The following is a 72,089-nucleotide window of genomic DNA, read 5'->3' as shown; positions in this document are numbered from 1 at the left end:
TTGAGTAGGGTAGAAGCAAGAGTAACAGTGTCAAACTTATTTAACTTTCGCTGCAAAACATACTTCTTTTGTAAGCAGACATAGTGTCGGCAAATCCTGTTTGTTACACAAGCAAACACTTTCCCTTTCAACATGGTGTGTCACAGTTATAATCAACTTCAGCAACAAAGCGTGCAAACATAATCTTCTCTGCTTGTTAACATTCATAATTTTGTCATTCAAACCTTTTCCCCCGCTGTCAATTATGTTGGCTCTGTCACGATAAAATGAATAACATGTATATATCTACTATCTAGGCTTGCAATTGCAGTGAATACACGATGATGAAAACAGACTAAAATGGATGGATGAGCTATGGTTACTTATTTACTTACTGCTTGCTATGCCCTCTGGCATGTGGGGCGGCTAAAGTATGGTCAGGTCTCTTTTACACTGTGCATGTCTACTCTTACTTAATGCATCACACAAACCTTTGGTGCACATAAAAAGGCCAACTTTTTTTTTTTAAATCATTATTTCTGACCAACCCTCTTTTTTCCTCCCAACCCGACAACTTTTTTGATTCTCCAAGAAAAAGTATTGATACAAAAATTGTGTGTGTGGCCTTATCAATATCATAGTCAGAAATATACATTTTTGTTAACACATTTTATGCTGTATCTTCAGGTTGTAGTTTGTAGGCAAGCACAGAGGTCAGGGGTCATGTTCATTTATGTCAAAACTTAAACAGACATCAGCTTAAGTGGTACCACCATTTTGAGCAGAATCCAACAACACTAGTTGACACAGTTGTCATTAACTTACAAGTGTTTGAGCAAATTAGGCAACCCACAAGTGTTGCCCACTTATGTCCACAAGGGCTATGGTAGTTGGCTATGTTACAGAGTGATAAGAGATACTGGCTAGCGTTTAGCCTCTGAGTTGGACACATACTTATTCTTCTTGTTTGCTTGTTGAACACATACATAGGAAGTTCTGACATAAATCTGCAACCTCACACATATATATAAATGTACATTGTATGCATCAAAATCATCATGAAATTGATAAAGACACAGCATACAGAGTTACTGCACAGACCCTTTCAGTTACTGTAGTGTTTCATTTCATTTCATTTCATGACCCATTGCTGGAAAATTCGGGTGGCTTCCTCCCACTGTCCCAGTGGAAAGCTAGCAGCAACAAGAGTCGCGCCACCAAGGTGTATACGTGTTTAGGTGTAATCAGCCACCTGCACTTATGGCAGAATGACCCAGTGTGCCAGTGTGGTGACACAGGGGTGGGACATGGATATCATCTCTGAGTTTGCACATAAAGTTGACCCTTGTCAGTCCAAGCCTGGATTTGAACCAGTGAGTGAGTGACTGTAGGATCACAAATCTTGTACTCTACTAACTGAGCTACCCAGAGTTATTCTCAGGCCTCGGTTTTTGGTCACTGACAGTGACACAGACTTTTTTTTTACCTGAAGTATTGGTTTGGCCGCCCTACTTATTGACATCAAAGAGGTCTTTTAACCAAAATTTTTTGTTTAGCCAGCACATGAACCTATATAATTTCAGTCGAGGTCCAACTGACCTATTGTCCTCTGAGTCTCGTAACAACACTGCATCACATATCTTTTAACCATGGGGCAGTATCAGACAACCAAGTCCCTTGAGCATTCTCGTGCATCTACACGTACACATGTTTTGTACATCTGTTAAAATGAATCATCTTTCTTCAGGCATCTCCCAAAATAAGAGAGGTGTTCACTTTCAGACCAAGATAGCTGATGCACATTATTGACTGGTGGAAGAATGCCAGAGCATGATTACATTAATAATCAATATAACTTAAATTATCAAATCTATACACACACAAAACTCTCATTTTGAAAACCAAGGGCGGATCTGGGGGGGTTATCTTTGGATAAAAAAAATTTCCGGGGGGGCATGCCCCCGGACCCCCCTAGAGGCTTAGGCGCCTTTGGCGCCGTCAACTTGTATCTTCGCAGTCATTTTGTAACCCCCCCCTCCAAAGTGAATTGATCCGCCCTTGAAAACCACCACAGTGCATACATACTATCAAACAGCATTTGGCAGAAATAAAAGTACACAGTAAACAGTGTTGATTGTACAGTAAAACCTGCGAGCAAAGGACGCTCTTGGGGAGCCTTGCCACTGTCCTTTGTAGCAAGGTGTCCTTTCTTATGAATATGAATGCGCTAACATTTTTTTGGAGAAAAAAAACACCAACAGCCAAATGAATTACATAATTGTTTGTTAGTGGTACACATAGTTTTCTTGTATGTATGTGTGCATGTTTTATAAATGTAAATAGAGTGTCTATGCATGTTTAGTTCTTTCATTTTCTTTCATTACATACAATAAAAATGAAAACCAAAACTTGATGTTCAGAAAAACAATTGTTAATAAAAATTCCAAACTGTGCATGCAGAAAGTGACAAAGAGAAAAAGTTCAAGGATAGTCTGCAACATGTATACAAAACCACAATCAGTAAGTTTTAGTTTATCACTGGGGTTTGCGAAAAAAGTCAGAGAGAGAGAGAGAACGAGCGAGCGAGCGAGCGAGCGAGAGAGAGAGAGAGAGAGAGAGAGAGAGAGGTGCAATCGGTTTCTTACGACCTGAAGCAATGGGCCATTCACGGGAAGATTCTTTGATGGAGCTGTTGAAAACCACTCGAAGAGTTCTTCGTTCAACTCATCATAGGTTGTTTTTCTTCTCTTAACACATGTTGCCGTCGATCTGGCACCGGATTCCCACTGACTGAGAATTTGTGTTCGATCAGCTTTTATGTTGCAAATTTGAGTTTTTCCGCAATTCAGCTCATCAGCAATTACTTTTCGAACGGACAGCCCCTTGTCCAATTTCTTTATGACATCGACTCTCTTCTAAAGTCAAAAATTTTCGTTTTGGCATGATGAGAAGAAGACGAAGGATGAGACGAAGATATGCATCACAGTACAGAAAGTAGAAATCAGTGTTTTTGTTTGTGAGTTCACGGCATCGACCAATGAGCGTGCACCATACAAAAATCAACTTCTTTCAAGTGCTGTCATTGGCTTACAAAATAAGCTACTCGCGCGTTCACATCGCCAGCGAGATTGTATTTGCAGAACCAAGATGGCGGACCAGCGTCTGCTAAAAGCTGTCTGCTTCAAGGGTTTGTCCGTTGTTGACAAGTAACGAACCCAATCGGGACCAAAAAAGGGTGTCCGCGCCTTTGAGGTGTTCGCTCTTTTAAGGTGTTTTTGAGTGTAAAATACATCCGTCCTCACTTGAATTGTCCGTTATGCTAAGGTGTCCGCCGAAATAAGGGTCCGCTAGATGCAGGTTTTACTGAATATAAATTGAGTGCTAAAATCTGCTATTCATTTCGAGAGCATGCAATCCATGTTCAGTATGTATGTCTCATCACACTAACATATCTTCATTATTTGTGTGAAGATGTCCTTACGTCCCACAAGAGTTCATGCAGCTACTAACAATAATATTTGTGTAATGTATGTATCCCTGCATGTGACATTTTCAATTACAACAATTGTTTTTAAAATAAATCTTGGATTAGTTGTTTTCAAACCGAAATGAACTCTTCCATTTCAAGCAAATATTTCTTATGTGAAGTGTAAACTTTCATCCCTGGCTTCTGCAGGAACAATGGTCTCCACGTAATATTTATAATGTTGTTTTATAAATTCTAACTTTGGGCAATCCCGTGGATTATGCCTTGAAAGAGGAATAAACTTTCAATGTTATGTGTACGTCTTGCAGGCTAGTAATTTTGACAATTTAAATTCGTCACTATTAGAAAAGGAAAGGATATGAAAACTCCCCACATGTGCAAAAAAAGAGCATGGTGTTTTGCGTCCTTTGTAGCTCTACGTGTTGAAGCAATGTTTTCCATTCAAGTAATTTCTGAACATAAAATATTAATCTGCATAGTGTCATGCTGTTATGAACCACAGCTTCATTGTGAGACTGATCAGTACAGTAGTGAAAGTGGGCAAGCTGAATCACTGAATGTGTATGTATAGTCTAGTGGATCGGTGAATGGGTTTTCGCTAAAAAGTTCTTCCATTTCTCTACTTGCGGTGTCAGAATGACATCTCTGTACTGACACGTATCTCATACCTTGGCATTAAATTCTTGTCGCTTTCATAATTCCAACTTCCGTTAAACTAAGTGAGAACTTTAGGACTAAAGAACGTCGTGAAAGTTGGACTTACCGTATCATGTACCTGCTTCACTGCCGAATCATGCGGTCTTCTACTGTCTGTGGCCCTGTCCCTGGACTGATCCACTTCTTTCATAGAATAAAAACTGTAACCAAGAAATCCTTGAAGTCCCAGAATCAGTAAGGCAACATAGAAAAAGTATTTGTATCGAGAACAGAGCCTTCGAGTCGACACCACTCTCGACGCTGCCATACTCGAGAACACTGAACGCATTTCCCGCACTGAAGAGCTCCTAAAGGGGCGTGGCTCCGACTGTCAAACAAACACGCTGGAACTGCCCCCTTTTCCTATCCTCGATGGTTTCTTTTTCAAACCTTGGAATGAAGAGTGCAAAACTGGTGACAGAAACGCTCCATACCCCATGCTCTAGTGTCTCGGTTTTCTCTTTCCAAGCAGTTTTATCTTATCTTCCTCGAGTGACGGAGTCGCCCGTGTCATGGGAGAGTTGCGCACCGCTGTGACCGGCTGAGCCGGTTGTCAATGAAGCAGCGATTTGCTGTTTTGATTGGATACCTCGGGAAACGAAGGAATCATCCAAGCGTGAACCGATTCATCTGATTGTTACGGCGCGGCACGTGTTTTGATCAACATTATGTACACCCGCCCAGAACTCGGCCAACAACTATAGTCCCGTTTTTGAGGCAATATCTAACTTCAGTAGGCTACAGACGGGGGAGATATCAACATAAAGAATTGCTGAAAAACTTTTTTTTTAAACACGAATAAATAAAAATATGATAAAATTTAGTAGAATATGAATAGGTAAGAAAACAAAAGATGAATAGTTCCGCCGGCCCGGAGCATGAAGATTAGACTGACTCGACGCGTCTATGATGCTCGCACCGCGGGTGATATCCGTCATCTTAACGAGTTTTCCGCAGTGCCGCCCGGGACGGTTCGTGTCAGTTATCTGTCATTGCCGTTAATAGTCACAGCCGTTTGTTTTTTCCTCAGAATCAGCAGTAAGTGACATAATTGTCAATTTGTAAAATCAATTCAACAAGAACACAAAATGAAAACACTCTACGCAAAAACTGACACGCCGTATTTTTGGCTATACCGAAAGCGCACCCCCGATCGCGGGAGCAAAGCGTTCCCACCAACACTGATCACGGTTGGTGACCTCCATTCAAAGCAAACTGTGTCTCTTTATAACTGCCTACATCCTTTATTTATGGTTGTGTGGATGAATAAGGTAGCCTATGTATCTGGTACATGTGTGGTTTTCAGCGAGAAATATACACGTGACGAACATACGAACCGATTTGCTGTAGATCCGTCCCATACACAGTTTTGACATGTTCGTCCTCTTTCATCTCATTCTACGCGCGCCTCCTTGTCATTGAAAGGACTGCTAAGCTAAACTATTATGTTCATTGATGTGTCCCGCGCAGATATGTGAAATTCCACCATTTAAAACGGTCTGGATTTTGCTCAAATTAAAACAGAAATGATGCAGTCAAAACAGTGGGGTATCGCACCCCGGCAACGCCTGGTCTGATCGGAATAAAATTGCCTCCATCAGCGTCACGATCAGTGATTGAGCTAAAGAGTCCGGATGCGGAGGCGCACGCTCGATATAGCCTTGCATATACGAGGTGAGAAAGCAATTGGTTCATATTTGGTTGATACTGTATAATTATGGTATGTGACCAAGTGGAAGGACGCGCGCTTATCCCATGCAAAGCGGGTGTGGGCAGATCTGTGGTGGTTCACAAGATTTTGTACTCTAAACAGAAGGTATCCTGATGAATGTGCACAGGCTCCTGTGCTTCTGTTCATTTCCGTTGGAAGACTGGTTCTCTTCGTCGAGTGCGGTGGTTCAGGAGTCTTCTGTTGCCTTCTCCTTGTAAAAGGAATGGCTCTTGACGATATTTTTATTTTTTATTTCTTTGTTTTTACATTTAGTCAAGTTTTGACTAAATGTTTTAACATAGAGGGGGAATCGAGACGAGGGTCGTGGTGTATGTGTGTGTGTTTGTGTGTGTGTGTGTGTGTGTGTGTGTCTGTGTGTGTCTGTGTGTGTGTGTGTGTGTGTGTGTGTCTGTCTGTCTATCTATCTGTGGGTGTGTGTGTGTAGAGGGATTCAGAGTAAACTACTGGACCGATCTTTATGAAATTTTACATGAGAGTTCCTGGGCATGATACCCCCAGACGTTTTTTTTCATTTTTTCGATAAATGTCTTTGATGACGTCATATCCGGCTTTTTGAAAAAGTTGAGGCGGCACTGTCACGCCCTCATTTTTCAATGAAATTGATTGAAATATTGGCAAAGCTATCTTCGACAAAGGCCAGACTTTGGTATTGCATTTCAGCTTGGAGGCTTAAAAATTAATTAATGACTTTGGTCATTAAAAATCTAAAAAATGTAACTAAAATTAGTTTTTTATAAAACGATCCAAAACTACGTTCATCTTTTATTCTTCATCATTTTCTGATTCCAAAAACATATAAATATGTTATATTCGGATTAAAAACAAGCTCTGAAAATTTAAAATATGATTTAAAATAAATTTCCGAAATCGATTTTAAAACAATTTCATCTTATTCCTTGTTGGTCCCTGATTCAAAAAACATATAGATATGATATGTTTGGATTAAAAACAAGCTCAGCAAGTTAAAAAGAATAGAGGTACAGAAAAGTGTGCTATGCAGCACAGCGAAACCACGACCGCGCTAAACAGGCTCGTCAGTTTCACTGCCTTTTGCACTAGCGGCGGACTACGGTCATTGTGAAAAAAATGCAGTGCGTTCAGTTTCATTCTGTGAGTTCCACAGCTTGACTAAATGTAGTAATTTCGCCTTACGCGACTTGTTATTACATTTAGTCAAGTTTTGACTAAATGTTTTAACATAGAGGGGGAATCGAGACGAGGGTCGTGGTGTATGTGTGTGTGTCTGTCTGTCTGTCTGTGCGTGTGTGTGTGTAGAGCGATTCAGACCAAACTACTGGACCGATCTTTATGAAATTTGACATGAGAGTTCCTGGGAATGATATCCCCGGACGTTTTTTTCTTTTTTTCGATAAATACCTTTGATGACGTCATATCCGGCTTTTTGTAAAAGTTGAGGCGGCACTGTCACACCCTCATTTTTCAATCAAATTGATTGAAATTTTGGCCAAGCAATCCTCGACGAAGGCCGGACTTCGGTATTGCATTTCAGCTTGGTGGCTTAAAAATTAATTAATGACTTTGGTCATTAAAAATCTGAAAATTGTAAAAAAAAAAAAATTTTATAAAACGATCCAAATTTACGTTCATATTATTTTTCATCATTTCCTGATTCCAAAAACATATAAGTATGCTATATTTGGATTATAAGCAAGCTCTGAAAATTAAAAATATAAACATTATGATCAAAATTACATTTTCAAAATCAATTTAAAAACGCTTTCACCTTATTCCTTGTCGGTTTCTGATTCCAAAAACATATAGATATGATATGTTTGGATTAAAAACACTCTCAGAAAGTTAAAACAAAGAGAGGTACAGAAAAGCGTGCTATCCTTCTCAGCGCAACTACTACGCCGCTCTTCTTGTCAATTTCACTGCCTTTGCCACGAGCGGTGGACTGACGATGCTACGAGTATACGGTCTTGCTGAAAAATGGCATTGCGTTCAGTTTCATTCTGTGAGTACGACAGCTTGACTAAATGTTGTATTTTCGCCTTACACGACTTGATTTTGTTACATTTAGCAAAGTTTTGACTAAATGTTTTAACATAGAGGGGGAATCGAGACGAGCGTCGTGGTGTATGTGTGTGTGTCTGTCTGTCTGTGCGTGTGTGTGTGTAGAGCGATTCAGACCAAACTACTGGACCGATCTTTATGAAATTTGACATGAGAGTTCCTGGGAATGATATCCCCGGACGTTTTTTTCTTTTTTTCGATAAATACCTTTGATGACGTCATATCCGGCTTTTTTGTAAAGGTTGAGGCGGCACTGTCACGCTCTCATTTTTCAACCAAATTGGTTGAAATTTTGGCCAAGCAATCTTCGACGAAGGCCGGACTTCGGTATTGCATTTCAGCTTGGTGGCTTACAAATTAATTAATGACTTTGGTCATTAAAAATCTGAAAATTGTAAAAAAAATATTTTTTTTATAAAACGATCCAAATTTACGTTCATCTTATTCCCCATCATTTTCTGATTCCAAAAACATATACATATTCAATTTGATTGAAAAATGAGGGTGTGACAGTGCCGCCTCAACTTTTACAAAAAGCCGGATATGACGTCATCAAAGACATTTATCGAAAAAAAGAAAAAAAGGTCCAGGGATATCATTCCCAGGAACTCTCATGTAAAATTTCATAAAGATCGGTCCAGTAGTTTAGTCTGAATCGCTCTACACACACACACACACGCACAGACAGACAGACAGACACACACACACACATACACCTCGACCCTCGTCTCGATTTCCCCTCTATGACGCCTGCTAAAGAACGATAAAACAAGTCGCGTAAGGCGAAATTATAACATTTTGTCAAGCTGTCGAACTAACAGAATGAAACTGAACTCACTGCATTTTTACAGCAAGAGCGTATACTCGTAGCATCGTCAGTCCACCGCTCGATGCACAGGCGACTTGTTAACTTTCTGAGCGTTTTTTTTAATCCAAACATATCACATCTATATGTTTTTGGAATCAGGAACCCACAAGGAATAAGATGACATTGTTTTTAAATTGATTTCACTCTCCTCCAACAACGTTGTGTTCTTCAGCGACGTAAAGTCAGTCCTGCAGGCCTTAGACACTGCCAGAGACAAAGAACTGAATGACCTGTCATCCGCCTTGACCTCCCTGTGCAGAGCCCACACAGTCGTGCTGCAATGGGTCCCCTCTCACTGCAACATACTAGGCAACGAAGCCGCAGATACTCTGGCAAAGGAGGGCACTACGAAGGACCAGAATGACAGATCAACCACCTTAAAAGAAGCCAAGACCATCATCAAGGCCAAGCAACACAAAAAGTGGTTGCAGCAGCACCCACACTACAACAAAAACGACGCCTTTCACCTGCTCACAAGGTCTGAGCAGGTCCTCATATTCAGGCTGTGGACAGGCCACAACCGAATGAACCACCACCTTTTCACCAAGTTCAGAATTGGCCAGTCAGACCAGTGCCCTTGTCAATCAGGCAGCATGACAACGGAACACCTGCTGCAGACTTGCCCACTACACGATGGCCTCAGGAGCCAGATCTGGGAGGAGGCGACAACGGTGCAAGGGAAGCTCTATGGCAGTCTGGACGACCTACAGCGCACGGCAACATTTGCGCGGGGAACAGGCGTTTCCATCTGAGTGATCGACAAGAAGAAGAAGAAGAAATTGATTTCGGAAATTTTATTTTAATAATAATTTTTATATTTTTAATTTTCAGAGCTTGTTTTTAATCCGAATATAACATATTTATATGTTTTTGGAATCAGAAAATGATGAAGAATAAGATAAACGTAAATTTGGATCGTTTTAAAAACAATTATTTTTTTTACAATTTTCAGATTTTTAATGACCAAAGTCATTAATTAATTTGTAAGCCACCAAGCTGAAATGCAATACCGAAGTCCGGCCTTCGTCGAAGATTGCTGGGCCAAAATTTCAATCAATTTGATTGAAAAATGAGGGTGTGACAGTGCCGCCTCAACTTTTACAAAAAGCCGGATATGACGTCATCAAATGTATTTATCGAAAAAAAGAAAAAAACATCCGGGGATATCATTCCCAGGAACTCTCATGTCAAATTTCATAAAGATCGGTCCAGTAGTTTGGTCTGAATCGCTCTACACACACACACACAGACAGACAGACAGACAGACAGACAGACACACAGACACACACATACACCACGACCCTCGTCTCGATTCCCCCCTCGATGTTAAAACATTTAGTCAAAACTTGACTAAATGAAAAACAACACAAAAAACGCACTTCAGGATTATTTGTAAAAACACAAAAACTGAACATACACTGGATGATGTAATAAATGCAACAAGAATGATTTTTGAAGTCGAAAGCAACACGGCATTTGCAAACAAACAACAAACAAACAAACAAACAAAACACCTCCGACGGGACTCGAACCCGCAATCCCCGGCTTGCACACATGTTTAGCCGATCCGGCGTATAGGAGGCCGATGCCTTATCCATTAGGCCACGGAGGCTCTGCATGCAATGCAATGTGACTGTGTAAATATATGACTCGATGTATACTTGATGTTTTTTTCACCTTTTAGTTCGGTTTTTATGAGTAATTCAAACGGAGGAATTCATTCATTAGCTGTTCGTGGACCTTTTGGTGCGCGCGAACCGGCGACCGACCTAGTCAGGGTTTCATATTCTAGCATCAGAATAAAGAAAATGAACAAAATAAACAAACACAGGAATGGAAAGTTATTGATTGAATCTGAATTTTGGAACGTTAGCAGTTTAATCTGTTTCATATTTTTTTTCTTCAACAATTCTTATTCAGGCAAGCACAGATTTATTAATTACACATTTAAAAGCATTGTCACTGATAAGTCACAGTAGGGACTTAGGTCTATGGTCACAGCAATGACAGAGTTGAACACACATGTGGTATTCAGTTACTTCTCACATTTTCAGAGCACGTCCCAAAAATCAGAGGAATACATTGACAATTGTAATAATGTACATCACTCGTCTTTATCCAACCGTTACTAACTGTTGATACGGAATCCATTTTTTGTTTATTCTGCATTTGTAAACAAAAAACTTTGCTGTTAATAAAATATAATCAAAACCAGCGTCTGTTTTCATGTGGTTTTCATGGTTCAATAATACCAGTGTTGGTGTAAGTCTGAGTCTGTCTATTTATAACATTTTTCTTTCAAACATCTTTCAAATTCAGTCCAAAAAACCTGGACGTGTTCACATTGCCACAAATAATTAACAACAATTACATACATTACTTGTAAACAACCCCCATGTCTTTCAATATTGCAATAGTCACTAAAACCCTATTATTTATTTTAATTTGGAACCATTGCAGTTTTACCTCTTGTATTTTCTTTGTTTTGTAAAAGACTTTATTCCTGTTTCAGATTTTCATTCTAGCCTCAGTGGAGACTCGACTCTGCATGGGCTGGATGGACGTGTCGATTTTTAAAGGTACCTTTATTCCCGTGCATTCCCTCGTGCACACCACCACAGACCTGCCCAAGGGTTTACACGGCGTGAGCATCTATCCACTTGCACACCACCACAGACCTGCCCAGGGGTTCACACGGCGTGACCATCTATCCACTTGCACACCACCACAGACCTGCCCAGGGGTTCACACGGCGTGACCATCTATCCACTTGCACACCACCACAGACCTGCCCAGGGGTTCACACGGCGTGACCATCTATCCACTTGCACACCACCACAGACCTGCCCAGGGGTTTACACGGCGTGAGCATCTATCCACTTGCACCCGTACCAAAAACTTCATTCTAACCTTTTTGTGTGCAGAGAGATTTGAATAAAAATTATAATAACAAAAATGTAATTTGTTATTGTCGCTTTGCTGAAATCGTTTCGTAAAGAAGTGATGTTAGTGTCAATGTGCAAAATCAATTCTTGCAGAGATTCTCACGCTGTGCACGGAGCAGCCAGGCTGTTGCTTTTGTGTATGTGTGTGTGTGTGTGTGTGTGTGTGTGTGTGTGTGTGTGTGTGTGTGTGTTTCTTTATTTGGTGTTTAACGTCGTTTTCAACCACGAAGGTTATATCGCGACGGGGAAAGGGGGGGAGATGGGATAGAGCCACTTGTTAATTGTTTCTTGTTCACAAAAGCACTAATCAAAAAATTGCTCCAGGGGCTTGCAACGTAGTACAATATATTACCTTACTGGGAGAATGCAAGTTTCCAATACAAAGGACTTAACATTTCTTACATACTGCTTGACTAAAATCTTTACAAACGTTGACTTTATTCTATACAAGAAACACTTAACAAGGGTAAAAGGAGAAACAGAATCCGTTAGTCGCCTCTTACGACATGCTGGGGAGCATCGGGTAAATTCTTCCCCCTAACCCGCGGGGGAATGTGTGTGTGTGTGTGTGTGTGTGTGTATGTGTGTCAGTGTGTGTGTGTCAGTGTGTATGTCAGTGTGTGTGTCAGTGTGTGTGTGTGTCAGTGTGTGTGTGTGTGTGTCAGTGTGTGTGTGTGTGTGTGTGTGTGTGTGAGTGTGTGTGTATGTCAGTGTGTGTGTGTGTGCGTGCACGACATGGCCCCGACTGAAAGGAGCTGCCCAGAACCGGGTGCGTTGGCGAGGAGTTGTTGCGGCCCTATGCTCCACAGGGAGTCTACAGGAATAAGTCAAGTAAGTCAAGTGTGTGTGTGTGCGTGTGTGTGTGTGTGTGTGTGTCAGTGTGTGTGTGTGTTTTAAGTTGAGATTCTACAATGTTCATTGTACATGATTTATTTAATCATGGTATTGTCCATGAGTGGATAATGTGTTGCTGTAAGTTTATTGTTACGTTATTTTGTTAGAATGAATATGTAAGCTTATTTGATGTTTAAATAGTGTGGTTATATTCAGTTAATATGTAAAGTGCGGAGAGCATAGTTTACTGTGGTTCGCGCTGTATAAGCTGTCATTATTATTATTATCTACTATATAATACTGGTAGGATTTTCGGTGGTTTTTCGATTCCTGTCACCAAACCGCGCGGATTTGTGCCTTCTCCTTCGGTTGCTATGCCAACGTGACCCAGGAAATCGATTCCGCTAGGTCCCGACTTCCAATTTTGTCCACGAACAAAGTTTGAAGAGGTTTGTCTCGCAAATTTGAGCAGAGAACAGTGAACTTTGACCTGAACTTTGACATCGCGGCGAAAGAGATCTGTGATTGGTTCTTCTTCAACTTTCGGTTCGACTAAACACGCGACCGCACCTCAGACGAACCTAGCTGTGTGTTTTATTTCTCTACCCCAGACGAACCTAAAATAATAAGAAGATAGATAGATCTGTTTATCTGTTAATGGAACTCCAAAATATTCCATAGATTTGTTTACTAAATAGTTCGAAACATTATCACCTGATAAGTCGCCGTATAACCTTATAGGTTCCAGCGACTAAATATTTTCCCCCGGTTCAACCATAGACATGTACGTCATCATGATCTCCCCTTAATTTGACCGTTATTTTGGCTGTCTTAGTGAAATGGTAAGATATATCTCTATGTTTTTTACATGTAAGTGTTCGGAAAAAATACAGTTATAGCAGCTATGTACAAAAATAAGCAGCATATGCTCTTTTCGCCAAAGTAAAGTCCTTTTTTCTTCTGGTTTCTTATATGTGTCACAGCACACCGCAAGCTTTTAGGCGAATAGCAAGTGAGTGGTATATATATATCATCAATTTTATAGAAGATAACGGTGTAAAATACTTACCATGTTCATGTCCGTTATACGTTTTCAATATTCCATATGTGTCATTTAATTGTGTGTTGCTTGATTGCTTGATGCCATGTATGTGTGTGTGTGTGTACATGACTTTAAATGTGTGCACTCGATTGTGTGTGTGAACCATGTATACCATGTATATATTTTCTGTTGTCAATGTTGTCAATTAGATATGTTATACTATGCGTTTGAATCATTAAGTATTTTAGACGTCATACTTTTTTTCGTATCTTCACGATGGCTTTTTACCCGTTTAAATTTTAATGCTTCCAACTTTCAAAGCGCTGCACGGCTGGGAAGAGATGCGCACTTTTATCACTGTTGTTCATGTAGACGTAATCATGGATTCATGCAAACGTCATACCTGCTGTATTTTATTTTGTTTGTTTGTATAGTCGCGTGCGGTCGCGCAGTCTTTTTGGTCAGTTCCGATTACCTCCCATTGATGCGAAAACCTATATGACTGTTTTTTGTTATTTTTCTCTCTGTTAATTCACCAGTGGCTATGTAACATGTGTTATACCTTATAGGTTCCAGCGACTAAATATTTTTCCCCGGTGCAACCATAGACATGTACGTCATCATGATCTCCCCTTAATTTGACCGTTATTTTGGCTGTCTTAGTGAAATGGTAAGATATATCTCTATGTTTTTTACATGTAAGTGTTCGGAAAAAATACAGTTATAGCAGTTATGTACAAAAATAAGCAGCATATGCTCTTTTCGCCAAAGTAAAGTCCTTTTTTCTTCTGGTTTCTTATATGTGTCACAGCACACCGCAAGCTTTTAGGCGAATAGCAAGTGAGTGGTATATATATATCATCAATTTTATAGTAGGTAACGGTGTAAATTACTTGCCATGTTCATGTCCATTATACGTTTTCCATATTCCATATGTGTCATTTAATTGTGTGTTGCTTGATGCTATGTATGTATGTGTGTGTGTGTGTGTACATGACTTTAAATAAGCATGGATGGATGGATGTGTGCACTCGATTGTGTGTGTGAACCATGTATATATTTTCTGTTGTCAATGTTGTCAATTAGATATGTTATACTATGCGTTTGAATCATTAAGTATTTTAGACGTCATACTTTTTTTCGTATCTTCACGATGGCTTTTTACCCGTTTAAATTTTAATGCTTCCAACTTTCAAAGCGCTGCACGGCTGGGAAGAGATGCGCACTTTTATCACTGTTGTTCATGTAGACGTAATCATGGATTCATGCAAACGTCATACCTGCTGTATTTTATTTTGTTTGTTTGTATAGTCGCGTGCGGTCGCGCAGTCTTTTTGGTCAGTTCCGATTACCTCCCATTGATGCGAAAACCTATATGACTGTTTTTTGTTATTTTTCTCTCTGTTAATTCACCAGTGGCTATGTAACATGTGTTATACCTTATAGGTTCCAGCGACTAAATATTTTCCCCCGGTGCAACCATAGACATGTACGTCATCATGATCTCCCCTTAATTTGACCGTTATTTTGGCTGTCTTAGTGAAATGGTAAGATATATCTCTATGTTTTTTACATGTAAGTGTTCGGAAAAAATACAGTTATAGCAGTTATGTACAAAAATAAGCAGCATATGCTCTTTTCGCCAAAGTAAAGTCCTTTTTTCTTCTGGTTTCTTATATGTGTCACAGCACACCGCAAGCTTTTAGGCGAATAGCAAGTGAGTGGTATATATATATCATCAATTTTATAGTAGGTAACGGTGTAAATTACTTGCCATGGTCATGTCCATTATACGTTTTCCATATTCCATATGTGTCATTTAATTGTGTGTTGCTTGATGCCATGTATGTATGTATGTGTGTGTGTGTGTACATGACTTTAAATAAGCATGGATGGATGTGTGCACTCGATTGTGTGTGTGAACCATGTATATATTTTCTGTTGTCAATGTTGTCAATTACATATGTTATACTATGCGTTTGAATCATTAAGTATTTTAGACGTCATACTTTTTTTCGTATCTTCACGATGGCTTTTTACCCGTTTAAATTTTAATGCTTCCAACTTTCAAAGCGCTGCACGGCTGGGAAGAGATGCGCACTTTTATCACTGTTGTTCATGTAGACGTAATCATGGATTCATGCAAACGTCATACCTGCTGTATTTTATTTTGTTTGTTTGTATAGTCGCGTGCGGTCGCGCAGTCTTTTTGGTCAGTTCCGATTACCTCCCATTGATGCGAAAACCTATATGACTGTTTTTTGTTATTTTTCTCTCTGTTAATTCACCAGTGGCTATGTAACATGTGTTACAGAATTGCACCGGTGTAAGGGTTAACATTTTATTTTTCACCAAGAGAATATAATTCATTATATGCGGGATAATGTGCGGGGGGGGGGGGGGGGGGGAGGGGTGCAAACAACATTTTCACAAGCACATAACCAACAAAATGACATCGCATGCGCAGCACACAAAGTGCGTAGCACGGGTACCACTAGTTATTATAATTATTATTAAATGCGTCCTAGTGGTGGGACTCTCTTATTCAATACTAAACTCGACTGGACAGATCTGCAGCTGGACAGATATGGTCGCTTACACGGGAGAGATAGTAGCTTGAACTGCCAGACAAATTGTAGCTTCTGTCTTCACGAAACCCTTTGGGACATTTTCTGTCGTATCAATACGAACGAATACAGGATAGTCATTAAATAACACAGGAGTTGTCAGGAGTACTTCGAATGCGAGTGCTCCATATTGACAGATACTGACATCAATGTTAAATAACAGTAGTCTGGACGCAACTCCCAAGCGTCCAAAGTCTAGCTTCGTCATTTCTATGCTTATACGGCTGTAACAACGATTCCAAACACACAGCCGTTCCAATGTAAGGAGCTCCCCCTGGTTGTATGAAATAGGCTACACAGCAAAGACCAAAACATAGATTAGGGGCAATGTTTGTGTTGATCTGACAATTCCGGTCCTTTGGGTGGTTTTTTTTATGTGAAAATACAGGAAAGAAATCGTCAGCCGGTCAGTACTATCGGTTTTTGATAGCCGTTTGACAGATTTTTCGTATCCGTTAAAAACTAATACTACTATACTATACTAGAGTTTGACCCCTTGCCGTGACAAGGTGAATTTTGTTTTAGTGAGATGTATAATTCATGTCTTCTAGAAATACCACTCTTACAAAAACAACCAAATCTGATCGCTGAAGTAGCGTATATCGATTGCTTGCTTACGGCAAAAGTACATGAAGACTAGTACAAGTACACGGTGCAGATCACAGGCAGATCCTGACAGTAAATTAAAAGAGCAAAAGCTGATGCCAGTATCATGTGCCTGTGGCACACATGGTTTGAGTTTACAATAGATGCGTTCGACTGGCTGTTGCTTTGAATTGTGTTATAAATGAAGCTAGTTGTGAATGAATTTATGGCATCTGTAAGACAGCTTGCGTTTTAAAATCCAGAATAGACCCCTTTGACTTTGCGTTGGTGTCAGTACTTGTAGCTAGATGGTGTGTGTGTGTGTATGTGAGAGAATAAGAGAGACAGAGAGAGAGAGAGAAACTTGCTGGTGTAAAAAAAAGTGTGTATGTGTGTGTGTGAGAGAGAGAGAGAGAGAGAGAGAGAGAGAGAGAGAGAGAGAGATTGTTATTGTGTGCGTGTGGGTGTGTGTGTGTGTGCGTGCGTGCATGTGTGCACAAACTTCATGTAACGTAATAGACTGACTTGACATAAAAGCCAAATTGGCATTTCTTAAGACTTTTATTCTTCCATAAGACTTCTGCGGGTCATCCAAGCATGTCAATTAAGTTCAGTACATACATACATTTGTACATGCTATTGTACAGTCAGCCAATGGTACAGTATTTACAACTGTACATAATCAGTATCTTTTACAAGCAAACATTTCACACATATCGAAGGGCAAATTGCAATAAATCAGGTGAATGAAAAAAAAAGTATATCACTCTTGATGCTGAGGTCATTCTTCTTATAAACTCAATGTTCAAAGAACATACATACATTTATGGTTGCACCAAGTATCAACGCCCATCTTCCTGCAACTGATAATTGATCTGCTTTTTCCAAGACAAAACATAACTCACTAATTTAAATCAAATGCTCTGATAGAAGCTGGGAACGTGTCAGGACTGGTTACCGGTACCCAGCCAAGTGCTGACATGTCATAAACAAAACAAGGAAAAAAAGAAAAAGAAAGAAAGAAAAATATCACAAACAAACACTAATATTGTGTTAATTTTTTTTATCAAATGCAGCTAAAAAGGATAACAGGTAAGAAAGAAAAAAATAGAGAACAAACAAAAAATGAAAGAAAAAACAAATTAAATAATTTTGCTTAGCTTTACTTTCTTTCTTTATTTGGTGTTTAACGTCATTTTCAACCACGAAGGTTATATCGCGACGGAACGTCGTTTTCAACCGTTCAAGGTTATATCGCGACGGGGAAAGGGGGGGATGGGATAGAGCCACTTGTTAATTGTTTCTTGTTCACAAAAGCACTAATCAAAAATTGCGCCAGGGGCTTGCAATGTAGTACAATATATGACCTTACTGGGAGAATGCAAGTTTCCAGTACAAAGGACTGAACATTTCTTACATACTGCTTGACTAAAATCTTTACAAACATTGACTATATTCTATACAAGAAACACTTAACAAGGGTAAAAGGAGAAACAGAATCCGTTAGTCGCCTCTTACGACATGCTGGGGAGCATCAGGTAAATTCTTCCCCCAAACCCGCGGGGGGTCTTAGCTTGACTGCACATACAGACACAAACAGAGTTGTCTTTTGTTCATCATCATTCACAGTAAATCCTAAGTGCTTAGCAGCTGACCGATACATGCTGCCTACATCAGATGACAGAAATGTAGGAACACCTTTGGATAGCTCCCTGAACTGTATCATTATGGTAAAAGTAACCAACTTTTCATGCTTAATTTTGTTTTACCCCTCTGTAAATCAATACTCAAGTACTCTGTAAAGACAACAGCAATATGTTTGTGCAGCTTCCTAAACAGTATCATTCCAGTAAAAGAATTTGACTTTGTGGCACAAGAATGGGGGGGGGGGGGGGGGGGGGGGGGGGGGGGGGGGGTGTCATTTAGGGCATTTGCTGTTCAGACTCAGGTCTGTAAAAAGTAGCACTATATACACTAAAAACAGAAAGAAAGGGGGGAACAAGAGAGAAAACACAGGATTTGCTGTCGACTCAGCATAGGTCAAATGTAGGAAGCGTCTGCCTTGTAGTGTACCAGTAACTTTACTGTGTTACCTATTTCTTTTTCATTCTTATCCTAAACAAATGCATTCAAACCACACCATCAATCAAAATATCACAATGCTACCAACAACAACAAAAAACAAAAATGTAAATAAGAAAAAAAGAAAAGAAAAGACGAGCAGAAACTTGGGGAACGAGATACTTCCAGTAACAATAAATTTCATTTCTCATTCACACACTCCTTTTTCTCCAAGCAAGGGATTCTGCTTTTTCTGAATAATCTCCGTCATTCAACATACAAATAGTCTGACATTTGACAGCAAAGACTTGTGAACAGAAGTAACAATGTATGAAAAACGCCTCTGCCAGCTGGCATTCACACTGTTCTCTGTTCAGGCTTTCACATACGACAAGAGCAGCGTCTGTGTTCTCATGTGGGAATGAACACTCGATACACAGCTTTAGCAACACTACTTTCAGCCTTCAGACCCACTCAGAAAGTAAAACATCAGCATATTCACAAAGTGAAAATAAATATTATCACCATCGCATTTGCAACAGTGAAAGTGTTCTTTCTTTCTTTATTTGGTGTTTAACGTCGTTTTCAACCACGAAGGGTTATATCGCGACGGGGAAAGGGGGAAGATGGGACAGAGCCACTTGTCAATTGTTTCTTGTTCACAAAAGCACAAATCAAAAATTTGCTCCAGTGGCTTGCACCGTACAGTAGTACAATATATTACCTTAGTCCTTACTGGGAGAATGCAAGTTTCCAGTACAAAGGACTTAAACACAATGCTTGACTAAAATCTTTACAAAAATTGACCATATTCTATACAAGAAACACTTAACAAGGGTAAAAGGAGAAACAAATCCGTTAGTTGCCTCTTACGACATGCTGGGGAGCATCGGGTAAATTCTTCCCCCTAACCCGCGGGGGGTAGTGAAAGTGTTGACACAAAGCTCATACATTACACCTGAAACATTCGAACCCACCCACCATGCCCTAAAGTGACTGGCATACAAGATGTGTTATGGTTTTTAATACAAATTAAGATTTTAACCACTACAACCCCCCTCATCTGAGCGACCATATTAATGTTTGTTTTACTGTACTCATGCCCAACCAACTCCACCTGTCATAAACGGGTGCCTTCTTTCTGTTTCTCCTCTGCATGGTCAAATATTGCAGTGCGGAACAAACCATGCACACATGTCCATAAGTGGAATTTTGAACTTTGTGGCATTTGTGTTTCATATCTAAAACATGTTTTTCTCTTTTTTGTGTACTTTTTTAAAGCTGTATCCTAGCCTTTAGATTTTTCCATTTTTTGTTTGATGATTCACATAGCTATAGGTACTTTACCGCCGCATTTCAGTTTCATATCAAGTACATGTTTTTCTGGTTTTTTAAAACTTTTTTAAAGCTGTGTCCTAGCCTTTAGATTTTTCCATTCTTAGTTTGATGATTCACATAGCTATAGGTACTTTACCGCTCAATGTGCTGAGTGATCTGGACAAGTCCTTTTTTTTTATTTTTATTTTTTTACAAAAGTCAACAGCTGAGTCATTCAAAGTACACCCAACAAATGGTTGTGTGATGCGTCTCAAGCGTGTTGGCGTTGACATACATGTGCTTAAGTGTCGCATCCGCTTTCAGCCTTCATCGCTGGCTAGCCAAAGCTGCATGCAGCACCGGTCGAAAAGAGAGCAGCCATCCGCGTAGGTCTCTTCTGCCGGTTAGCCTCTCACCAACAAGTCCTATGCATTGCCTCCACGTGGCGTTGGGTGGAAACTGGGAGCCCTATGCTCCCAGGCTAAAATGCAAGGGCGCGGAGGAGATTTTCCCCGTACGTGCGGTACGCAGGCCCACCCATGTGTGGATACGCCCTGGTGCCCATGAAACAAATCCCCAGGTATGGGTGAAATACCAAGACTAGACATCCCAACGGCGGAACTGGCGGAAGAGGAGAGTGAACTCCCAACGGTAGCGAAGGCGGAAGAGGACGTCTAGTCACCCATCCCAACGGCCAGACAGGCGGACGAGGAGCTTGCTCCCAACGGCTGGCTGGGCGGACGAGGATGCCCCATGTTACTGCTGCTTCCACAAGCGCTGGGTAGGAACGACTCGTTAGCCAAGGTAGGCAGCATTCCTAGGAGAAGGAAAACTCTGAAGACAAACCTGGGGGGTTGGACCCATTAGCTGAAACCCCCATGTCACCCCCATGTCACATCCAACTTGCTAGGGGAACACATCCGGCAGAGGTGGCAACAGGACAGATATGCCCACAACCTGGCACCGAAGGCGAATACAACAGCAGACTGGACAGCTCAGGGCGTCAGCATGGATGCGGAAGATGCGACGGCCATCCAGAAAACGGGTAGATTGAACTCAGCAGCCCGGTAAAGCAATCAATCTAGGAGAGCGAACACTCTGATATAAAAACAAGCTGAAGTCGGATGTGCTGGGCCTGACTTGTCAGGCGCGTAACGGCAGCACAACGCATCTACGCTCACATGACAGACAAGCGAACGACGAAGAAGAAGAAGAATTCAAAGTACCATTCATAATTCATGTAGCACTAAGTGAGTTTGTTTTTCTGAAGAATGCATAACAGAAAACCAGCATAAGCTGCAATAAATTATCTGCATACAATAGTCTACAAATCATGGCACTGCCGACTAGGGACTGTTAGAAATGCACTTTCTTTCTTTATTTGGTGTTTAACGTCGTTTTCAACCACGAAGGTTATATCGCGACGGGGAAAGGGGGGAGAGCCACTTGTTAATTGTTTCTTGTTCACAAAAGCACTAATCAAAAATTTGCCCCAGGGGCTTGCAACGTAGTACAATATATTACCTTACTGGGAGAATGCAAGTTTCCAGTTCAAAGGACTTAACATTTCTTACATACTGCTTGACTAAAATCTTTACAAACATTGACTATATTCTATACAAGAAAGACTTAACAAGGGTAAAAAGAGAAACAGAATCCGTTAATTGCCTCTTACGACATGCTGGGGAGCATCGGGTAAATTCTTCCCCCTAACCCGCGGGGGGATAGAAATGCACTGAAAATTTTAGTAAAAAAGAAAGCTGAGACCTCTTTAATACTTTTATCAGTAAAACATAGTGTGATTCAAAAGACAATGTTGAAAATAACTCAGAATTTTTATGTGCTGTGGAAGAGTTATATTCCTTTTATAATTAAGATACAGCGAGATGTAAACCCGCCAATGACTTTAATTTTACGGAATGAAACTCTTTTAAAGCGTACAAAAAACGTAATGGAGTGGTTTTCGGAAACATCTATTTTGCCTATACAGATTGGGGAAAAAACCCAGCTCTTTCTACCCTGAATCATTCACAGCTGTTTCTCGCATCACAAAAAAAAAAAAGAAGAAGCTATTACCACTAATCAAGAAATTAAAATGACAAAACAAGAGTGACAAAACCAGTGTTCCTACCCTAAACCCTGTCCTTAAGTGGGCGAAGACGACTACGCAAAGTATACTTTACGAAGCTGGCCGCACGGCGCTTTAGCACTGAATTTCGTTAAAAGACTTCGCGAAGTCGACTTCGGGCTCAATTAACGACCGCCACATTAAGCAGAGGGACCAGAGCTGTGTGGTAAAGAGCACATTTCACAGGCAGCAAGGCCAGGTTCGTTAAGAAAGGTACAATGGTTGCACGTCCACATGGCGCCAGACGTTCCCCCGCCGCTAATTGGAGGTAGCGGTGCCGCCCCTGGACCGACGTAGGCCTGTCGTGACGCTGTTGGTGATGGTGCTGGTGGAAAAGAATTGAAAACAAGATCAGTGATGTGATATTTTCTAGCCTGTCAAAGTTACAGTGGAAGCCTCCTTTAAGAACTAAAAAAAAAAAAGTTGCGAAAATCAGGTCTTTAATTGTTTAAAAAGAGGGAGTCTAAAATTGGGGTAAATTTACAGAAATTATGAAGAGAACATGTGAGAAAAACAGGGTTTTAAAAGGGAGGGAGTCTGAAAGTGGGGGTCTTACAATGGGGGGTTCCACTGTACATGAGATCAATTATTTTTTCTTATTTATTATGTTTCTTGTTCCCGGGAATTTCATTTTCAATAACATATGGGCTGAAATCTCTGAAGAGCTGCTATTTTTTTTCTTTGCAGACCACATGTGCACATAAGTATTTTTGCATTTTGTCTTTGGTGAACAAGGAAAGCCTGAACACTGACAAAAAATTCACACACACCCCACCTCTACGCCAACATAAAAAAAGAATATGCGAATAGATGTTTGGAAATGTGTATGGGTTATGAAAGATTTAATAGTCTAGCTTCTATTGAGACAAACTTTCCCACATGACATTATAGGCCAGTCACTAGCGAGGGGTGTGTGGGAAACACATGGACAAGGAGCATGTGTAGAAAGCTTGCCTCAATAAAAGCAAGAGTATTCATTCTTTTACAACCCATAAAAAAACAACAGTTATTTCCGGATTTGATCAATTTCTGACACATCCAAGAACGTGACCTGTGATAACTCACCATGTGCGGACATCATCTCTTCCACTGTGGCCCATTCCTCCGTCTTCTTGAACTGATGTGCCGTCTCCTCATCCTGGTTCTTCACTGCATCCAACAGCAAACCCAGCTTCTCCTGGTATGAAGATCATTCACATCAGACATTTCAAAAACACTCACCCACAAAAACAAAACACAAAAAATGCTTACAGACGACAGATTCAGACAGCTAGTTTGCTGAACAAGTGGCTTACCCCTAATCTTACCCTGTCCTAAATTTTCATTTCATTTTAATTACTTTATTCCCTTGCTGGTCGCTTCCTCCCAGTGGAAAGCTAGCAGCAACAAGAGCTGCTCTACTCAGGTGTGTGCATGTCTATGTGTAATCAGCAACATGCACTTCTTGCACAATGACTGAGGGTTTTCAAACTACCATATTTGTTGACTCAGGGTTGGGACATGGAGATCGTCTCTAAATATTACATGAAGTTGATTCATGTCCGTATCAGCCTGGATTCGAACTTGTAACTAGAGGTTAATAAGTCCAGCGCTCTTTTCTAAAACTGAACTACCAGTACCAGACCCAAATTTGAACGTGCCGTTTACGTCTATCTTTATCCTTAAACAGTCAACAAACAGAGCTAAACCATGACATTATTTACAGAGCTAAACCATGACATTATTTACAGAGCTAAACCATGACATTATTTACAGAGCTAAACCATGACATTATTTACAGCGCTAACCCCTTCTGCTAAAGCCATGTAGCAAACGATGCTGCTCTGGTAACTAGAACTAGCAACCCTCTTCTTTGGTCATGGGCTGAAACTCCCACAATCCATCACGTGCATGACCGCTTTTTACCCCGCCATTTTGGCAGCAATATGCCGCTTTCGGGGGAATGCAACCCTCAAACTTAGTGGCCACTCTTCCCCCCCCCAGGAGAGCCACTGGCTGCATGACATGTCACTTGACTGCCAGCTTCTGTAGTAAGGTCTTCTTACCATTTAATCAACTAGAAGAGCATACGATAAAGAGTTCTTAGCAGAGCACAACAGACAGTGGGTTCTGGAAAGCAAAAGATAAAAAAAATTAAAAAAGATAAAAGATAAAGAATTAAAACAGGATCATCAACAAACAAACAACTACAAGAACAACAAGTACTTTTTGTGAAAAACAATACTGACCCTGACAGGTATGATTTCTGATGTGGAGAGGAAGACCAGCAGGTGAAAATCTGAGATGGCTACCAAAAACTGGTTGGGACTAAACTGCTCCATGTACTGTACCAAGGAATTGAAATCCTGCAACAAAATCACGTTACACAAAATTGAACAGTAATTGGACCGTGATTTGGAGATTAGAAGTTAGAAGTAAAGTCAGAAGAAAAACATCATCATAACCACACACAGAGACAGCAAGCCAACAAGGGATAAGTTATTTAACCTTCACCGTGCTTCCTGGGTCGTGGACAACCCAGAGCCTCACAAGTGTCTGTATCTCTGTGTGTCGAACTATTGTGAGTTTTGGATTGTAATCCTCAAACACCACAGAACCTTCCTATCGACCAACATTTAAAAGATTATCTTTGTAAACAAACAAATAAACAATGACATCATTTGAACTACACAGTCCGGGTGTTGTGGGTCATGGACGACCCATATGGAATTAAAGAAGGTATTTTACGGTGTTTATCCCTATTCGGACGGCGTGGGTCGTATACGACCCATACTTTTTACGTTGAATCCTTCTTTACGAACGACCCACATCCTCCGGACTGTGTAATCCAAAGCGTGATCCGTTGAAGGTTAAAGCTCTCTTGTCTGACAACAGTACATCCTGAACTTCATCCGTCAAACCATCTCCTCTCCCATTTGTACTTGTTGCATGCTGAGAGTCTTAGCAATCATACACTAAAACTGAATCTAAAATGGCATCTTTAACAAAGTATAACAAGAGCAAGATCATGCCTTCAATAAGTCCAAATCGCAAAATCTAGCAACGTTCATCCACTATTGTAAGTTTTACCTTTTGCTTTAAAAAAAAAAATGTTGCCATGATTTTATGTGTGTGAATACAAACAAAATGTTGTTTCAACCAAACGTACCTGAGTTTCTCCCAGGTGTTCTCTGTTCTCTGCGGGGAAGGTCTGCCTGCCTTCTCCTGACTTGAAGCTGTACTCGAAGTCTGAGGGGAAGGCTGCAGGCATGTCCACCAAGAGGTATTCCACAGGTAAGGGCCGCGCCAGGTGGGTCACCTCGTTACCATAACTGTCTTTGCCCTGCAAAATCATATGAACTAAATGGACACTTCTGAAACATCTCCTCATATGTGTGCACGGTAATTCTTCGATTGGGTGTTAGAAGTGAAGGAAAACATTATAATAGCAACAAACACAGACAGCATGCCACACAAATAGGAACAAATCGTCGGTGAAATCGTGAGACCTTGGCGCCAAGAGTCACTTACGAGGTCGCACGATTTCACCGACGAAATACAGAATGTTTAAGCTTTCAACTTACCCAAATGGCACGAATAATGTACTTCCAACAAACTCATGTAAGAGAGGGTGCTTATGTTCATTTTGTATACCATAAAATTGTTTCATGAGATGTCAACATGCTGTGAGGGCATCAAGCACCGACCTCAAGAATGTCAGAGCAGTCTCACTATCCACACCCATCATTCACATACCTACAGCATCCCCAACTAAACCACCACCACAGCTACTACAAAACCGACAACCAATAGACCTTCTATGCTGACAATTCTTTCACTAACTCCAAAATAAGATAAGATAAGATATCCTAATCCTATGGCAAGGCAAGGCAAGACAAGACAAGACTAATGCTCACAAGACAAGTTTAATGCTCACAAGACAAGTTTAATGCTCACAGGACAAGACAAGACAAGTTTAATGCTCACAAGACAAAACAAGACAAGTTTAATGCTCATTTTCATTGCGCATAAAAATTGATTTTTTTTCTTTGGGCACCACATGGCATTACTTTTGAGCCTCTTACCTTGTAGAATACATCGGGGATGTACTGCTCGTTGCTTGACTCCTTGACGTATCCCAGCTCGGGGACGTCTTTGGTGGGTATGAGGCAGTCGTCTTTGACCAGGGCCATGCACTGGTTGGACACCTGGTAGCCCTCGAAGTGGATCTGGTTGTTGTTGTCGCCTGTAGGTTAGCAAAACATAACATTGCACACTTCTCACACATTGCTTACATGGGGTCGTTTTTATTAGAAATATATTTGTATGTCTGACCAGTTTTCAAATTTTTCTTTCGGACTACATGTAGTTAACTTCTGGTATTAGGCGATTTTTGGAAATAACTCTGTCACTGTCAGGATTTTCAGCGTTAGTTGTTCGTCCCGGTTGCAAGATAATGCCGATCGGGAACGTGCGAACATGCTCAGCCTCGTTCTGAAAAGCTTGGCTGAGTAAATGGGGCTGTTACTCTTCCAGACTGTTGAAAATCCTGACAGAGTTATTTATGAAAATCGTCTATTACCAGTCCGACACAAAACTGAAAATTGGTCAGACATACAAGTGCACAGTTCACCTGACAGATTTTGGCTTTTTAAAAATATGTTGTGATTACTATCGGCTGTATCTTGCTTTGGCTGCTTGCTGTACCAAATTGAATTATTTTCTGTGAGAATGGGGAGTCGTATTTGATAGCAAATACCAGTTTGCAAGATGGTTAGGGCCATTACTGCATGAACATGAAAAGATTCATACTCATTACACAGCGAACGACAAGAAGAAAGATACTCATTAGGCCAAAAAAAAAAAAATGCTTTGGTTACGGTTTCCCGACCGACCCTAACTTTTTGGGCCGACCCTAAACTTTTTTTTTGGTCCTAAAGCTAATAATAAAATGAACCAAACACATACATACACACAAAAAAAACCCACACACACACACAAACCCACCGAAAACGACAACACCACGGCACAGAGAAAACATCAATCGCCGGCGAGGAGACAACAACAAGCCCGACAAGGGACACCACTCCGCTTTTTACAACTCCCATATCCAAGGGAAGTCAGTCTCGTGCGTTCGTTCGTTGCGCGAACGTAAAAAGATGTCGTCTGCATTTGCAATCGTATTCGGAAAGTGCGTTCATATCGAACAAACACGACTGATAAGTCGGTACTCGAAGAGTGCAACCTTGGTGGACATTTTTCATGATTTTCATCCAACTTTGGACGGCAAACTGTTCGGGATAAAATGTGTTGGGTCGACGAAAATAAGTGCCGAGCCCGAAGACTCTTTCGAACTGGACTTTGGCATGACTCTCGAAAACTTGGAAAGTTTCCACATCAAATCACTTCACTTCAAGTGTGTTCGTTTGACTCCTGATGGCAGTGAAGCGGACGAATACACCAATATGAAAATACCTCGAATATCCTGCATACACAAATATTTTTATCATTTCAAGAGGGACCAACCAACAAAAAAAACCCAAAAAAACCCAAAAAAAGTTTAATCGACCTACCTACCCTATTTTTTTTGGCCATGAAACCGTAACCAAAGCATTTTTTTTTTTTGGCCTTACACAGTTTTTAGTATGGGAAGACCGTTCCCTACTAATAGTTTCACACACTAAAAGCTGACACGAAAGCAGCACATAAAAGTGCTGTTACTGCACACACACATGTTGGTGTGTGTGTGTGTGTGTGTGTGTGTGTGTGTGTGTGTGTGTGTGTGTGTGTGTGTGTGTGTGTGTGTGTGTGTGTGTGTGTGTGTGTGTGTGTGTGTGTGTGTGTGTGTGTGCGCGCGTGCATGTGTGTGTGTGTGTGTGCGCGCGCGCAAGTTGTGCAAGGGACATAACCCTTCCATAAAGGGCTCACCCACAAAAACTAAGTGTTGAAGATGATGAAAAATAGTTTGGGAATTCTTTTCTTGAAGTAAGCAGTAAAGTGTTCAAGTTTTCATTAACTCCATACTTAATTATACTGATAAAACCTATTAGAGAACAGATTTAATGTACCTCAATATAAGGCCAAATTAAGACAGTCCGATCTGATTCATGACCGAACCATTTGCGCTGGGTCAACAACCTGACAACCTGACAACACGTTTGGGACAAGTTAACTCTCCCCCCAAGGTATGACTTTCAACTCTTCAAATACAAAAGTAGCGATCGGCCGAAGCAAAACTGGGTGCAACCCAACTTTGGTGGTTAACAAGCCGCAGAGTCTGATTTTTTGAAAACATGACAAATCTCAATTACAACCAATCCAACCCCGCGCCTGCGTACCGCCCAATTGGGTGGCACCCAGTTTTGCCTCGTGCACCTCAGTCCAGGAGTTGAGACCAGCCTGCAAGCTCTCAGTTCAGCATCAGCATACCTGTAGCGATGACTGTAACGAACTTGGAGCCAAAATGTCCCTCTGGCGACAACTTGCATGGGTTGGGGTATTTATTCTGGAAGTCTGCTGCCATTATGCACTCCTCTGCACTCAGAAAATGTGAATCCTGAAACAAGAAACACACCAATACTGTTGTAGTCTTATCCACAATACTGTTGTAGTTTTATCCAAAATACTGTTGTAGTCTTATCCACAATACTGTTGTAGTTTTATCCAAAATACTATGTAGTTCTATCCAACATTATGCACTCCTCTGCACTCAGAAAATATGAATCCTGAAACAAGCAACACATCAATACTGTTGTAGTTTTATCCAAAATACTGTGTAGTTTCATCCAATTACAGTCCTCTGGATGAAAGTTGTGCATACTGTCCTTAGTGATATAATATCAATGTAATAAACGTACAATGTAAAACGTCAACGTTTTTGCCTGTTTGCTGAGTTCTACTTCGTCTCAAACATTTTTAAGGTTTAGTTTCTTGAAAAAAATACGTTAAAGTTCAGACATTTCCAAAGTTTTGCAGCCCTGTCTATAACAAAGAAACTAGATTACGTTAAAATGATGTTCATAATTAGTCTTTTTTACTGTGCAAATGGGTGACCAAGCTCAGTCCGATCAACCTACCAGTAGTATTTTATAGAACAGCACTCACTATGTTTCCTCTGAAGTTTTTGACGGTTCCTTTGGAGAGGTCTTCAGCGACGAGGTCTGTGAAGATCCATCCCACAGGCCTCAGCCCCAGTCGCTTAGCAACCTCTGACACCTGCTTCTCCTTGGGGTCTGGCAACAACTCTATTCTGTTGGGGGCGTTGCTCTGGAGAAAAAACATACATGAACCGAGGAATAAATGAACGCATCTAAATAAATGTATTGCTGTTAGCCTGACTATTCACATTAAACAAAAGTATAGCCTTGAATATTCAAGGGCTAAGAGTAAGACCCATATGGGATTTAAAACCTCTTGCTGAATTTGTTAGTAAGCAGGTGGGGATGTAACTCAGTCGGTAGCGCGCTGGATTTGTATCCAGTTGGCCGCTGTCAGCGTGAGTTCGTCCCCACGTTCGGCGAGAGATTTATTTCTCAGAGTCAACTTTGTGTGCAGACTCTCCTCGGTGTCCGAACACCCCCGTGTGTACACGCAAGCACAAGACCAAGTGCGCACGAGAAAAGATCCTGTAATCCATGTCAGAGTTCGGTGGGTTATAGAAACACGAAAATACCCAGCATGCTTCCTCCGAGCGTATGGCTGCCTAAATGGCAGGGTAAAAAACGGTCATACACGTAAAATTCCACTCGTGCAAAAAACACGAGTGTACGTGGGAGTTTCAGCCCACGAACGCAGAAGAAGAAGAAGAAGTTAGTAAGCGTTCAAAAAGAAAACTATATGATAATTTGTAAAAAGACAGATGGAGAGAAGAAAGAAAGAAATTCAGTCTGAAAACTGCCTCAACATGGAGCAAAATGCCTAAATTGAGGCTTCAGGCATAGTTGCTTGCACCCATGCAAGGAGAATCTTTTGTTCCTTTGGAACACGGAACAAAGAAAGCATTATGGAGTAAAAAAAAAGCACAAATAACACCAAAAAAAACCACCCACACATTCAAGGTGTTAACGCTTTGTATAAATTCCTCCAAAAACAATCTCCAACAACCTACAGTTGTGTCTATCACATACAAGATATTCATGCTTCAGTCAAATTTCTCTAACAATAATCTTCAACAGCAATACCTGTGGTGGTTCATAGATGGCTGCTATAGTGGCTTTAATGCCCAGGGGAAAATCTTTGTGTGGCTCGTAGCGACCGTACATGATGCCTATTCGCTGGTTGCCAGTCCGACGCCAGTAGTTCAGGAAGCGGTCAGCCACCATGGGGTTTTCAAACATGATGTAGTCCACGTGGCGATAAGTCTGCAAGTTAAAAAAAGTTTGGTGGTTTATAGAAACACAAAAATACCAATCACGCACCTCCTGAAATCGGAGTATGGCTTCCTAAATGGTATGAAAAAAACACCACCATTAATGCACGTAAAATAACTCAGTTGTGCAAAATCAAAAGTGTACGTGGTAGTTTCAGCCCATTAAATAATGCAGAAGAAGAAGTTTTGAGATTTCAAACCAATCCCACCCAGCGCTTGAGTCTCATCCAGTTGGGCACTTTCTTTGCACCACTCCAGTATAACAAAAACACACTACAAGAGAAGAAAGCATTTAAAGGCAACACTTCCGGGGGAGGTAAAGAACAGCAATTCAGAGAAAATGATATGATCACAAAACAAACCAAAGAATCACCGATTCATGCGCATGATAGCGTGACATGCATCACATCATAACAGACACGGCAAGACAAAATTATAAACATATTGCTCCACCTCCTTTTCTAGCTGTATCATACCTGCTTGTCTACACACACTTTCACTCTTCTTGTTGCTTGTTTTCCATCCCTAATAATTGACTCTCAGCTACACTAACACCGTAGACTTGTTGCTTGTTTTCCATCCCTAATAATTGACTCTCAGCTACACTAACACCGTAGGCTGGTTGCTTGTTTTCCATCCCTAATAATTGACTCTCAGCTACACTAACACCGTAGGCTTGTTTGTTTTCCATCCCTAATAATTGACTCTCAGCTACACTAACACCGTAGACTTGTTGCTTGTTTTCCATCCCTAATAATTGACTCTCAGCTACACTAACACCGTAGGCTGGTTGCTTGTTTTCCATCCCTAATAATTGACTCTCAGCTACACTAACACCGTAGGCTTGTTTGTTTTCCATCCCTAATAATTGACTCTCAGCTACACTAACACCGTAGGCTTGTTTGTTTTCCATCCCTAATAATTGACTCTCAGCTACACTAACAACGTAGGCTTGTTTGTTTTCCATCCCAAATAACTGACTCTCAGCTACACTAACACCGTAGGCTTGTTGTTTGTTTTTCATCCCTAATAATTGACTCGCAGCTACACTAACACCGTAGGCTTGTTGCTTGTTTTCCATCCCTAATAATTGACTCTCAGCTACACTAACACCGTAGACTTGTTGCTTGTTTTCCATCCCTAATAATTGACTCTCAGCTACACTAACACCGTAGGCTTGTTTGTTTTTCATCCCTAATAATTGACTCTCAGCTACACTAACACCGTAGGCTTGTTGCTTGTTTTCCATCCCTAATAATTGACTCTCAGCTACACTAACACCGTAGACTTGTTGCTTGTTTTCCATCCCTAATAATTGACTCTCAGCTACACTAACACCGTAGGCTGGTTGCTTGTTTTCCATCCCTAATAATTGACTCTCAGCTACACTAACACCGTAGGCTTGTTGCTTGTTTTCATATTTATAAATGTGTGTACATTTTATGGACAAGAAAATGCAAATAAAACATTGTTTAAACCAAAATCCCACACCGAATGTTCCATTTTGTGTAAAGTACAGACTATAAACACCCACCTGTCTGTTGAGAGTGACAGCGTTGGGTTGACACTTGGTACATATACCCCCTGGCCACGGGGGATGCTCCTTACACCCTGGTTTAATTTTGCACGAAATGTTCTCCAAGTTCACAAATTTTCCTCTAAAACACAAATCAGAAAAGAAAAATTACACCACGCAACAAAAATATGCCAGGGTGAAAAACTCATAACTACCAAGTAGACATTGTATCCTTGGCACAAAGGGTCAAAAATCCAAAAAATAAGGCCTTAAGGAAATAAGGCCTTATTTCTGGAAATAAGCCCTTATTTCCAACAAATAAGGCCTTATTTCCAAATCAAGGCCTTATTTCCTTAACACTTTCGCGACGGGACACTGATAAATCAGTACCAGCGCTGACACGCCCATGGTTTGTTTGTTTGTTTGTTTATTTGTTGCTTAACGTCCAGCCGACTACGCAGAGCCATATCAGGACGAGGAAGGGGGGGATGAAGGGGGCCACTTGTCAAGCGATTCCTGTTTACAAATGCACTAACCCATTACTTGTGTCCCAGCAGGCTTTAGTAAAACTAAATTAATACCTACTGGAAGATTACCAGTTTCCAGTATGTTAAAATAGGCTTAACCTATCTACTGCTGGACTTACATCAGAACACTAACAGATTAAACTATACATGAATCGCGAGACAAGCGGCAAGAGAAGAGATTTTTGGAAAAAATACAGGTGAATGAGCAAGAAGGCAGAAAAAAGAAAAGAATTCATGAAGAAAAAGAGAGCATGACAGGAAAGAGGAACCAAAAATCTACCTAACAGCAAACTAGAAAGCTCCTGCGGTTCCAAAAACAGGAGGGGCCTTTAATTTCATAACCGCAGTGCCCCACTGCGGGAACACGCCCATGGACGGGACGCGCATTTTTCAGTACCAGCCATAGAGGGTACACGACTCGTGATTGCTTCCCGGCTTTTGAAGCTTGCAAATAAATTGAGTTGTTTCCCTTGATACACTTGGCGTCCCCTTCTGCCATTTGCAAATCCGCCTGATTTGTGTGCGTTTTTGAGGAAAAAAAATGAATCAAAGGCGAGCCTTGTCTCGGGAGGAGATTCTCCGGATGTTGGACCTAGAGGATCCCGTAGAGCATGATTCGGACGTATCGTTTTCGCCTCACGAAAGCGATACAAGCAGTGAAAGTGAGGAAGAAACAGTCCCGTTGTTGCTAGTACGAGTCGGCAAACTACACGTGGTTGGCGGTGATACTGCTAGACGAACACGTATCTCGGAATCGTGCAGGAGCTATGGGGGCGTGGCAGCACTGATAACAATGGATGGCTGGAGCCTTCAAATCCTTTTGGAATTGTTCATAGGTGTACAGTTGGTACTTTGTTGTGAAAATGTGACTTATATTCAATATGGATTACCTAGACATCATTTGGTGAGTGTTAGATCTACAGTTTTGTTTCATTTGAGTCAGGATGCTGTGAGTGAATGCGTGATTTGCTTGTTTTTTTCTTTGTACTGTCTCCTTATTTCTGTGTACAATGTTAACAATATTTCAGCTAATTCATAGGTTTTACACCTTGTTTGGTTATAACATTATTTATAATACTTTCTGTTAAAAAATAACTTTTAAAAAAAGCAGTAGAAAATAAAACACACACAAAAAAACGTTAAAAAACACAAATTATCCCCCTTTCACCCCCCTTTCACCCCCCTTTGCTAAAACAAATCGCGTGACAAACTTATAAATAGCACGACTGAACTGGGCATCCATTTTTGAATTAGTACACAAAATTTGGTGGTGATTGGACTTAATTCAAGCTTGCTAGACAGATTTCTTTACAGTTACTGATTTTTGGGAAGTTTCTTGGTGGCAAGCTTGGGCAGGCAGGACGTAAACGCCGTGGCAGTGCTAGTCACAATAGTGTTAAGGCCTTAAAAAAATATGGGCTTAACAAAATAAGCCTTAGGAGAAATAAGGCCTTAGGAGAAATAAGGCCTTATTTCTGTAAGGCCTTAATAAAAATAAGGGCACAAAAAATAAGGGCTTAAAAAAATAAGACCTTATTTATTGGACCAATCATGAAGCTGAATAGAGGCCAACACACATCAGGCATGGGAATTGAAAATTGTAAAAAAAGGCTGAAAATTTATAACTGAAGACGCGAAGTGTCAAGTCGACGGCGCCTTACTAGGGAGGTGGGTCTGGGGGCATGCCCCCTCGGAAAAATGTTTCTCCAAAGAACCCAGATGGTGCAATCTGGTGTCATCTGAGCTCCAAGTTTGCCATTAAATTGTGTTTTTAGAATCAGAGTTTTTAGTACAAAAATGTACCAATTTTTGCTTTTTTGAAGAAAAATATATATACATGTATTATATGGTTTAAATTTGTTACAAAATTGATCTGTTGAGACAAACAGGAAAATGTAACTTGTGCAATCTGGTTTACTTTCAAACATAAAAGTTCAAGTAACTGAGGCGGGCGGTAGCAGTGCGTGAAAAGTACGGAAAGTTTTCGCGGGCTTTTGCGCAATGGCCAAAGTAACCGGTGCTTTTTTTGTGTGCCTCCCCCCTTTATTTTTTCGGCGCACACTTTTGCATTTTTGGCGGAACAAAAAAAAAATTCGGCGGAAATCCGCCGTTTGGCGGACAATTCCCATGCCTGACACATACCTCTGTCGAAAATCGTCATCTTCTGGCCTGAATGCAACTCCGTGCCGCAAATCAACCAGGGAAAGAGCCGTTTCACGAAAGCGTGAAGCCATGCTGTGCCCGCTCGATGTTATGACGGATGTTTTGAACGAGAGCCGAGTTTGTGCGCGCTTTCCAATGTCCGGATGCGCAGAAAAATAAGGGCTTATTTTTTTAAGGGCTTATTTTTTTAAGGTCATAACAGAAATAAGGCCTTATTTCAGTAAGGCCTTAACAGAATTAAGGCCTTATTTCATTATGCCCTTATTTCCTTATGGCTGTAATATTTAATTATGGAAAATAAGGCCTTATTTTAGAAATAAGGGCTTAATTCCAAAAATAATGGCTTATTTCCAGAAATAAGGCCTTATTTTTTGGATTTTTGACCCTTTGTGCCAAGGATAACATTGCAACAAACTGAACACACATTTTTATTTCAGCTAACTGAATAATTACCAACTGAAATTGCCTGGTTACCAACTGAAATGAGTTCCATATTTGTAGGCCCACAAGAAATATGAATTTTGCTCCAGACCGACTCATGTGCCTTTTTCATTGCATGCCCTTTTCTTTTACTGAATTTAGTATCACAGAGACCATTTTAAATCAACTCGACCAACCTGAGCTATCGCACATAAAAACTAAAAACAAGGTATACAGCAACATTTTATTGTGTAGAAACTGAACCCATTCATCGAAAGTAGTAATGAAAGTGCTAGAGTGAGCATACCTCTCTGTATGAGACTATGTGATATATTTACTGTGACATCTAAAATGAGACCGAGTTTTAATTTTGTCTACAAAATTAAGGCCTAATGTACTCAGACCTGGGAACCCCTGTTTTGCACTTATAGTATTCTGAAACATGCTTCACACGCGTCCGCCACATCGTTAATTAAGTTTACCTATACAGTCGAGATCGCTTTACACGAAATGAAAGGGACCAATATTTTTTTTCGAGTTAACGTTTTTTCGCGATAACGAAAATGATCAAACTGATCACTTTTTTAAAAAAAAAGCAAGATAAAGAAGATAAAACAGTGCCATACCCTAAAAACAAGAAGGGCAAAGCCCATACGACTCACATGCTTGACCTTGACCTTTACATGACCTTGACCTTCAGGGTCAAGGTCAAATAACTAAACCTAGCAATGACATCATACACTAAGAACTGCTTTACACATTTTTCCTACCAAAATACATGTGACCTTGACCCAAGGTCAAGGTCATCCAAGGTCATGCAACACAAAGCTGTTAATTCAAGACATAGGAAGTACAATGGTGCTTATTGGCTCTTTCTACCATGAGATATGGTCACTTTTAGTGGTTCACTACCTTATTTTGGTCACATTTCATAAGGGTCAAAGTGACCTTGACCTTGATCATATGTGACCAAATGTGTCTCATGATGAAAGCATAACATGTGCCCCACATAATTTTTAAGTTTGAAACAGTTATCTTCCATAGTTCAGGGTCAAGGTCACTTCAAAATATGTATACAATCCAACTTTAAAGGACCCTTGCGACCTTGACCTTGAAGCAAGGTCAACCAAACTGGTGTCCAAAGATAGGGCTTACATTGCCCTGTATAGCATACATAGCTAAGGTTGCCATTCTCGATAACTTCAGAAAAAAATGCGAAAATGTGAAAAATGGTCGTTTTTAAGACAACAATTACGGCCCCTGTGACCTTGAACTTGAAGTGAGGTCAAGTTGCCGCACATGTTTTTTGAGATCTTGTAACCATACACCATCAGGCCACATCAGGTGTTGATAGACTTAATAGTGTCCAAGAAATATCCAACGTTAAAGTTTTCCGGACGGACGCCGGGACGGACGGACGGACGGACGACTCGGGTGAGTACATAGACTCACTTTTGCTTCGCATGTGAGTCAAAAAGCCTCTGTAGTGCGCGGCGGACGAAGTACACGGTTCAGTCAGAGTCGGCAGTTTTGTCGTCTGCTACAGTTCATTATTTTGTTGTACACTTTAATTCCCCACACAAAAGATTAAAATCCATTGCAGTGTTTAAAATCCATTGCAGTGTTTATGAATTCACACAGGATGAAAGAAATCCGTCAACTTCAACTGTTTGACAGGCTCACTGCACTTTCCGACGAACCGTTCAATTCTTGTGTACATTTAAAACAAATCCTTTTTTCAATTTTTACTGACAAAAACTGTAATCATGTGTCAAAATACTGGATCGGCTTCAAGATGGGCTTGTGAATAAAAGTAGTCTAGGAATATTTCTCGTCGTATTTTTTCCCCACTGACCGTACTGATCGTTTTCTCGACAATCATGCGTACAGAATACGTCGAAATCGTATGGGTTCCCAGGTCTGTGTACTGTATTGCCCTGCAGGCCATAAACTGTGTTGACCAAAAATCCACTTACCTGTCGACACCTCCTGTGAGCTTTCTGATGTAGGAATGAAAAGATAAGAACTTGATAGGCGGATCACAGCTCTTCAGGAATTGTTCATCATATGGCTGAAAATAAAAATAAGCACAATGACACACACAAATTCTGATTGTTACTCATTAGCCTGCTTTTGAAAGAGACTGATTACTGTTTCAACTGCATTCTATTTTCAAGCACGTTAATATTTTTGCTGTGAAAAATTATCAAAACCGACAAAAGAAAATGTGTTAGAACAGTAATAGATGGCAGCTCTACCTATTAGATCCTGTGTGAACAGATAAAACATCTCCGCTTGAATAAAATTCAGTTCACCAATCTCACTGTGTCTGAAACACAAAACAATGGTACACACTAAACAAATCTACCTCATATTAGACGATTTTCAGAAATAACTCTGTTGGGTTTGCATAGGTTCTGAAAGAGTGAGTAAAGTTTGTCTGTGCAAATGCACTCACTCTTTTTCTTCTTCTTCTTCGTTCATGGACTCAGACTCCCACGTTCACTCATGTTTTTAGCACGAGTGGATTTGTACGTGTATTGCCGTTTTTACCCCGCCATTCGGGCAGCATACGCCCGATTTCGGGGGAGGCATGCTGGGTATTTTCGCGTTTTTATAACCCACTGAACTCTGACATGGATTACAGGATCTTTTCCGTGCGCACTTGGTCTTGTGCTTGCGTGTACACACGAAGGGGGTTAAGTCACTAGCAGGTCTGCACATAAGTTGACCTGTGAGATCGGAAAAATCTCCACTCTTAACCCACCAGGCGGCAGCGACCGGGATTCCAACTCACGACCTCACTCTTTCACAACCCGTACAACCCTGACATGACAGAGTTATTTTCACAATTCCTCTATTCAGGCAAGTAAAAAACAAGTCGCGTAAGGCGAAAATACAACATTTAGTCAAGCTGTCGAACTCACAGAATGAAACTGAGCGCAATGCAATTTTTCAGCAAGACCGTATACTCCAGGCATGGGAATTGAAATTTGTAAAAAAGGCTGAAAATTTATAACTGAAGACGCGAAGCGTCAAGTCGACGGCGCAAAGCGCCTAGCCTTACTAGGGGGGTCCGGGGGCATGTCCCCCCCCCGGAAAATATTTTCTCCAAAGAACCCAGATGGTGCAATCTGGTGTCATCTGAGCTCCAAGTTTGCCATTAAATTCTGTTTTTAGAATCAGAGTTTTTAGTACCAATTTTTGCTTTTTTGAAGAAAAAAATATATACATGTATTATATGGTTTAAATTTGTAAAAAAATTGATCTGTTGAGACAAACAGGAAAATGTAACTTGTAACACAATCTGTGCAATCTCGTTTACTTTCAAACATAAAACTTAAATAACTGAGGCGGGCGGTAGCAGTGCGTGAACTTCTTCTTCTTGGCGTTCGCAGAGGTTACACAATCAGTCCAGCACTGGTGATAAATGTTGTCGTTTTCTCCAACTCCTGTCGACTGCCGTATAGTTTGGTCTGCAATGGAATTGGTGACGGCCACACTTCTTTTCGTTCCTCATCTAGTAAGGGACATCGCTGTAAGATGTGTTCCGCTGTTTGGTCTTCTTGACCGCAGGCACAGGTTGGTGATGGCGCCAGCTTGAACTTTCGGTTCATGTGAGCATTGAGCCTGTTGTGGCCAGTACGCAGCCTGATGAGGTTGACTTGCTGCTCTCTGGACATTGTGTGGTAGTCATCTCTGTTTGTCCTTGGCCTCATCAATGCCTTGATGATTGTCTTCTGCTCACTAAAGCTGACACTGTTTTCAGGTTGGTCTTCCACGGCTCCTTCTTTCGCCAGCTCATCTGCCCTTTCATTTCCTGGTATCCCACAGTGTGCTGGTATCCACTGGAGGACAACTCTTCTGGTTTGTCTGACCAGCTGTAATGCTTTGGCCAGCTGTGGGAGTTTGTCGTTCTCTAGGGCCTGAAGGACTGAAAGGGTGTCCGAGAGGAAGACAACTTGGTAGCAAGGGTCTGCGGAGTCCTGAACCGAGGAGGCGGCCTGCATGAGAGCTTCTGCTTCTGCTTTATAGTTTGTGCAGTGTTTGCCAGTGGCAACGCTGGATGTAGCTGTATGTCCCCCAGGGAACTGTATCAGAATGCCAGCACCTCCATTGAGCACGGCGTTAGTTGCTGATCCATCGGTGTATACATGGAGCAGTGCGTGAACAAAGTACGGAAAGTTTTCGCGGGCTTTTGCGCAAAGGCAAAAGTAACCGGTGCTTTTTTTGTGTGCCTTCCCCCTTTATTATTTCGGCGGACACCTTTGCTTTTTCGGCGGAACAAAAAAAAAATTCGGCGGAAATCCGCCGTTCGGCGGACAATTCCCATGCCTGATACTCGTAGAATCGTCAGTCCACCGCTCGTGACAAAGTCAGTGAAATTGACAAGAAGAGCGGGGTAGTAGTTGCGCTGAGAAGGATAGCACGCTTTTCTGTACCTCTCTTCGTTTTAACTTTCTGAGCGTGTTTTTAATCCAAACATATCATATCTATATGTTTTTGGAATCAGGAACCAACAAGGAATAAGATGAAAGTGTTTTTAAATCAATTTCGGAAATTTGATTTTGATAATAATTTTTATATGTTTAATTTTCAGACCTTGTTTTTAATCCAAATATAACATATTTATATGTTTTTGGAATCAGAAAATGATGAAGAATAAGATGAAAGTAAATTTGGATCGTTTTATAAAAAAATAATTTTATTACAATTTTCAGATTTTTAATGACCAAAGTCATTAATTAATTTTTAAGCCACCAAGCTGAAATGCAATACCAAACCCCGGCCTTCGTCGAAGATTGCTTGGCCAAAATTTCAATCAATTTGATTGAAAAATGAGGGTGTGACAGTGCCGCCTCAACTTTTAAAAAAAGCCGGATATGACGTCATCAAAGACATTTATCGAAAAAATGAAAAAAACGTCCGGGGATGTCATACCCAGGAACTCTCATGTCAAATTTCATAAAGATCGGTCCAGTAGTTTACTCTCAATCGCTCTACACACACGCACACACACACACACACATACACCACACCCTCGTCTCGATTCCCCCCTCTACGTTAAAACATTTAGTCAAAACTTGACTAAATGTAAAAAAGGCCTACAAAGTGATACCCACCTCCAGAGGTACACAATGAAGGCACTTTCCTTTGGGACCATGGCGACATCTGAGACAAAAGAGTACCACACAAATTAACACCAGCAAAAATCGCAATTAGTAAATATACAAGACACAAATAAACATTATGAACCCTTTTTTTAAACCTTGTTTAATCAGGTAGTCCCTTCATCAGTTTATTCAGTTTGTAAATCTATCTCCATTTATTGAAGACTTTATACAGTGGAACCCCCCTTTTAAGACTTTATACAGTGGAACCCCCTTTTAAGACTTTATACAGTGGAACCCCCCTTTTAAGACTTTATACAGTGGAACTCTCCTTTTAAGACTTTATACAGTGGAACTCTCCTTTTAAGACTTTATACAGTGGAACCTCCCTTTTAAGACTTTATACAGTGGAACCCCCTTTTAAGACTTTATACAGTGGAACCCCTCTTTTAAGACTTTATACAGTGGAACCCCCCTTTTAAGACTTTATACAGTGGAACCCCCCTTTTAAGACCCCTCCTCAATTTGAGACATCCCTTTTCAAGGGCTTGAATTTTGAGATTTTCTGTTCATAACATCTGTAAATGTACCCCTATTTTACGAGTAAAACTCGATTCCTTTTTAAAACCTGATTTTTTTCAGATATTATTTAGGTCTTAAACTTCATCATCATTTCCACTGTAGTCTATTCCTTCTGATTTCGTAAAAGTCTTAAAACCAAAACAAAGGTGGTTCTTTCACTCACAGCTGTTCGTTTCGGTCTCTGTAGATCTTGCCATCTTGTTTGGTCATCAGAACGTCCACTTCATCCTCTTGCACACCGTTGGCAGTCGTGATGACCTGACTGCCGCCCGACGGGCTGGCTGAGGGCTTGCTGGGGTCAGTGGCGGGTGGTGGCAAGGTGAAGGACGCAGCCTCTGACCCCTCACCTCCCATGCTGGCGGCACTGTTGGCCCTCTCTTCCAGGGTCATGTACAGCATATCACCATGTCTGAAGCCACGACAGGAAACAAATGTTGATAATATATTTTTGGCATATGTGTATGACACTGTGTCATTAAAATCAGAACTAAAAATAAAATATCATGAGCTCCCACACATTTCTTGCAAAATTTGGCACAAGGCGGCAGTGGGACAGAGAAACCAAATCTTGCTCTAGTCTAAGTAATACATATATAATTCCATCACAAGAACAATAAAGAGTAGCAAAAGAGATCTTCCATGATCATCAGCAAGTGGAGTATGATGCAGAGTATAGCTAGGCAGAGTGCAAAAAAGAAGATGAAAAAAAACCAACTAACATTTTATGAACGAGAGCAAAAGGCTAAAAACGAAGTTGATTCAAACTATACTTGTAATTAAAAAATAGGTACTGGTAAACAAAATTTGCTTACTTGATTTTGTAGTCACTGACTTTCTTTGCACGACTATTCCGTATGAATCCAGTGCCATCTCGGTTTGCATACACTGACCACCCCGTGTCCCCTAGCTCAAAGAGACTCTGAACCTGGATCAGTAACACAAAAGTAAAGTTTAATCCACAATAAAGGCAGAATACTAATTTGTACATTGTATAACAAATCAACTACTTCAAAAGTCATGACAAAAGTGCTTATTTCTCATGTTTGTGCTGTTGAATATTATATATATCTCCCGATCTATCTCATTCCCAATGGAAGTGACCTCACATGCCAAAAAACTGTTACATTTCAGACTTATTCACTGATTCAGTCTGGCGATGAATCTAACACAACCATATCAAGAGATTACCATTCTTTCAATCTTCAAAGCAAATTATAAAACAAATGAGCAACTGGCCAACAGTTATTAAGAGAAAGCATGCAAATAACACTTATAAGTTATTTTGTGATGCAAGCAAACATTTGTTATTTAAAGAAGCCTGCATTATAAAGAGGACAAAATAAATTGCACTGAACTTCATTTCCCCCTCCCCTTAGAAAAGTACCATCATAAAACAAGAAGGGCAAAGCCCATACGACTCACATGCTTGACCTAAACCTAGCAATGACATCATACACTAAGAACTGCAACCTTGACCCAAGGTCAAGGTCATCCAAGGTCATGCAACACAAAGCTGTTAATTCAAGACATAGGAAGTACAATGGTGCTTATTGGCTCTTTCTACCATGAGATATGGTCACTTTTAGTGGTTCACTACCTTATTTTGGTCACATTTCATAAGGGTCAAAGTGACCTTGACCTTGATCATATGTGACCAAATGTGTCTCATGATGAAAGCATAACATGTGCCCCACATAATTTTTAAGTTTGAAACAGTTATCTTCCATAGTTCAGGGTCAAGGTCACTTCAAAATATGTATACAATCCAACTTTGAAGAGCTCCTGTGACCTTGACCTTGAAGCAAGGTAAACCAAACTGGTATCAAAAGATGGGGCTTACTTTGCCCTATATATCATATATAGGTGAGGTATTCAATCTCAAAAACTTCAGAGAAAATGTGAAAAATGTGAAAAATAGCTGTTTTTTAGACAACATTTATGGCCCCTGCGACCTTGACCTTGAAGCAAGGTCAAGATGCTATGTATGTTTTTTGGGGCCTTGTCATCATACACCATCTTGCCAAATTTGGTACTGATAGACTGAATAGTGTCCAAGAAATATCCAACGTTAAAGTTTTCCGGACGGACGGACGGACGACTCGGGTGAGTACATAGACTCACTTTTGCTTCGCATGTGAGTCAAAGAGTGGACAAAACCTTCATTAAAATGTACAAATGCTATAACTAAACAGATTAAATAAACCCTGTTATAAAAAAAAACCTATACCTTGTTCAAAAAGCTGGCGATTGATTCAGTTGTCTTTATTTCAATCCTCTTTGTCCCATGGTCAGGAGATTGGACTCGGATAATCTGGACAATAAATTCAGCTCATCACAAAATCATACCTTTTCAAAGATTCATGACAGGGTTGGCCAAGTCTAATTGGGTGATTGAATTCAAGCCCATCAGAAATTTCAGTTTTCACAAGCTAGGTACATAACTAACTAAATGATGACACAGTGTTAATATACATCACTGTCAGATTTAGCTCAATACACTCAAAATTATAGTTGTGAAACGATCGAAAACTTGGCCGCAGTCAGTGATGGATAAACTTTCCGAACTGGTATCTTCTAAGGCTTTTGGCACTAATCTTCACTGACGCAAGTTGCAAAATGTGAGCACTGTCTTTGTTTTACGCGACTTGATATTTTTCAACTTGAGTAATACTGTGCCAAACAAAAACACACGATTTTGTTTTCTTTCAGTGTTCTAAAAAACAGTACAACTGTAACTTTACCAGAATTTTCACTAGCCATCAGCTGCCAGATGGTTTCTACTGGCCTGACGGAATTTTACTTGCCCTGGCGATTGGGCCGACGATTTGGCCATCCCTGTAAGATGTCCTGTATCATGCTACAATTATACAATTACCAATACTATTACTAGAGCTCTACATTAACATTATGATCCTTCCTAACCCTTCAGCAAAAGAAAACTACATAATAGTACAGACGTACAAGGCCGTGGCTTGGGAACCGGAGAGTTGGGGACCATGCAGTGTCACAAACTGAAAACTCTGCTGAACAATCCCTCTCAATGCGCATGCGCCAATCTTGGACTTGCTGAGCAGGATAGCACGCTTTTCTGTATCTTTGTTCTTTTTAACTTTCTGGGCTTGTTTTTAATTCACATATATCATATCTATATGTTTTTGGAACCAGGATCCAACAAGGAATAAGAAGAAGTTGTATTTAATGGGGTTCCGGACATTTAATTTTTATTATAATTTTCATATATTTAATTTTCAGAGCTGGTTTTTAATCCAAATGTAATATACTTATATGTTTTTGGAATCAGAAAATGATGGAGAATAAAATGAAATTAATTTTGGAACGTTTTACAACAAAAAAAATTAATTACAATTTTCAGATTTTTAATGACCAAACTCATTAATTAATTTGTACCCCTCAAAGCTGAAATGCAATACCATGGTCCGGCCTTTGTCAAAGATTGCTTGACCAAAATTTCAATCCATTTGATAGAAAAGTGTGGCCTCAACTTTTACAAAAAGCCGGATTTGACGTCATCAAAGACATTTATCCAAAAAATGAAAAAAAAGTCTGGGGATATTCTACCCAGGAACTCTCATGTCAAATTTCATGAAGATCGGTCCAGTAATTTTCTCTGAATCGATGTTTACACACACACACACACACACATGATGGCCAAGAATCTGTCAAGGAGTCTAAAAAGTGTTACAATTTTTAGACTTTTTTTAAACCTCCTTAAATTTACATGAATAAACATCTCGGTATTCCTGTCCTTCAATTGCAGCATTTTATTTTCCAGTCAAGTGTTCGGTTTATCAAATATTTGCAGATAAAGCACAAATGACTGGTTACATTTACACCATAACATAATTTCAAGGTGCTGTCATTTTCTTAGGTTCAGCTTTAGGCAACTGTTTCACTATCCAATGGCTTGATGGCTGAATGTAGAGTTGATCTGTACTAAAGCAACACTTGAAAAAAGTTTCTCCTGTCTCAATATAAGCAAAATCATTTATCCGTTAGTTACTTTACACCAAAGCCCAGAATCAAAGATACAATTCAACATTTACCTATTTACACTGTTTTTAAAACAATGAAATTCTCTATGGAAGTGCAGAAAAGGTTCCAGTAAATTTTCATGTCATTTGTTTTGCAAACCTTAACCTCAATCATCAGGTTATTACTTAATTTGAAAAAAGCACGGTCAGCGGTGTAGAAATTATTATCAAATCACCCTCTTGAAATATTTTTACACTATTTTGGTCTGCAGTTTTTTGAGTTACAAACAAGAAATCACAACAAATCCTTTTCACGATAGAATAGTCAGGTTGGTACTCCACTACGGTACCAAATGTTAATTTTACCCATGATCTGTACGTTACTTTACACCAAACAGCAAGTACAAGGTACTGAATTTACATTTAATGGGCTATGCTCAGATCAGTTAAACAGTATTTCTAACTTGTTTGTTCTAAGCTACCTGTCTCAAGTCAAAATAAAGGGTTAAATTAATGGTTGTGCCTTTTTGGTTGTGTGTACAGTAGTACCTGCCATATCCGGTCACCCATTAGTCATTGCAAAGGTGACCGCAAATATGCCGTTCATTACAGGCCCCCTCCTCCTCCAAAAAAAACACAAAAACACGATCAAGTTTTCATGAAGAAAAGAAAGCGATCATCCACGAGCCGCCGATTCATTGTCTCTGTTAGTTTTGCTTTCGTTTATACATCTTAATTATTTGCGTGTTTAACTCGATCGTCCTGGCTAAGCTATTGTTTCGTATGTTTCTATGTGTGTTGTTTGGATTATTATATATGTATTTCAGTGTCAGATAAACAAGTGTTTCAAACTCACATCAGCTGTGATCGATCCGGAAGTGACTGCCGTAAATGTACATGTATGCGCATGTCTGTATTTACAGTGGGCGGGGAGAGCCACAGGCGCTCGCCCGCGAAAGTGACAAGTGGCCGTTAAGTGGCCGCTCCTGTCGAGTAAGAGGGGCACCTTAGGGCAAAAATCAGTGACCGTTGACCGCGTCAGACAGGTTAACGGCCATTAAGAGTCAATTATAGAAGGAAAACTCATTAGTCATGGGAAAGCTGGCCGCTCCGGGCAGGTTCACGCCCACGAAAGGGCCGGAAATGGAAGGGACTACTGTACATCTTTACACAAAAGGATGGTGTAAAGTAACATACAGAAGGCTCCGAAGATCTGCAGGTCCATTTGAAGGGTAATTTCTCTTTTATTTAGCTCATAAACCCTCAACAGACTGTTATGTGCTGTTTTTAGCATTATTATGTGCTGCATATGGTCTCAGTAAAAAAACAAGGTGATGTATGTTACATTTACACCAAAATGTCCCAACAGTGGTCCTTCTGAGGTAAATTTTGTCATTCAGTGTGCTTGTTTTCATGTTGAAACAAAGGTTTGGTCTTGCTGGTTGTTCTTAAGCACTGATAAGTTATCTTCTGTCTCTAAAACAAATTCATTGTCATTTTCAAGTATTCTCAGTATGTACGTTACATTTACACCCTTGTCAGAAGGCCTCACTTAAGTCTCTCTACAAGCCAACAGGTGCAAGCACTAGGAATCCTGTGACCATAGTAAACACACACTTTTGTGTATTATGGCATTATTTAAAGACTGTGACAAAACTTGTTTGGGCAAGTAGATACAATTTCATTTACACCAAACGCATATTTTTAACTTAAAAGTACAATTAAATTACATCAAACACAACTTTTTCGCTCAATTTAAAAAAAATTACAATCATCCTACCTAATGACCTTCCTTTGCATTGATTTTTAAGTAAGTTTGACCAGAAACATTTTTTTAAGATAGTTTCCCTTTTTTCATGATTATTTACACCAAATATAACATACAGACCAGCTAAAAAAGAATGCTCAAAATCCAAAACCTATGTTCAGATCAAACTTTCATTAATCTAACATATGTTTCTCCATCCATTTCTGGATCTATTAAAAATTAGATTGAGATGATACCCTTATCAGTAACTTGGTTATTCAATGCCCAATGTACCATGCGTTTCGCGTAACGCCTTGTTTGCCCAAAAAGGTGCTTTTTTTCTTGAACAAAGTCAATTTTCTCAGCATCCAGACGACTGACAGACATAAATTTGGTATGGATAGAATCTACATGAGGAATACTTCATAACTGTATTGTATATTGTAGTCATTTAAAAACAGAATAAAATACAAAGTAATAAAAGTATCCAAAACAGGATTTTTGCATTTGGACACCTTGACAGATTCCTGACGTGTATACATGTACACACATACATCACGACCCTCGTCTCGATTCCCCGTCTATGTTAAAACATTTAGTTAAAACTTGACTAAATGTAAAAAGGGATGGCAGGGCTTGAACCTACGACCTCACGAACCTTAGTACAGATCGCTAACAACTGAGCTAAGAACGGATACCTGCCACAGTGCCAGAGTTGGGAAAACTAGGAATGTCTATTTTGTGAGATACCAGTTACTGCCCGTTCTTGAGCCTGGGGGCTACACAAACATGCTAGCTATTCTTCTTAGCAATGACAACACCGAGTCATCCATTTCAAAGCTAGGAAACCCATTTTCTCTATTTAGCTGTGGAAGTGTCATTGTCAACTGAAACTGAAAGAGAAAGTTCAATGTCTGTGCTTTGCAATGGTAACTGCATACTCCTGAAGTGTTCATTCACAATCACAGAGTTGAGACAATGAGAGATGACTTTATTTTCAGTTTACAGTTAAAATAATAAAAACAAAACAAAATCATCCAGGATACAGGGGATAATAGGTCACCTCTGGTGTAATGAGGAGCCTCTGAAGAGAAAGTCTGTGCCTGTGTGTTTGTGTGAGAGACTGTCAGAGAGAGAGAGAGAAAGAGGTACTCAGATAGACAGTGTTGAGAGAAAGGGGGGGGGGGGGGGGGGGGGGGGGTAGGGAGGGAGAGATATCTAGATACATCACACACAATCTGGCAATTAGGGATCAGCTGTAGACACATAATGCTTCCTGACTAAAACGTCTGAAACAACGGACAAAGAGAATTACGCATTCCTGCTGCAAACAAAACAGTGTCAACATAGCGGTTTGCAGTGGAAACTAGATCGAAATTGAGGTCTGTGTGATTTGATGTAACGATAAAATCCCAAATGTTCTAATGTGAGAAGAGCATAAGAAAAATCATTGAGTTGACCAGCCAGTAAACGTTTATTTTTTCAAGACAGCCACTGGATATATACTTACGATTTGCTTTGACATGGTGATCGTTTTGGTCTAAATCGTGCGACTGACAAAAACGTGATGAAGCACTTCCAAGTTTTGATCTCGCGTCATTTCTCGTCATGACGAGAAAAAGGTTTTGTGAAAAATTCTCATCATTTTCTAAAAATAGTAAGTCTTTTGTGTTGAAATACTAAATACATTAATCAGTGGACAACAATAAATAAAAATAATGTTGATAGTATTGTTGACAGGGCTTCCAATGACACAAACAACATGGCGGCTACCGTGAACTTGGGACAGCAGCTTTTCTCTAAAAATGGTATGTTGGAGAGCAATGTGCAGTAATAAAGTAAGAAAGAGTAACACGAAATCCGAATGAAGTTATTGATGTTCATTTGTGAATGCCACAAGTACTTTGTTCGCCCTCTTAAACACTTAAGCACATACACACCAAGGGCGGATCTGGGGGGGGGGGGGGGGGTTACACGGGTTACGTAACCACCCCCCACCCCTCAAAAAAAGAGGTAATTTATTGGCTCATGATGCACCAGATAGCTCTCTTTTGCTTCTTTGGATAAAAAAATGTCCGGGGGGGCATGCCCCCGGACCCCCCTAGAGGCTTAGGCGCCTTCGGCGCCGTCAACTTGTATCTTCGCAGTCATTATGTAACCCCCCCTCCAAAGTGAATTGATCCGCCCTTGCACACACACATGCTCGCCGAGAGCCCAAAGCCATATATAAAAAACGCTCGCGCTGGACCCGAGTACTCTTCAGACTGGCTCGCTCAATAAATATAAATGTTTGGAATGTCTGTGGTGTGAATGTTGGTTTCTGACCAGAAATGCAGATCTATCTCTGGCCGATTCATAGATTCAACCTACAAACTGCGACCTCATCTGTGATCAGATATGTTTCGACAAACATTAAACGGATGAAATGAACCACATGCAGTTTATTCTTCAGAAAAATGCACACAAAAAATGGGTTGGGTTCGGTGATTTGTACATAAACGTCTTCCTCGCGATAGATTCGCTTATTATTTTGTCTTATGAAGCCGTCATCAACTGACACGAACACAATGATTGCAGAAGCAAACTCTGTACCTACACGACCGAGACACAAGACTGATTATTTCACAGCTGCAATGAGAATAGAGAACAAAGACGTTTTGGGTAAGCTTACTCACGTCAGGTCTTCACTGACAAGCTAGGAACAGACGGAAAATTCCGAACAAAAGTAAATGACGTCAAAGTCTCTTTCGCTTTGCGTGTAACTTTGTCATGACGTATTTTTGTGTGACGCGTTCGGCTGTTCTATCAGGTCAATGGCTGCGTGTTGCCCCGCCGGTGTGAACTCCTCCTACGGCCAAGTCGTTTTTGTGGTTTATTTCGCATTTAGGTCCCAGGTAACATTATGAAGTTTTAATACGATCAATCGGACCTATTATCAAGTTAGTGTATCAACTTTTGAACGAACTGCGCCCAGTAGTTTCCCAGCAATAAGCTGTTAAGTGGAGAAAGACAGACACACACACAGACACACAATTAAAGTCTGCTGAGCCCTTGTACTAGCGTACTCGGGGATAATTATTTGTAATGCATGCACTCAGAATCTCGCTCTCTCCCTTTTCCCCCCTCACACACACACACACGCGCTCATCATGTAGTGTATTTGTTGTTTTAGTGATAATGTATATAAACATCTAGGACTGTTTTCAGCATTGTTGATAACATGTTCTGTTTGATTAAGGGTATTCAGCTGGTATTTCCTTGTTTTTTACTACCTATTTTATTCATGTTTTTATTACTTAGTTAGTGGAAGAGTATGTTTGATGGTGTATGCTTTTAATTAAGCGTTGTTGACTATGAATGTAGATGTAAATGCTTGTATAACTGTGTTTTAATTTTAAATGTGTCAAGCGCAAAGAGCATAATTGTAAAGTTATGATGTTTCGCTATATAAATGCTCATTTATTATATTATATTATTCAAATATTATTATTATTATCCAGAGCTCAAAGTCATAATTCTATGTAATGGCTAATGTAAACAATCAAAGAATCTCCCCCCCCCCCCCCCTCTGTCTCATGCATACATACTTGTACAATTAACACACACATATCTCTCCCATCCCTCGCCCCCCTCTCTCTTTCACAAACACACACACACACACCGTGCACACACAAGTTCTGTTCACCCAGAGTTCAAAGTCATTACTCTTTGCAATGCATGCAATGAAGCAATCTCTTTCGCTCCCTCCCTCCCCCTCCAACACACACACACACACACACTCTCTCCTGTCTCCCCCTTTTTCTCTCTGCACAAAGAAATCGGCCTCTTTGTATTAATGGATTAAGTTAGAATTTATTGCAGTCATCTATTTTAATGTTTTTGTTTTTGTTTTCTCTCTCAGTCAAACACCTACCACCTCGACCTCCTTCTGTGAGCCGACGACCATTCTCAGGGGGCTTTCATAACAGGGGCCGTTTGTTTCCAACACTAAAGCGGGAACATGATCCTGGCAGTGCGGCATCAGAGCAAGCAACAACTGAGGATGGCTTATCAACTACATCATATACAAGCCAGCCAACCCATGTTTCAGCCCTCCCTAAACAAAGGCATGTTCAGAGTGCCAAAGCACAACTCGAAATGGCACACCCCCATAAAACAGAAAATAATCAACTTGACGTTGATTATGCCCTTGTTGTGCCAGGCAATGATTTAGCTGTGTATGATGTGAACAGAAATTTGGTGATAGATCGCAAACCTGCTAAGCGAAACTCAAGAGAAAGTACCAGCGACTTGTTTCAGGACAACCATCATGGATTTTTGGGCAAATCAGCATCTAGGCCCAGCTCAGCAAAAAGCTTAAGTCTGAATTCTGCACCTGTTTCACCAGCAGTGGATTCAAGAAAGAATGAAGACAGTGTTCCCGACGATCTCAAGCCATCTGTTTTTGGGTACATGTTAAAACGCCAAGTGTATGGTAGTAACCCAAACATTTTTACATCAAGTCTCTTGGCTTTGCAGCCGGGAGCAATGTTCAAACTTGACGGACATGGTGGGGGTCATTGTAAAGGAGAATGCAATGGTGACAACTCAAGAACAACTGGTACTGCCAGGTAATGCATGTCAATATTCTCTGTATTAATTGTTTATCTTTTTTTAACCTTCACTGGATCATGCTTTGGACTACACAGTTCGGATGATGTGGGTCGTTTACGACCCATACTTTCCAAAGAAGGATTCAATGTAAAAAGTATGGGTCGTACATAACCAACGCCATCGGAATAGGGATAATTGTTTTGCCGCCTCTTTGCAGAGTATGGGGGCGTACACGACCCACGCCATCCGAATAAGGATAAACAACGTACAATTCCTGATGTAATTCCATATATGGGTTGTCCACGACCCACATCATCTGGACTGTGTAGTTGAAATGACCATTGACGTCATCGTTTATTTGTTTGTTTATAAAGATAATCTTTTTCTTCTTCTTCTTCTTCTTCTTCTGCGTTCGTGGGCTGAAACTCCCACGTACACTAGTGTTTTTTGCACGAGTGGAATTTTATGTGTATGACCGTTTTTTACCCCGCCATTTAGGCAGCCATACGCCGTTTTTGGAGGAAGCATACTGGGTATTTTCATGTTTCTATAAGGCCTAAAAAAAAAATAGGTGTGGTTACGGTAACCCGACCTACCCTATTTTTAGGGGCCGACCCTATAACTTTTTATTACATTTGTCAAAAAAACAAAAAAACACACAAGAAAACGAGTGCAGAAAACGCCATGAAAGCGAAAGCGCCCGAGTCGCACACTTATTTCCCTGTCAAGTAGGTTTAATTTGTACACATTAGAAAAAAAAAGTTAAACAAAAAAAAAGTGATTGCCTACCTTCCTACCCTATTTTTTGGGGCTATGTTACCGTAACCACACCTAATTTTTTTTTGGCCTAACCCACCGAACTCTGACATGTATTACAGGATCTTTTTCGTGCGCACTTGGTCTTGTGCTTGCGTGTACACACGGGGGTGTTCGGACACCGAGGAGAGTTTCTGCACACAAAGTTGACTCTGAGAAATAAATCTCTCGCCGAACGTGGGGACGAACTCAGGCTGACAGCGGCCAACTGGATACAAATCCAGCGCGCTACCGACTGAGCTATACATCCCTGCCCAGATAATCTTTTAAAAGTTAGGCAGTGGGATGGTCGTATGGTGATTGGAGACTACTACTACTACTACATAATAATAATAATAATAATAATAATAATAATAATAATAATAATAAATGAGCATTTATATAGCGCAACATCATAACTTTACAATTATGCTCTTTGCGCTTGACACATTTAAAATTAAAACACAGTTATACTAGCATATATACATGTAATGTGATAATGTAATAAACATCTAGGGCTGTTTTCAGTATTGTTGATAACATGTTTTGTTTGATTAAGGGTATTCAGCTGGTATTTCCTTGTTTTCACTACCTATTTTATTCATGTTTTTATTACTTAGTTAGTGGAAGAATTTTTTGTAATGTATGTTTGATGGTGTATGCTTTTAATTAAGCGTTGTTGACTATGAATGTCGGTGTTGCCTACTTGAACAGAAACAGGTTGGGGAGAGGGAAATGTAGTGTTCTTCTTTTTGTACAGTAAGACTTCAGTCTTATCATCATTCAGCTTAAGTTTGTTATTGACCATCCAAGATTTAACATCAGTGATGCATGTCTGAATGGTCTGGATGGCGGAATGTGTTTATACAGCTGGGTGTCATCAGCAAAAGACATGCAATCTCAATCAAAAACTCCAAATAATTTTTGGAGATAAAGACGATTTTGTGAGACCCACGAAGCACGGTGAAGGTTAAACATGGAAATTGTTATAAGTTTTCAGTGATCGTACTTGGTTCTGTGTCAATTTATATCAAAGGCACACTCCTTCCTGTGCAAACACAGATGTTTGGCACAACATCTCGGATCAGGCCAGGCTTTCACATAGGATAAGACCATACCTCCACTTGAACACATACCAAAAATCAACACCCGGAGTGCTTGCTGGGTGAGTTCGAATTTGTCAATGAACCAGGATGTTCATTTTATCCCATGAAAACGCCTGGCCAGATCTGAGACGACGAGCCTAACAAATTGCTTGCACGAGAAGGAATGTGCCTTTAACTAAAAAAGCAAGAGGATTATATATATACATATATACACTGTACTTCAAGCAACACCAAAAAAGTCACATGATCAAGATGAACATTGGAGAAATGTAAGTTGTAATGACAAAACATGGAATCGCTTCATTTTGATACAAAATCCTGTCAAATGCATTCAAAACCAACGGGACTGTTCTTTTGATTTATTTTCCAGTATTTTCACAAACAAAAAGGAAAATATCAGAAATTTCTGTTGAATTGGAATTTTTTCATTTGTTTTAAAAGTCTAAAATAGATTTTTTAGTAGCAGTATGAGAAAATGAAGTATAATTTACATCTGTTTCGCTTCTGAAGCAACTTATGTTTTACTTTTATGTACTCACCATTATACTGGTGTTTTCTCCCAAAACAATGCACTGGTTTACACTCTGCATCTCTCTGAGAGCGTGCGTGCGTTCGTGTGAGTATATGTTAGAGAGAAAGAGATAAAACCGGGTGATTGTCCATAAATACAAACACACGGCATGTATTACTGACCCCCCCTGCCCACACCCCGTTGAAATGAACCTTGTGTGTTTAATCAATAAAATGTCTCATGTCTTACGTCTTTGTACAATACAAATTATAGTTTCAAGGAACAGATTTATTTTTTGTTTATTCAAACACTGCATGCCGTTTGGACAAACTATAATCACTCATTACAACATTTGTGAACATGATTTGTACATGTACATGTTCTTGAAAGTCCACAGTCTAAAGGAAAATAAATGTGAATTGAATGACTCGCCATGCTATTTCACATGATGAACATGTTTCCTTTTGTTTTCAGGAATATTCCATCCCATATGGAGCCTCTTCACCCGTGGCTGCACCAAACCATGTCACAGGAAGTGATTGGTGCTGACCCTGCAAAATGCCTCGTGTTCTTGCCACTCAACCAGAGTTACGATGATTTACCCATTGTGCCTCTCTTGTGACTATTTTGTGAATGTGAAACTCTGAATTGATTTCTTTCTGGAGGATTCTGACCACACGGAAAGCACTTACAGTCAAAGGGAACCCACTTGTAAGAAATACATATAAGAAACATTTCTCATGGGAAAGAAATTCTCCCCCCCCTTCCCCCTCGGGTGTATTGACTTGACTTGACTTGACTAGTATAGTGATTGAGGCCCATGAGGGCCTGTTCGCCGTTCCAGAGTTGATTAAAAAATACACAAAAAGGTGGCAAAAAAACTTGATCATGAGAAAGGAGATTTCCCTTTCCTGGATGCTCCAGGCCTCTGTTTGGAATGGACCAGTATGACTATATGGTGCTGCTGATGGGTGTTTTTTTAAAATGTTATATATTTATATCAAATGTCAAGTTATTGAGATTTGAAATGTTAGAAAGGATACTTACTTACTTTACTTATGCCTTTGACCCCGTCCGGGGCATAGGCCGCCAACAAGATCGAGCTTAGAAAGAATACAACTGTTATAAAAATGACACCTGGCTTTGTCATGACACTGCAACAGAGCTTGCCATTCAGCCTTTCTAGTTTGTGCACATTGTACAGTTCTTTTTGCATGGATTAGAAGTAAAATCATTTCTAACAGTATCATACAAAAATAGGGAAATATTTTTTGTTTCCCCTTTTTTGAGGGGGCTATCTTCCTCTCTCTCTTTCTTCTTTTTTGTTGTTTGATGAAGCGTACATCATGTATTCATTTGTGCGTTTCCATCAAAATAGGGTGGTTTAGGAGACTATTAATAGTTACTCTCTTCCCTTTTTATTGACCGTATCTACATTTGTATGTGTATGAATGTGAATGTTTATGCAAAAAAAGTTCATTGGTGCTTAGTTTGGTAGCTTAAACCTCAGTTTTACTAGCTATTTATTCATATTAGAACGTAATGTAATCCAAATCAAAGTAACCAGGAATAATATTTTGTCAAATAAATGTTATTTTTGTGAGAATTTTAGTGTATGCGTGTACAATGATGCGAGGATTTAGTGCCTTTTTGATTGCAGTAAATTGTGCTTCTGTCTGTATACTTCTGCTTCAATGCTTATATGGTATCACCTCGACCTGCCTTTTACTTCAAAACCTCTGCATATTTTATGGTTAAAGGCACAGTAAGCCTCCCGTAAACCACCACAGATACTGTCAGGCTTTTACACACAGTACAAACGGACCCTTTCATTTAAACACTCACCGCTTGAAAACATCCTAGGTGCCCTCCGTAAAGAGTGAGCAATTTTCAAAGAATTTATTTTTGCGTGGTTTATCTTACCCCTGAGCCATCGTGAACCCGTGTGATCCAGTTTCCCTTTTTCACAATGTAGTCGTCAGTTAGTAATTTGAATGTGACTCGGTGTGAGCTTATCTGCAACAGCACGTTATTATGTACCTCTGACTGTGCACGAAACATACCCCTGTAGTTCAAACTTCGAATTGTACTGATCTTGTCTTGATGAAAAAAGAATTCATTTATGATTTAAGAAATGTTTGTGTAACAAGCTGTCAATTTATTATTTAGATTTTAAAAGTTAGGTCTAGCGCCAAAACGCACCACGGTCCGATTGTCTGAGAGACAATCCGCAAAATTAATTCTTTGAAAATTGCTCGCTCTATACGTAGGGCACCTAGGATGTTCCTGTTTGGTGAGCGTTCAAATGAAAGGGTGTTAGTACTGTGTGTAAAAGCCTGACAGTATCTGTGATGGTTTACGGGAGGCTTACTGTGCCTTTAACCTTCACTTGATCACGCTTTGGACTACACAGGATGATGTGGGTCGTGTACGACCTATACTTTAGAAGGATTCAACGTAAAGAGTATGGGTCATACACAACCCATGCCATCCGAATAGGGATCAACTCTTTACCGCCTCCTTGCAGAGTACCCCCCCCCCCCCCCCCCCCCCCCGCGCGGGGGAAGAATTTACCCGATGCTCCCCAGCATGTCGTAAGAGGCGACTAACCGATTCTGTTTCTCCTTTTACCCTTGTTAAGTGTTTCTTGTATAGAATATAGTCAATGTTTGTAAAGATTTTAGTCAAGCAGTACTGTATGTAAGAAATGTTAAGTCCTTTGTACTGGAAACTTGCATTCTCCCAGTAAGGTAATATATTGTACTACGTTGCAAGCCCCTGGAGCAAATTTTTGATTAGTGCTTTTGTGAACAAGAAACAATTGGCTCTATCCCATCTCCCCCCTTCCCCCGTCGCGATATAACCTTTGTGGTTGAAAACGACATTAAACACCAAATAAAGAAAGAAAGATTGCAGAGTACGAGTCGTACACGACCCACGCCATTTGAAAAAGGATTCAACATCTTCTAAAGTATGGGTCGTACACGACCCACAACATATTAACTGTGTAGTCCACAGCATTATCTGGTGAAGGTCAAGTGATTGCTGATAATCTTTCCACTGCATTTTGTTTGATCAATCAAATGTTTGATACTTCATATCTGCTGCTTGGGTCTCACTGTACTTAAAAACTCACTGGACAGTTGCCACTTCAACAGTTTGAGGCCTAGATTGCTTGTCTCAAACATGCAGCATACGCTGATAGTTCAGCTGGCCCATCTAGGTGTACATGCATTACAAGTGTACATGTATTACAATAGTGGTCATGCCGATGTTGAATGAATGACAGAACTGTGGATGCTGTTGGCAATTCTGCACAAGTATACCGAGCAACAAAAGAAACGCGAATTATTTTTCGATATTTTGATTTTTTAAAACGCAGTTAATCTGAGTGACAATGTTTGGGATATAGATGTCCTATGCAGTCATGTGTAACAAAGCTGTTGTGTGAATATTTTCCCATTGCTGCTGTCTCAAGCAGTTTCCACGTGAAACATATGATGCGCGCTTAACAGCACGTGCAAGCAGAGTAGGGGAAACCTCATGTTGAGATGTGTTCACTGATGCATTAGTAATAAAAAGAGACCATGGCACGCTTAGTGCTTACTGCCAGTCTAACTTTTGACAGAGTCAAGATGCCAAGATTGACACCAGAACAACACCAGAGCTGGTGATGACCCAGAAGCGGTAGCAGTCGCTTTCAATGTGCATCTGTCAACAGTATATCGCCTTCAGCAACGTTTTGTCAACACTGGAAGCACTGCTGATACACAACGAAGTGGAAGACCTCGCGTTACCACACAGAGACAAGATGGCCAGATCTTGTGTCATCATTTGAGAAACCGATTCCATACAGCCAATGAAACAGCCCGGAACACCGTCGGTAACCACCAGACTCATCAGTGGCCAGACAATACGCCGAAGACTTGCTGAGCGAGACCTCCAAAACTGCCGTCCAGCTATAGGACCAGTCCTCACTCAAAGACATCGCATGGCGCGCCAGCAGTGGGCCCAGGATCACATCAACTGGAACTGGAGACGATGGCGAAACATTCTGTTCACCGATGAGAGCCGTTTCTGCATTAGTCATGTTGATGGGCGTGTCAAGAGTGTGGCGAAGAAGAGGTGAACGCTATGCTGATGACTGCGTCATGGAACACAATGCCCAGGGTGGACCAAACGTCATGGTCTCAGGTGGAATCGGCCTCAACCAATACCTGGGACCTGTGTTTTTCAACAATCTTGGTCCTGGTCGGGGAAACGGCATCACAGCACAGCATTATATATTGACCAGATCCTACAGCCTCATGTTGAGCCCTTTTTCCAGGCGCGCAGAAACTGTGTTCTGCAGCAAGACATTACGCTCGCCCGCACACAGCCAGGGTCACCCAGGCCTTCCTGCAGCACACTAACATCGACATCATGACCTGGCCCGCCCTCAGCCCAGATTTGAATCCTATTGAACATTTCTAAAGGTCAACCAGTTATGCCCAGGACCAAGAACTGCCGCAGAACTGCGTCAGGCCCTTATCCATGCCTGGTGCAACATCCCGAGAGACGCCATCAACCGACTCATTCACTCCATGAGGCGCCGCTGCCAGGCCGTCATCAACGTCCATGGGGGTCACACACCGTACTGACCATCTACAGAGGCTCCCTTTGCCCGTGGCAGCAAAAGACGATGCCATAGCCAAGAACAGTGTGCGAGGAACATATCACCGTGATCGATTTGTTTCGATGTTACGTTGATGAGAAATGACACTGTTTAAATTGTGATTAAACGTTTTTCTGGAGAAAATTCACGTTTCTTTTGTTGCTCGGTATATATTTTTCTTTACCTTTGTAAAAGTCGTCTATGGTATTCTTTGTATGAATTCATTGTTGCACTGTGTGTGAAAGGCTGAATAGGAGCCAATTGTTATTTGGCAATGGTTGTCCCTTTGCCCAGTGTGCAAACTTTGCAGCCATTAGCTTTCTTGCACACAACCACACACTACATCCACACATACTCTCACACTAAAGATATATAACAAACTGAGTATTATTTTCACAAATTTATTATTGCAATACCAAAATCAACTCAAAATACATGAATAAATGATGCAACACCTGGTCATATCCGCATCATCAACAAAATGTAATTGACCGACCAAAAGGATGTGGACCCATCCTCAACTCATGATCTGTACATGTATATATAATCATGTACTTCTCTGAAACAATCATACACGAACCACCTAACGCAATACTGTTACCAGGTCTCAAACAAATAAAGGTGTTGAAAATCAACTATCCAGAAAGTTTCTCATCGTCCAAAATGTCAACATTTAAGCATCTCCTTTCTCATGGGTGATCGGAATTTTGCGCTCATCTGGTGCCTCCAGTGCTTTCTTTGGCGCCTTCAAGGTGAGAACTCCCTCTTTGCTCAACGATGATGTCACCTGATTCGGGTCCACATCCTGTTAACAAAATAAAATCAGGTAAGTAATTGCAATCAAATTTCATGAGCTAAAGCCTGACAAATTGCACAGACTGTAAAAGTGCTTATACTGAAGGGGGACCAGAAAAAAGACAGATGAGGAAGAAAAGGTCCTCGCACTCACAAATATACACATGCAGTCACACACAAGTACAGGACAACCACGCATTCCCACAAAAGATAACATGATTTTGCTGTTTGACATTCAACTTACTGGGTTGTTCACCGGGAGTCTTACAATAGTGTCTGAATGAATTTCTAAAAACTATTGGGGAGTGTTCGATTGATCATTGAAATTTCATGTTATCTAACACTATAGGAATTTCCCAATGACTACTTTTTCAAAGGTTATAAATCCTTAAAAAAAACACACACAAAACGATGACCTACGTAATCTAAACTATACAGTCGGATAATGTGGATCCTGAACAACCCAAATAACATTTTAGAAGGAATTTTCCATGTTTACACCCTATTTGTCATTGTGGCGGTAAAAATTTCTACTTGTTCAGTTGGAGTGTGTCTGGTGCGACCCATGCTTTTAACCTTGACCCGATCACGCTTTGGACGGCACAGTTTCGATGATGAGGGTCGTGTACAGAGCTAACACCAAATAAAAGAAAAAAAAGAAAGACCAGGGTCCACAGCTGATATTATTTTTTTATTATCTTAGAGGCAAAGAACAGCCTCTCCTGGTACCAAAATGTATGTTAATAAATTATAAAATACACATTTTGCCTCCATGAACTATCCAAACAAAATAATTTTATTTATAAAGTTTTACTTTAAGAAACCAGATTTTCCAGTTTCATAAGTTGTCAAAAACCGGATTTAAGAGAACTTACCTTTGGAAGGACATACTGGCGAGTGAATTCACGCATGATAAAACCATGTTCATCAGGCCGCTCCTCATGGCGTGCATTGACGACAAGTCTGTTGTCTTTGGTCTTGACGTTGATTTCTTCAGGTTTGAACTGCTGGACATCAACATTCACCCTGAACTCCGAGTCTGTGTTCACGACCTGCAAGCAACAATAAATAGTTAAGCATCATCGTTCTATCTATTATCATGCTAATTGCACTTTTCCTGATGACCTGGTTTCTAATAAATGTTCACTGTTGAAATACACAATGCTTTTGCACATTGCTGCCACTGCACATGCCACAGGCATACATGCACGCATGGAAAGTACAGACTAACGGCTAACCATGACTCATTCCTGATGACCTGGTTTTTAATCAATGTATGAAGATACAGTTCACTGTTGAAATACACAATGCTTTTGCACACTCCTGCCACTGCACATGCCACAGGCATACATGCACACACGGAAAGTACAGGCTAACGGCCAACCATGACTCATTCGCTCTTTCAAATCTCATCCCGCATCTCTGCCATCAAAAAGCGCACAAAAACGTTCACCGCTTTGGACTACACAGTCCAAATGATGTGGGTCGTGTATGACCCATACTTTACAAAAAAGGATTCAACGTAAAAAGTAGGGGTCGTACATGACCAACGCCATCCAAATACTGATAGTTTTGCTGCCTCTTTGCAGAGTATATGGGCCATACACGACCCACGCCATCTGAGTAAAGATAAACAACGTACAATTCCTTTTGTAACTCCATATGGGTCGTCCACGACATAAATCATCCGGACTGTGTAGTTCAAAGTACGTCATCGTTTGTTTGTTTACAAAGATATTCTTTTAAAAGTTGGGCAATATGGACGTATGGTGATTGGAGATTACATGGGGTCGGCCCGCTATTGCGCGGGTCTGCTATTGCGCGGTGACTATTTAACTTTCAACCAATCTCTCACAGTGTAACAAAAATACCCAAAGCCAAGAGACGTAGCCCAAAGAATACTGTGCTGACAAATCATTCAAACATGTTCCAAGTCAGTTTCATGGCAAAGACTATGTATATATATATTATTAAACAACAAAAGAAAATAAAGAGGTGTCACTGAAAGGGGGAAATAACCATTTCTTATTCCACGAAATTACTTTTGCAATCCCAACATTCAAAGCATCTAGCTCAGAAATACTACCTTATAAATCTCAGGTGGTCATAATATAATACCAACAAATAAACTGACAAACTGGGGATTGTTATGGAGCAAGAATCGGTCAGAGAGCCAGGTCTCTGCCCACTCCCCTTGGACGTCAACATCATCGATCGTTTGGGGAATCTGTGGGATATGGCGGGCCCTCTCTTGTTTCATCAGTGTTCGGACCGACTCAAAGGACGGGACATCAGAGCAGTCGCCCCCACCCTGCCGACGAATTCGGTGTTCGGTTGCTACCTGCGCCTCAAAGACGCGTTTGGGTGGTAGGCCAGGATTGTTCGACACCTCCCTCCGTCTTTGTATGAATTCTGACCGTGCGATTTCGTTTACAACGGGCGGGTGGATGTGCACACCCACCTGCGCTCTGACATGTATGTTTGGCTGAGCCGCTTGAAGATTGAACTGGTTTGTGCGGACAGAGGCTGTGCAGGCCGGATACTGCCAGCACCTCCAGTTAGGCAGACCTGTTTACCCTAAACCCGAGGCAAGAGTACCTTCCCAAAAAGTTTGTGTATTTTTGAAAAAGTTGGTGTACTTTGGAAGCAAAGCCATATGGGCTAGGGAAAATGTACGCGTGGGTGCAAACATGTTTGTGTAAGAATAGCATGTCTTGTGAACACCTTCAGAATTTAACTCCTTCCAATACAACAGGGATAAAACAATTTTATTTACCTGTCAGTTTATAGCATTATAACCAGTGTCTTCCAAACAGATTGATAATGAAAAGATGCAGTTCGTGAAATAACATCTGCGGTTGACAGTGGCAAGTTCATTTTTACAATCTCAGAAAACATTGCAACAGCCTTTTCTTCTGGCAGGATTTGCTTTGCGGGAATGAACTTCATAATTCCTTGGCAGCTTTCAGCGGATTTCTTTGCAGCAACCTTGTGCAGGTGAGTTTTGGAACTGCAGTGTCGTTCGATGTCATATTTCCCAGCATGGGCAACGGAGAAATCTGATTTACAATACTTGCAGTGTGCATGACTTTTTCCCATAGTAGACTCCACAATTCCTGGCTCTTTCTTATATTTCTCCAAGAAAATCTGCTGCTTCTGCTGTTTAGACTTCGTACAGTCATCCAAAACTGGCACATTTTACCGCTTCATTTTGCCACGATTGTCCAGACGATCGCACGTGCCAACAACTGAACAAGGTTTCCACAGCTGAAGACTCGCTGTCATGGTTATCTCCCTTCGACCAAAACCGGTATCAGTTGTACCACCCCGTAATCAGCACACCAACACCGCATCTTGAACACACGGCCAGTACAACTGGCCTTGACACGGAACGATCCAAGGGGGGCAATCTCAGTCATCTGAAAGAGGGAAATCCAAACGCAATCCGCCTTGTTCGATTTTATGGGCTTGGACGATAGAGAAAAATAAGAAAAGCAAAAGCTGGAGTCCAGTCTGGACGAAACTGCTATCAAGAACGCAGAATTGATTTTTTCTGAGTTTTTTTTTAGCCGTAAGCGCCATTTCTCATTTCGAATAACTGCTGTTCACAACATGCAGCCGCAGTGAAACCAACAAAGGGGCCTCACTCTGGAAGAGTTTCCTGCTCCAATAAACATGGCGCTTACAGTTAAAAAAAACTCAGAAAAAAATCAATTCTGCGTTCTTGATAGCAGTTTCGTCCAGACTGGACTCCAGCTTTTGCTTTTATTTTTCTCTATCGTCCAAGCCCATAAAATCGAACAAGGCGGATTGCGTTTGGATTTCCCTCTTTCAGATGACTGAGATTGCCCCCCTTGGATCGTTCCGTGTCAAGGCCAGTTGTACTGGCCGTGTGTTCAAGATGACCAACACCGGAAAACGTATTCTAGACTTTCTTACGCGAATTTTGTGCGTGTGTTGCATATCGATAATAATTTGACGTACAAAATACGCCCAAATCGTACTAGTAAACAGGTCTGTAAAGGCATGTGCTGTGTTTTTCTTTTTATGATATTTATACTCATCCAGAAGAAGGACTTAATTGCCTCTTTTGCGTCTGCCTTCAATCAAACATGCTGCCATGTAACCCATGTTGCCTCGGAAGTTTGCAGGAATGGTGTCAGTCACGTGATTAGAAATTCCCATGTCACATCACAAGAAATTCACATGATTGCTTATACTTTTATAGGTCCGTGTAAATGGTGTGTGTCTGGGTTTTTAGACTGCTTTTACCTTTGTAAATGTGCTGTATGAAAAAAGTCATTGTTATTGTTCAATACCTTACTCTCCAATGAGAAAGTGCAAGTACAACAGAAAGTAGATTTTCCAAGAAATCAGTAACACCCCCACGGAACGGTGTTGTCAGCAGCTGCACCCCGTCGCAATATAACCTTCGTGGTTGAAAATAAATAAAGAAAGCAGCTGCACCCAGCGCGTGGTTGGCACATGAACGGTGGGTGTCTCCAGACTATGCTTTCAAACTTATGTTTTGGGACGCACTTTGTATTGAATATTCTCATTTTCGAGACTTCATTATGTGCTTGTTACATGAAAAAGTTGCGTATCAATAGAGTAATTACAAAATGTATGGTTGAGTGTCATAAAATGAACACTGTCAGTCACCACATTTAAACTCGGAAATTTGTCATTACTGGCAACAGACTGGCTGTAGAACATTCCTAGGGAAGGGTGGGGGGGGGGGTTCTGGGGAGTGCACGGTAGGCCCGTCACATTGGCAACTATTCTGCTTCTTAGGTCGCGCAATAGCGGACCCGCGCAATAGCAGCCTCCGCGTCAGAAGGTAATACTAATAGCAGACCCGCGTAATAACGGCCCAGCCCCGATTACATGACGTCTCAATCAAAAACTCAATTGTTTTAGATATAAAGACGATGTTGTGAGGCTCTTGTTCGTCCACGAACAACGGTGAAGGTTACTAATGAAGTTGGGGTACTGCGCATTATATTTACTATTTAGTTTAAAGGTGGTCGTCTACATTTTTGCTTTTATTCAATGATCTTATGATTAGATTTCGCTAAAAAGTTATGTCAGATGCTGAATGAACCACGAGGAAAAAGTTATAGCAAAAAAAATATATGTAAAAAAAGATATGTTTGGGTAGCGTGACTCGCGCTTCCAATATTTTGTTTTCTGTTTGCCGAGAACATGTGCTTTGCCTAAAAATACTGACCGATCAAATTCATGTCACTATGCTTAGCCACGCCCAAACAAGTGCAGCAACAAGTTTGACACTGGAGCGCTGTCCACGCTTGTTTTTAAACGCACGAAATGCACGGGATTTGAGGAGTTTTGCGCTTGGCATTTTCCAAATAAGGATATCCTACTACGAGTACTACGCTGGAATACTACAATGAATTTTCAAACGGCTACACTGGCTTCGTCTTTCCTGATCGAAAGGGGGTGTATTGTTGATAATTGTAGATAATAGACTCTGCATTTTAATGGTCAAATGGCGATTTCATTTTCAGTATAAAAATGTAGACAAGGAGTGATCGAAGGACCTTTAACAATAACATCATCATCAGCTCTAGGTCGATTATAATGATAATTTCAATTTGTAACACAAAACTAAACGAATAAATGAACCTGCAACACTTACTTTCTAACGAAACTGAACGCCTCCAGTTGCACTGTCAAACCATAGATTCGAATATATATATCATAAATATATCACTTACCTCTGACTTGCCGGTCTGTTGAGGCAGCCTTTGGTCGTATTGGCGCATAGCAAACGGATGCCGGAATAAGTCATCAGCGACGATGTTGCCAAAATGCTGGTCGTAGAGCCGAGAAGGCCCGTTCTGCCCTTCCCATGGGTGCTCCCAGAAACCGCGCAAGAATGGTGTAAGAGCCATCGTTTCCTTTGAATAGCTTTCAGTTGATTTTAGTGTTTCTTCTTGTGTGCACTGCGTTGTCGTCTGCTACTTCTGTCGTCTGCTGCAGAGTTTATAGAAACGAGGCTCGAAATTTCTCGATGGAACAGAATGTCCATTGGTCGATTTTGATCACGTGCGCATTTTCTGGAAAGCTCGCCAGTTGTCGCGTAACTTGTCTCAAGGTCGCCTTATTCACAGGCGCCTGAGATGATCAGAATACTTTAATCATGTCTGTCTTCGGAGTGCTCCGCACTGAAGGAAACCAGCACAGTAAATGTCTTATTCACGTGCCTTCTTTTTAACACAATTTCGAGATATATGTTTACCGTGTATTTTTGTTTCAAGCCTTTCTGTATTTCGGTGCTGTTGGTACGTTTTCCACGTGGGACTCGAACTTTCTAGAAACGTCCTTCCTGCGCAATAGATTTAAAACAAAATAAAAAATAAATACAGTGTGTAGAAATGTGTGACTGCGCCGAGCTCCTTCACACAATGAATGCGAAAATATGAAAGCCTGAACTTTTGTTATTAGCCTTGAATGTAACAAAATAAATGTGGACACAAAAAAACACATACAAAACGAAGTTAAAAAAACAAAGGATTACTGTACTCACCAATACAAAGACGACACAAGACGATTACGAATTTTCGCTTCTGGAAGCTTCATCAGGAAAAGAACACAAAAGACAACAAAAAGCAGACGCAACACGGAACGAACAAAACAGTCAATAACCGGTGCAGAGGTAACCAGCATGACCTTGTACCTTCGACTTTGTCCCCATCAGAATTTTGTTTAGAGTGGGAAAAGACCCAAATTCTTTTTTTTTTCTAAAAATGTCTGTCTCTGAAACTATTCATGTTTTCCTTGAAACTTCATGTAATCTGCAAACACCATACCATCTCCATACTGACCAGGTCTCAGATGGGTACGTTGGTAAACAAGAACATAAACCTTGACCAACATTGAACTACACTAAGTCAGGATGGTGTGGGTCGTGTTCGACACATAATTATATAATACTAGAATTTTAAAGAGAATTTTACGGTGTTTATCCTTATTCAAATGGTGTGGGAGGTGTACGATCCATACTTAACAGAGAGGTGCTGAAAAAATGTATCCCCGTTTGGATGGCCTGTTTGACCCATACTTTTTACTTGAATCCTTCCAATAGAAAGAGTATGGGCACGACGACCCATATAATTATATACATGTATATAATATATCCAAACTGTGTAGTCCAAAGCTTGATCCTGATCTGAGAAAATTCTGCACCATGTTTATTTCTAACGCCTCTGCTGAAAAACACAATAGAATGTAATTTTGCAAGCAGATGTTTATCAGACCCCTGTTTGTTTTTGTATACACCGAAACATGAATACAGAGGCATCACTGTGACAACCTGAGGGGAGAGAATAACATTTGGATTGTAACATGGGTTTGCAAGGTGTATTGGTGGTTTATGGACTGCTTGACTTGATTATAATCTGCAAAATTGGGCAAGGACATGTTTAAAAAACCACATAACAAACATAGACTGCTGCATCTGTTTTAGAGGAGCATGCCGCTAGTTCCAGTTAGATTATTTTTGAGTTTCTGCTTGAACTATGGTTTTAGTGAGCTTCAGTCTAAAAGAATCTGTCCACGTTTTTGGCAACAACAGTCTGTGGACCGTTGGTTTTTATAAAGCATCAATGTCCATAGTGTCCCTGTGATAGCTGTTGGTTGTGTACATATTGCGTTGTAACTGCGACTCCAGAGAGAGAGAGAGAGAGAGAGAGAGTGAGTTGCCTTTGCACACGTGCACCTTGTTTATCCCGGAAGCGGAAGTTGTTAAACGAGAAGGTAAATAATCGTCTACAATGCGTACTGTCGATTCATTATTATATTTCTGACTGCTCGCCAAAGGTGAATGGTTTGCAAGTAGTTCTCCGGGTAAGGCAACTTTGCCTGAGAAAGACGACTATTATCATGACAGAAAAGTCAGCAACAGCAAAGTACCAAAGTCATTCCATAACTTTCAGAACAAAAAGCACTTACTTGATTTACAAGGAGTACATACAGTAGACTGGTATTCACCGAAGCCGACCAGATATTGTTAGCTGAAGGTGAGGCCTGTCATTTCATGATTTCGGACTGTGGCTGTTCTGTAACTGTGAGTGAGGCGATTTTTATTTTCAAATGAAAGAAAATAAGGAAAATATGTGACATTGTAGTCAATATATACGCGGGTGCACCGAGCGTTCAGACACAAATGTGCGATGGATGTTCGAGTGTGTTGTTGGTCCATGGCATGTGTGTGCGCCTATGAATGATTCAGTATGAATATTGTAGCACCGATGAGGGGTGTAAATATGCAGTTTATTTGCCACTCGTGTGAATGTTTACATAAACATAGTTGTAATAGAATCTGACTGATTAAAGATACATTTTTTGTCGTGTAAGCGATCATGTACACTACAACAGATCGGGTGAGACTTTAGTTTTACACAAGATATTAGAGTTTCCTCTTACAGTTACAACATAAACTTAAAGTTTAAACACATGCAAGTAGCGCGGCATCCTCTAATGCGACAGCCAGTGGCTCGAGTTTACTAGCGCAAAATCTCATGAACATGGCACGTACCAATGCACTAGCTCGATAGCACACAGGTGCGAACACCCATGTACTAGCGCAACATCCCCACGAACACAACACTCACCAGAGCGACATTCAACGCCTCGCTGACATGAGGCAATTTGTGAGTGAGTTGTCCGGGTGTGTGCAGATGTATGTACATGCACGCACGCACACTCACACGTACATACAGTCATACTTGCTCACACATGCACATAGCACACTCAAATGCACACACACACTCAAATGCACACCCACATATATCTATACACGCAGAGCCACATGCTCACTCAAACACATACACAAATACACACAGGTATGCAAGCGTGATAGTGTTTAGTCAAACGTCAGGCTAGGAGTTGCGCTGGCAGGTGTCGTACCTGTGGGATTTTGCGCTAGTCGGTGTCATGTTTGTGTGATGTCGTGCTGCTGAACTCGCGCTACTGGCTGTTGCACTAGTGGATGTCACACTAGTGGGATTAAACATGCAGCCTCAATGATTGCTAAGAAGTGTGTTAATTCCAAAATAAAATAAAATTGTGATTGTAGGTGCGTTTGTCACATTGTGTGTTTGTGTGTGTGTGTGTGTATGTGTGTTTGTATGTGTGTTACTGTTTGTGTATTTATGCTAATGTCTGAAACGAAACAGACAAAATGTATAATTTCATCGTGCATTGGGTGGCGCAGTGTTAACCTCATTTAATCTCTATGCTCTGGAGGGAATTCCTATTGCTCATTTTTACATTTTAAATTTTTTTATACGCCAATGGCACTGATTTCAATTTGCAAAAGCGTGCGCGAAGAGCGTACGTCTCCCGCAGTTGGTACGCAGAATTTGGTGACTGCGAGACGCAGTCGCTGCGCCTAATTTTGCTGGCTTGGGGGGTAAGAAAACCAAACCCTGCAATATGTGTCCAAGTGACCGATGCTCTTATCCCACATGGAAGCTTGTGCAGATCTGTTGTGATGAACATGCATGATCATGTACTCAGGAAGGACGGCACCTTAAATTGATAAGTTACTGTCTTGTATTTTGTTTCAGATGGCTCTGTCAACCTTTGTGAGGTGTGTCCCCAGACTAGCAGCCAAGAGGAGGGCAGCATCCTTCATTTCAACCAATCTTCACTTTGGTATGAAGCCAGACAAGGTCTTCTGTGCTCCCTCGTCTGCTTTCAGAACAGTCTTCACATCATCCTGCTCGAGGTGTGAAGCCAAGTCGGCAAACCAGGACTCAGACAAACCCACCAGCTCAGACCCAGAATTCAGAAACATTTATGCGTTCAGATACATTGTCCACGCACGGGTTCTCTCCCGGTTCAAAATCTATCAAACAATGCTGACCTTGGGAGCTCTTCCTGTGGGTGCAGCTCTCCACAATACAGGTGCCGTTTCCACCCCGGGGCTTGCAGCGTTCGTAGGGATTGGCTCCCTTGCTACGATCATGTTGTATGTGATGAGCACTTTCTTCAGGCGTGTTGTTGGCATCATCGGTATGAACACGAATGAGGAAAAGGTGAGAATTTCACACCTGACTTTTTGGGGAAGGAGGCGAGATAATGTTTTTGATGTCTCCGAGATTGTTCCGTTGTCGGACTTGTCGGTAAAACCTAACGACATTTTCCAGGTGATTCAGTTCTATGAAAACCCAGAGAAGTTTTTCTGGTTTCATCGTCATGGGAAAAACACTGATGCTGAGGCCATACAAAGGATATTTGGGAAGCTCTAGATTTACCTAACATAAATATGACCTAACATGTGCTTGAGAAGAGTGAGAGGAATGTAATTCTTATAAGCTGAACAGGTGATGAAACGTATGTGCAACCATTCAAATGTAAGTGTCATCATTGTTAACTGAATTTTTGTTGTGAAGCCTATTATGTGTGTTTGTATTGTGATGAATCGACTCATTTGCATGGTGCAGACACAAGTTTATTTTTATTCAATTTCTTTATTGTCTCATCGCTGGGAAATTCGGGTCGCTTCCTCCCAGTGGAAAGCTAGCAGCAACAGGGTCACGCTACCCAGGTGTATGCGTGTTTAGGTGTAATCAGCCACCTGCACTAGTGGCAGAATGACCGAGGTCTTTTACGTGCCAAAGTGGTGACACGGGGGTGGAACATGGATACCGTCTCTGTGTCTGGACATAAAGTTGACCTGTGTCCGTCCCGGCCCGGATTCGAACCTGCGACCTTAGGATCACAAGTCCAGTGCTCTACCAACTGAGCTACCAGGCTCCCAGAATTACAGTTGCATCAAGGAAGTTTGTTTCCTTGTTTTGCTAGTATCTATATATGTACTTGTACTATAGACTGTTACCATTTATGAAGGAATAAGAGTAGTGAAAGCAAGTTTAAAGATTTTGTGTGTGTGTGTGTGTGTGTTTATTTGCTGATTTGCTGTGTGTGTGTGTGTGTGTGTGTGTGTACACGTGCATGCGGCGTGCGCGCATGTGTGGGTGTGTGTTAGCATGTTTGCACGTGCGTGCGGCGTGTGTATGTGTTGTTTCAGGGATCTTCACTCTCACAACATATAATATTGTGTTCCCGCAGCTTTGTACTCCCTTTGCTGAGTGTTGATTCTCATGTCTCAGTAGCCATAAAGCTTCATGTTCCCACAGTTCTGTATTGTGTTGCTGTCAGAAACCCAAACCTTGGATTCAAAGCTGTTTTATTCATATGATATGAACCCGAGAACACACTTTGTGTAATGGAGACGTGGACTAGCTAATGCTTAGTGCACCTTGTGATTTTGGTAACTCTGCGTGTAAAAACGACGGACATAGATCAATTCAAAGTTCTGTAGTTCGAAAACACAAAGCTACGACACACATTACTTACATGTAACAGCTTTCATTTAATCCAAAAAATACTGAAAGCTGTAACATGCAAGTATTGCGTGTCGTAAATCTTATGTTTTTGAAATGCATAACTTTGAATTGATCTATTTCTGTCATTTTTACATTTCAGCTTATTTCGCAAGAGTTTGTTCGAATTCTAGACATTTACGTTAAAAGAAAAAATCTAAACATTAAAAAGAGAGCTGTAATGCTGGAAATGGACCATTAAAATCAGCGGATCCTGTTCCCCGTCAACATAATGGCAAGCAAGAACGCACAAAGGGTTGTTTCGCACTGCGCAACTGGACATAAACATAATTTTTTCTTTTTTCTTTTCATTCTGAAAGAAACTTGCCGAACAACTCTCTTGTACTAAACAATCGCCAGTAACTATGGATAGCAGAATCTGTCAATATACATGATGTATAATTTCCAAATACTTATATTCGAAGTGTAAGAATTGTTTGGAAATCGTCGTTTGAAACTAGAGAAAATATCGGAATAAAAATATAGCGTGAGGTACGTGTTAGTTCTAAAAAAATATTCTAAGGGAAACAGCAAGAGCCAAAGTGATTCCAGAATGACGTTTGTCTCGGTGACATTGGCATCATGAGCATTTGAAAATCAGGTTCCTGCCAGACTAGTTTGACACGATCTCATTTACATAATATATTAACGTGAAGTGAATGATATCGCTTTCGCTCGCATTAGTATTTAAAAATGCAACTCTTGTAATTTTGCTACGACACTGCAAGCCTTGTAGAATATTCTCTCTGTTCCCCCTCCCCCCCCCCCCCCCCCCCCCAGTAAAGATGACACCGAGACGGCGCCGTCTCGATCGACGGGTTTTGGCCAGCCAGGTCTCAGTTTTGACGAAGACTCTAAAGTTCAGTGTTGATGTTTAGGCCGACAGATTGACTAAATATGGCTGTACGTGACTTGTTTTCTTCGTCTTTTGTCTTGCCTACAAGGAGGCGTCAAGAAACAATATGAATGGTTTTGCCTTAATTTTGAATCATTGCAAATTGAAGGAAGTTAGTTTACTCTGAAGGGCAACATATTTTACTTTTTAATCTCTCCCTTCTATACCCACTGTCTGCAGCTGCACCCTTTCTTCGAAATGTCAAGTTTTCAGTTTTGTGCTAGCTTATTTGTGTCACCCTGTGGCGACACTTGTCTAAAAGTGTGTTTTTTGCACGTGTTTTTTAACCGGAAGTTCGAGTTCCCCCGACAAATGGAAAGACTTCTTCTTCTGCGGTCATTGGCTGAAACTCGAACGCACTACAGTATTTTTGAACGAATACGTTTGTGACATTTTTTCCCCCGTCTAAAGCCTATGCACAGCTTGATGTGCGTTCACACGATTTCTATCTCAGCCCCCAGTCTCATCTTCCTGAGTGCATCAGTTGCACAGGCTGCTCCAGTTTCCACACAAACATGCATTGCCTTGCAGCATTTGTCGTTATTGATGAGTGGATTTTGAAATATACTGTGGAGTGATTGTA

General features: G+C 40.7%; 4 protein-coding genes and 1 non-coding gene across 6 annotated transcripts in view; 1 reads left to right on the top strand and 4 right to left on the bottom strand.

The window, feature by feature from the left end:
• Window positions 1-4,865, bottom strand: part of LOC138957711 (xylosyltransferase oxt-like) — a gene marked incomplete in the record, with an annotated part of 65,996 nt that extends 61,131 nt beyond the window's left edge. The window contains 1 exon segment of the mRNA XM_070328776.1: window positions 4,230-4,865. Coding sequence (XP_070184877.1) covers window positions 4,230-4,451 — 222 coding nt within the window.
• Window positions 4,866-10,310: 5,445 nt separating this feature from the next.
• Trnar-ccu (transfer RNA arginine (anticodon CCU)) lies at window positions 10,311-10,411 on the bottom strand. The gene is made up of 2 exons: window positions 10,375-10,411; window positions 10,311-10,346 (listed from the first exon to the last, which is right to left on the bottom strand). It is a non-coding gene; the product is annotated as a tRNA-Arg (tRNA).
• A 6,963-nt stretch (window positions 10,412-17,374) lies between these two features.
• LOC138957446 (nuclear protein localization protein 4 homolog) lies at window positions 17,375-48,332 on the bottom strand. Of its 2 annotated transcripts, XR_011453037.1 has the most exons (16): window positions 48,254-48,332; window positions 43,232-43,315; window positions 41,817-41,929; window positions 41,168-41,413; window positions 40,435-40,483; window positions 37,288-37,382; window positions 32,220-32,343; window positions 30,498-30,677; window positions 29,422-29,583; window positions 28,753-28,873; window positions 26,403-26,569; window positions 25,487-25,660; window positions 24,567-24,683; window positions 23,404-23,515; window positions 21,735-22,663; window positions 17,375-19,617 (listed from the first exon to the last, which is right to left on the bottom strand). XR_011453037.1 is itself a non-coding variant. In XM_070328574.1 (15 exons), the coding sequence occupies exons 1-15, from the start codon at window positions 48,266-48,268 to the stop codon at window positions 22,479-22,481; spliced, it is 1,944 nt and encodes a 647-aa protein (XP_070184675.1). In that variant the 5' UTR covers window positions 48,269-48,332; the 3' UTR covers window positions 21,432-22,478. The 2 variants fall into 2 exon arrangements, 1 of the variants encoding a protein (XP_070184675.1); XM_070328574.1 differs by lacking the exon at window positions 17,375-19,617 and having other exon boundaries at window positions 21,432-22,663.
• Window positions 48,333-48,425: 93 nt separating this feature from the next.
• On the top strand, window positions 48,426-55,354 carry LOC138957460 (uncharacterized). Its single transcript, XM_070328585.1, has 3 exons — window positions 48,426-48,551; window positions 50,645-51,353; window positions 54,223-55,354. The coding sequence occupies exons 1-3, from the start codon at window positions 48,506-48,508 to the stop codon at window positions 54,368-54,370; spliced, it is 903 nt and encodes a 300-aa protein (XP_070184686.1). The 5' UTR covers window positions 48,426-48,505; the 3' UTR covers window positions 54,371-55,354.
• A 3,433-nt stretch (window positions 55,355-58,787) lies between these two features.
• LOC138957471 (alpha-crystallin B chain-like) lies at window positions 58,788-65,188 on the bottom strand. Its single transcript, XM_070328595.1, has 3 exons — window positions 64,936-65,188; window positions 60,073-60,249; window positions 58,788-59,207 (listed from the first exon to the last, which is right to left on the bottom strand). Exons 1-3 carry the CDS (start codon window positions 65,110-65,112, stop codon window positions 59,076-59,078), a joined length of 486 nt encoding a protein of 161 aa, XP_070184696.1. The 5' UTR covers window positions 65,113-65,188; the 3' UTR covers window positions 58,788-59,075.
• Between the last annotated feature and the right edge of the window lie 6,901 nt (window positions 65,189-72,089).

Source organism: Littorina saxatilis, linkage group LG2 (assembly GCF_037325665.1).
Source record: "Littorina saxatilis isolate snail1 linkage group LG2, US_GU_Lsax_2.0, whole genome shotgun sequence".
NCBI classification, from domain to species: domain Eukaryota; kingdom Metazoa; phylum Mollusca; class Gastropoda; order Littorinimorpha; family Littorinidae; genus Littorina; species Littorina saxatilis.
This window is presented reverse-complemented; position numbering and strand designations above follow the sequence as displayed.

Coding starts and splice junctions, on each gene's coding strand:
- LOC138957460 (XM_070328585.1), top strand. CDS start 48,506: ATGGCGGCTACCGTGAACTTGGGACAGCAGCTTTTCTCTAAAAATG. Junction 48,552..50,644: donor GCAGCTTTTCTCTAAAAATG/GTATGTTGGAGA, acceptor TTTCTCTCTCAG/TCAAACACCTACCACCTCGA. Junction 51,354..54,222: donor AGAACAACTGGTACTGCCAG/GTAATGCATGTC, acceptor TTTTGTTTTCAG/GAATATTCCATCCCATATGG.
- LOC138957471 (XM_070328595.1), bottom strand. CDS start 65,112: ATGGCTCTTACACCATTCTTGCGCGGTTTCTGGGAGCACCCATGGGAA. Junction 60,250..64,935: donor AACAGACCGGCAAGTCAGAG/GTAAGTGATATA, acceptor TGTTGCTTGCAG/GTCGTGAACACAGACTCGGA. Junction 59,208..60,072: donor GCCAGTATGTCCTTCCAAAG/GTAAGTTCTCTT, acceptor TTTTGTTAACAG/GATGTGGACCCGAATCAGGT.
- LOC138957446 (XM_070328574.1), bottom strand. Junction 40,484..41,167: donor AGAGACCGAAACGAACAGCT/GTGAGTGAAAGA, acceptor CTTTTGTCTCAG/ATGTCGCCATGGTCCCAAAG. Junction 29,584..30,497: donor CCATCTATGAACCACCACAG/GTATTGCTGTTG, acceptor TTTTTTCTCCAG/AGCAACGCCCCCAACAGAAT.